Below are 67,877 nucleotides of genomic sequence, written 5' to 3' on the forward strand. Positions count from 1 at the left end.
AAAACAGATGGGGCAGGTGTAAATAGCAAGGTCGTGTTTAATAAAACAGGGGTTTTTTTAATAAATGTAATTCCTGGTCTAGAAAGCACAGCTGAGTCTCTTGGAAGCCAACCATGTGCTGGATCAGCAGCTATTCCATTTGCTGGAGTGGATATCTTGAGTCCACATGATCCCATTGGATGTCCTGTAAACTGCCTGGATTAAGCACCTGCCCCAGTTTGAGTGATTTCTCTCAGTTTAATCATCAGTGACGCTCTTTCTCTCCAAGTGTACCTGTTTTATAACTGAATGACTGCAGTTCTCACTCAGGCTGTGCTGATAACTCAGAGAAATCGGAGTGAGAGATCCACAAAGGAGGTGAGTAGGAAAAAGGCAGGAAAGGAGAAGCTTCCCAGCAGCATCAGAGTTCCTGCTTGGACTGGAAATGAGCTGGATGGATTTTTCCCAATCCCTCAGTTCATTTACTCCCACAGCATCTGCTGGTTCAACAGAACTGGAACAAGCAGTGGAGAAAAACAGAATAACTGAGCTTTAACCTACATGAAAGTGAGCTCACTTCTTCTTCCTCTGGGCGGGTTGGATTAAAAACCGTGCTGTTACATAATCTCTACCCACAGAACAGCTTCCAGTCTGCCTGGAATGTTATCTGCTGGGGCAGTAGGGAGTTATGAATGGGTTCCCTAATCCATTGACATAAATCTTCCGGCAGGCACTTGCAGACTTCCCTGTAGTCTAATGCTTTTTGAGAAGCCCTTGGTCAGGTGTCAGGGGCTGATACAGGCTCAGGAGATGGACATTTATGTAGCAAAGGCCTTTGTACTGATAGGATATTTGGAAAAAAAGACTTTACTGACTATTGGGAAAGGAGGCTTTGTTTTTTTTTTTTTTAAAGTTTACTTTGTTTAAAAGTTTGCTTTGTTTAATCAGGAGACTAGCTAAGGAATAGAAAAGAAATACAGATTATCAGAATTTCAGTTTCTAATTTGTTGTTACATTTTGATTTCTGAAATCCAGGGAGTTTCTCTAATATATATATATATAAGCACAATCTGGCTCTTTTCTGTAGGATCTACTTCATTCTTTTCCATCCAGACAGGCCAAGTTGCAACTATAAAAAATCATCAGAATTATCAGTGATGGGCGAATCAGATAATTCAGGTGTGTTTGAGAAATGGCTCAGCTTTAATATAAAGCACCTCAAAACTGCAAGGGTTTGCTCATATCCAATTTCTACGAGTTCCCATCTAATGGTGTGTAAATTGGGTAATGTCTGAGTCATTTGGGACGAGGCAGGTTTTAGCTTTTACCCTAAATGCTGCTGCTGTCTGGGTTCAGCTGTGCTGCAGAGCAATTTCAAACCTCCCTTTTAAGTGGGGATGGAAACCATCGATTCGGGTGCCGCACTAATGGAGAGAAATATTGATCAGGCACATTTCTTGGGCTCGTGGGAGAGGAGCTTTCACATTCCTATCTTTTTCTCCCCCCCTTTCACATCCTGTAACAGGGCTGGAGTGTGTCTGTCCCTGCCCCGTTTCAGGTGGTCAGGGGGGCTGGTGAGCGGTGTGGGAAGGTGGCTGTGACAGCTCTGTCACTGCTCCCATCCCACCACCCTGGGGAGGGAAGTGCCCTCACAGGGGGGGGAGGAAGATCTAAATGAATGTATTTGATCCAAGGAGCTGCTTCCACCTGGGGTTGCGCCGAGGACAGCGATGAACAGCTGGGTTAGGGATGGTCCTCTGGGAACGTGCTGCACGAAACACTGAAGTGAAACCGGTGCAATGATTCCTGTTACCTCGTGTTGCCTGAGCAAGGGGGAAACTGGGGTTCTGTTTGTTGACAATTACAAACCCGGGGAGAGCTCGGTGCATTAGGGCTGTGCTATATTTAAATGGTGTCTTGTCTGCCAAATGTCCCTCTTGCAAAATGTTCCTTGCCAAGATCACGGGCCTCTCCTTTTAAAAGCTGGTTTTGAAACTCTCAGTTGTTCTCAGAAAACTGAGCTGATGTCCACAGCTGGGGCATCTCTGGCTGTCTTCACTTTGTGCTGTTAAGTCATTCCAAGAGCGTTTTAAAGGTGGTGTGAGCAGCTACGGGAAATGCCACTTCACCACTTGCAGAGTTGGAATTATTGCATTTCTGAAAGATGAAACTATGATTAAAGCAGAAAATAAAGTGTTCTCCAGCCCCTCGCCCTGTGTGCTGCAGACACTCAGTGGTGCCTTTAATTAGGCTGTCACAGCTGAAGTAAAAAATAACAAAACAAAACCTCCTATGAAGCAGCCCTGAGGTTTAAAGGCTTTTACTCCTCCCCAGAGCAGGGAGCCCTGACAGGGAACATTCCAGCCCCTTGTGCTGCCCCAGCAGAGGGCTTGGAGGAAACATTCACCTGCTGGTGATGAACCTGTCGGGATTTCTGCTCTTGTGAGGGGCAGTCCAGGTTTGCCATGGAGAGCTGATTTCTTGTGTCCTCAGTCAGATTGACAAAAGCCAACTCACTGCATGTTCTCCATGTTAAAAGTTCTAAAATGTCACTGTTTTGGTCATGTCTGATCAGGACCGAGTTGAAATTCTTGGCTTAGAGAGCTGCTTTGGACATGAACAGATGCTTTAATTAGCAGGCTCTGCACTAAAATCTGTCTTGTTAGGGATTTATTAAAATCATGCATAAGCTGGAATATGCCTGTTTATATGTGAATCTCCGGGATTATTCAGCAGAGTTGAATATTCCTCCCAGTGACAGCCTTTGAAGACCGTTTCCTTGAAAAAAAAAATTAATTTTTTTTAAGCCCTGGCCTTTCTTTTGCATGTTGGCTTGGATGTAAACATGAAACCAGCAGCAGTTTTGGCAAGAATATTGATGGGTTCTTGCTTGTCAGATGAAAAATGGAGTGGACTCTTCAATTTTAGAACTTCAACTTTAGAACATTTTAGAACTTTGCCCAAAGGAGCACCAACACCTCATTATGTGTGTTGAAACAGGCATCCTCTCTGCTTTTTTTCAATTCTCTATATTATTTTTTTTTCAGTGGTATTTTCCCCTTTTTTTAACCTCCCCCCAAAATATGGCTCCAGTTCCTGGCTGATCTCGCTGTAACACTGCACTAGCCAAATATTTTTTGTGTAAGAATTATTAGTCACAGAAGCAAGAATGTAACGGAATATTCTTAGAAAGCGTCAGAGCCACACTTGACATGTAAAATATTTATCCAGACGTGTAAACAAATCAAGAGGTGTTTTGCCAGTGTCCCACCGTGAACTTTTGTTGGTTGGAAGTCAGGAAGTGCTTTTCGGTTCTTGAAAATAAGGGATCAGGTTCTCTGCTGACATAAACTGGGAGTGCTCGTGGTTGGCCTCACCTGGCTGAAATTTTAGCCCCTGCTTTTGCCTCCCTAAAAATAAATCAAGATGTGTTTTCCAAAGAGCTGTAATGGTGCTAAATAAAACTCCTGTGTTTATTTTGGGGTTGGATTACTCACTATTACTTTGTAGTTACTCCACTCTATGAGGAGCCTTAGGTTTGTTTTGCTTTTTTTTGGTGTTATCAGTACCTTAGTGAGAATTAAGCAACGTGTTTGATTCAGGGAAATCTGTTGTTTTTAAGGGCAACACTGATAATCTTCCCTTTGTGCCTCTGCTCCCAAGGAGCATCTCAGCCCTTCAGCAGGAAAATTCAGCTGTGGCTTTATCTGAACGGGCTTCCCGTGGCTGTTGTGGTGAGATATGGGGGGACATGCCCTGTGGGGGTGCTAAATAATCCCCCTGGCAGGGCTCCTGTCTCATCCCAAAGCCTGGGAGAGATCTCCTGCGCTGGGTGAGGACACCAGAGTTTTGCCAAGGCTGGTTCTGCCCTTCTACACCGGCCCTTGAGTCGTGAATCTCTTTCTCAGCGCTGCAGTATTTCAAAATCCATTTCAACTTCCATTGCGTTCCATCGCAGCCTCCCCCGTTTGGTTTCGGTTTTTATTCTTATTATTATTATTATTTTGAAATCTCTTGGGTCGGCAGCCCCTGTGGCTGCATTCAAACTTTGAAAACTGTGCCATCTATTGTTGGTTTTCCAAACTGCCTCCTTGCCATTGGTTAAAACTCGGTGGCGGTTGGAGTTGTTGTAGGGCACGAGCTGGGGATGAGGGAGCGGTTATTGGTTGGGATCCCTTCCAGAGGAGGAAGGTGGAGTTTTGAGCCTTTCTAAAATAAGAGTCAAAAGCAATTAGGTGCTTTTTTTTTTTGTTATGGGTGACACACCAGGTAGTTTTTTTGTAGGAAACTAAAAGCTCTACAAATGAGGAAAGAGTTCAAAATACCCTGATGCTCATCTCAAGGGATGCACAGTGGACAGTTGCTGTGCTCAAATTATATTTATATAATTCAATATAATATAATTATTAATATATTACAATATATGTTATATAATATGAATAATGTTTATTATAATATATTTTATATGTGATATATCTATTTATATGTGATATATATTTATATGTGTTTTTATATATAATTACCCTATATATAGGGTAATTTTTTATATTTATTATAATAATTTATTATAATTTATATTTATTATAATATATTTTATATGTGATATATATTTATATGTATTTTTTTATATAATTACCCTATATATAGGGTAATTATAAGAGCTAATCTATAAATTATACATATAACAATCATATAAATTATATAAATATATTTTTATATAATATATAAATGTATATAAATTATAAAGCTTTTTTTCATAGTCCTGTTGATCACCTGCTGTGGGACAACACACCTTGGTGATTAGATGCTGTTGCTCTTTACCTTTCCCCAACTTCTTTACCAGGCCACAGGTGCTTCATTGCACCTGAATCTAAACAGCCAAGATAACTGGACATTAAAGGAATAAAATCTTGCCCCCAGACCAAAGGTATTAACAAGTGCTTGTAATGCAAAAGTCAGTAAATTAGGGAGAACTTGTTTGGGTTTTTTTTGTTTGTTGGTTTGGTTTTTTTGTTTGTTTGTTTGTTTTTTATTGTTTGGTTTTTGTTTGGTTTTTTTTATGTTGGATTGGTTGGTTTGTCTTCAAGTAAGATCCCTCTTAAGGGATCTTTCATTCACACTCTAAGACTTGTCAGGACATGTTTTGTCACTGGCGTTGGTCAGGATAAAAAGAGTTTCCTGCTTCTTCGGGCTCTGTTTACATTAAAAATTCTGTATTTTGGGTGGTGTGTGATGTATTTAATTCTGTTGTCCTGTGAAATTGTATTTGGAGCAGCCTGTGGGAAATCCAAGTACATCTCAGTGGAAAGGAGTGAGAAAAACAGAACAGATTGATTTCATATTTGAGCTGAGAGAGGGGAATGTTTCCAGGTGACATAAAAGTGTGACACCTCTGCCCTGCTGTGTGAAGGCACCTGAGCACTGAGGGAAGGGGCTGGCACTTACTGGGCACTGATGTATCAAAATAACACATTTTATCCTCATTTATTGTAAATTGATTTGGGCCCAAGTCCAGGGTCTTCTGGACTTGGGAATCCACATGCACGTGGTTAGTAACAAATCCAAAAAATGTGGTCGGTAGTTCCTCTCTACCTGCACAAGGGATATTGTGGCAGGAGGGGTTTTAACAAAACCGGACCAATTCCTGCGAGAACAGGCTCAACCAGGAATCTGGGGACAGAGAGAAAAGATTTGGGAGCGGGGGGGGGGAGAGACTTTTGCTGGAAAGAGAAGACTTAAAATAAACCAGTTTGTGCCGGCACAGATCGTTGTGTTCAAACATTCCATGAATCGGCTGCAGGGGGGTAAAAGGAGGGGTGTGAGGACTCTTAAAGTGAAATATTTACATGAATCAGCCGCCTGGGCTTTGGGGGAGTGACCAGCGCTGCTCTAAGAGATGAAACCCAGCCTTGCTGTGCTTTAGTGCTTCCCTGGGATCCAGCAGGATTTTTTGGGGGATACAGGTGCTGGCGGCACTGAGGACGGATGAGCCGGCAGTAAGTGAGGAGCTGGGAGGGGGGGGTGCTGGGCACAGCGTTTGCTCCAGGAAAAAGGGGGGAATTAGTTCTCTCAGAAGTTCTGATGGCTGCAGGTGGAGCAGATTCCCTTTAGAATTCCTCCAGAATTTCTCCTTATGCTTGTTCTCTACAGCTTACAATGGAGAATGTGTGGATTTGAAACCGAGCTCAATTTAGCTGCCCCAGAGAAAAACTTGAGAAAGAAACCAGCGTTTTAAAATCCAAAGGGATAAGGCAGCTCTTGCTTTTATGCTCTGTTGGAACACGTGGGTTTTTCTGAAGGCATTATAAGTGCTTTTGCAGAGAGTGGTAGAACAGAAAACACAGCAAAACTCTTGTTTTCTGCAGCTCTCTCTCGTTGCAGCTTTTTACATAAGTATTTGTAGCTTAATCTAGCACAGATGAAGGGGAAGTGTAACTCATAGGTGTCACCTGCCTTAAAACTTTATTTAGCTCAGTATTTTAGCAGAGGAACATTTGTTTTTCCTGTCTCTAGATAAAAATAACCTGCTTGTACTTGCAGCAGCTCATCTCTAACCAGAGTTTTTCCCCTTACCCTCATCAGATCTGCACATTCCATCCTTTTGCCAAGGAAGCCAGCTTTATTTAAATTGCTGAATTCAACCAGGCAGCACTAGCAAAGCTGCCACTGCCACAGTGGTAAAAAGCTCTTTATGAGGATCAACTGTATAATTTTTTTGCCTTTATTCCAGTCGTGTGAAGAGTAGAAATAGCCTTTATAGTTTTCTTGGTCGTGGCTCTTTAGCACAAATACCTTGAGTCTCACAGGGAGGGAAGCAGAAAAGCATTAACCTGTTGCTGTGGTGAGGAATTTTGTTCCCTTCTGGCTCTCCTGGTGGTGGGGCATTGCTGGATGCACTTCATCCATCCCCTTGACGAGGGTGCCACGAGGACTCTCCTATTTTGAACAAGTCTGTAATACATCAAGTTAATAAATCTCAATAATTCATCTGTAATTTAAGTGATAATAAAAAGCGGTGATGCTCTGAGTGTGGGGGCACTGATGTGGCTCCTTGAACAGAGCACTGGTGGTGACAGAAGGACCTGGTGAACTTTGGGTCTTAACCCAAGGTGTGCAAGTGCAGTGCTAAACCACTAAAAGCAGACTGCCAAGCTGTAGTTTTGAATTGCATTTGTTGAAACAGTGGATTTTTGTTAAGCCTCAAGTCAAGGAGCAAGTCAGTAAGCTTTGCTAACAGTGCAGCTCTATTCACAGAATGGGAGGAACAATCCAGCATTTCATCAGCTTCCTTGCTGTCTCTTGCCAAAGTTTTCGGGCTGCCCCGCGTTGCATCAGTCCTGCTGGACATTATTTTCCATCTATCATTTGGAGCCAGATGGAAAATGAATCCTCTGGATGTTGATAGAGTTATTTCATAACCAGGGAAAAGCTTTTTGTCCTGTGCCTGTGCCGGTTCAACCTATAAATCAGCTTTTATTGTCTGGTTGTGTTTGGAAAATGAAATGAGGATTGTTAATAGGTATGTGAGGAGCACAAGAAGGCTCCAGGTAGGTGTTTTTCTCTCTGGTGCAGTCCGTGTGAATGCACTTCCATGTTTTTCCCCAGTGGTCCAGGTGTATCCACAGGTGTATCCACAGGTGTATCCACAGGTGCCAGGGAGTGGCAGCCTCAGACCTGCCAAGTCTCACCTTGCCCTGAGCATCTGGTTTGGTTCAGGGGCACAGGGCAGTGCCTGGGGCTCTGCCTGGAGACACCAACTTCCCTCCTTGTGGGACAGCTGTGGAGCCAGGCTGGGAGAGCTGGGAATGTTCAGCCTGGAGCAGAGAAAGCTCCAGGGAGACCTCAGAGCCCCTTCCAGTGCCTAAAGGGGCTTTCCCTTTACAGAGTAGGAAATCAATCATTACGAGTTTGTTTCTCTTTTATTCTCAGAGAAACTTCTGGCATGTTCCAAGGATGTCTTTTAAGAAATTTGTGCTGCTTCTGGCTGATACAGAGTTAATTTTCTTCCTAGTAACTAGTAGGTGACTGTGGTTGGGATTTATGCTGGAAAAGGGGGTTGATAACACAGGGATGTTTTAGTTATTGCTGAGCAGGAATCACACAGAGCTGGGGCCTGTTCTGCTCCCCACCCCACCAGTGAGGAGCTGGGGGGACACAGCCAGGACAGCTGAGCCAAGGGATGGATATTCCACACCATATGGAATCATGCTTAGAATATAGAGGTGGGGGAAGAAGAGGGAAGGGGGGGGATGTTGGGAGTGATGGTGTTTGCCTTCCCAAGCCCCCATTAGGGGTGATGGAGTCTCCTGATGTCCTTGGGATGGCTGAACACCTGCCTGCCCGTGGGAAATGGGGAGTGAATCGCTTGGTTTGCTTTACTTGCATGCACAGTTTTTATAGAGTCATAGAATCCCAGAAGTCATCTCATTCCACCCCTCTGCTGTGTGCAGGGACATCTTCTGCTGTCCCAAGTTGCTCCAAGCCTAGTCCAGCCTGGCCTTGGACACTTCCAGGGATGGGGCAGCCACAGCTTCTCTGGGCAACCTGTGCCAGGGCCTCCCCACCCTCACAGGGAAGGATTTCTCCCAAATATCTAATCTATCCCTGCCCTCTGGCAGTTTGAAGCCATTCCCCCTTGTCCTATCAGCCCATTTTCTGACTAAGGCTCCCTTTCCATCTTCCTTGTAGCCCCTTCAGATCCTGGAAGGGGCTGTGAGGTCTCCACACAACCTTCCCTTTTCCTTTCCCCATTAAAATGTCTTTATCTCAGCTCACCAGCCTCTGTTCCTGTTCTCTCCCCATCCCACCAGGGAACAGGAGCACGTGTGGGGTTTAGTTGCCCTCTGGGGTTAAACCAGGACAGAAATTAAAGCCAGGCTTTAACTAAACGCTGTGGAAAGACGTGCAGTTCTGTTAGAAATCCCTCTTGTTCTGAAGGAGTGCACTGTGGAATTAGGTCAGGCACACCCTGCCTCCTCGTGTTTCCTGCTGGCTCATATTTCGGACAATAATTGCACATGGGAATGTTTTTGTGGACCTAAAGGAGTGTTGTCACCTTAAAAATGAGTTGTTTGCAGTTTTATTTCAGTCGTGGTGGTTACGCTGTGGTTTGGGAAGAGGGGGAGGGTTGATCACCACCTGATTCACTCGCTGCTTGTCCTTCCTTGCCGTTTACAAACCGAATGGTGAAGTAAATTACTCATTTCTACTATTTTTGCTCTCTTACAACCTCTCTGCTGCCGTGCCAGATGACAGTGAGGCCGTGCAAAAGCTGTCAGATGTTACAGCAAGGGCTGTAATTCAGTGGGTTTTGACAGCTCAGCTTTCCATTGTTTTCCTTTGAAGTTTCTGTGAAGTTCTTGATACCTAAAATACTCTGTAGTGGTTCTTTAAAAAAAAAAATCCCAAGGATAAGGAGTATACCCTTATAAATACAACAAAATATTATATTTATGTAGTTAAATAGAAGTAGAAACCAGCAGGTTTGTACTGATGCTTTTATTACCTTTTGTTTAATAAAGTGCTGCCTCTAAATGGGTTTTCTCTGCTGGGTGTGTGGCTGTAATTTGATTTCTTTTCGTGGCACACATCACCTTGTTTATGGTGATCTGTGCAGCTTAATCCATTCAGCTCCTGAGTAAGAACTGGGAACCTTGGGAATGGCTTTGGATGTGCCTCAGATTCGTTAGGGTGGGGAAGGAGAACACGCTGAGGATCTTCTCAGCCTCTCAACATTGTAGAACACTTCCTTCTTAAGAATTGCACAGAGCAAAGATCACCCTCTGCATCTCTGCAAAGCATTTGTAGCATGAGAACACAGGAGCCTTGGAAGGAAGGAAGGAAGGTGGTGACCTGGGAATTGCTGGTGCCTGGAGCTGAGCAGTGAACGTGCTGCAAGTCAGAGTAGCACCTGGGCAGGCAGAGGATCTGCTCCTCTGATCCTCAGGATTATGTCTCCTCCTCTGTGCCCCCTTTTTCTCTCATAAAACACTTCCCTGCAGTGTTTCCCAAGGCTGCTGGGAGCAATGAGCAGTTAATATTTGTAAAAAAGCTTTGAAGATGAATAGTGCTAATTATTATTTATGGGTATTGGCTCTCAGCACGGGGAGTTCTCCTTGATCCTGGGCATGAAAGGAAACCAGGACATTTGTAAGCTGGTCAGGCAGGAGTTTGGCCTTGAAGTCTTTGTGTCCTGATTTCCCCACTGTGTGTTTGCAATATATTTGTCTCATTAAATGACTACTTTGGGGATTTATTGCACCAGCCAGATGTGCTGAAGGAACCTTACTCATTTTCCTCAATTCTGCTGACACACGGTATGCAGGATTTGGGAATGCCAGGAGGGACCACAAGACAGGGAATTGCCACCAGTTTGGCCCAGGTTGGATAATCAGCAGGGCTGGACGTTCCACTTCCTGAAGATTTAATAAGGAAAGTCAGGTCTGATGCTTGGAAGAGCCACCCCATTGCAAAGAGCAGCTGTTTGTGAATCTGTTTTAACAGAACAAGGAGAAGGGTGTCCATCAGCTGGGGCTTTTCTCCTAAAAATCCTGCTTAGCAGGTTAAGCAGCAAAAGAATAGGAAATTACCAGGGAAAATTCACATATTATAGTTCCTGTGTGTGATGATAGTTCTATAAATAATTTTGGAGCTGTTGTAGTTGAGGACTCTGCTGAGGGGTGTTCAGGGTCTCATCACATGATGTGTAAGCAACAGATTTTCTAAAAATACACAGATAGAATAATGCTGGCAACTTAATATTGGCTTTACAGAACAAAGGGAAGGAACTGTTAATTCCTTTTTTAAATTCTCATTAAGAATTAAATGGTTCCAATGACTGCCAGGAACGATGGGCTTGAAACCCACCACTGAACTGCTCATTAAGGCTTCACCCTCAGCAGGTCCTGCCCACAAAACTCAGCAACTCTGCCTTGGCATTTTGTTGTTTTATTAGTGCTGTGTTTTATCTGGTTTGTCTCTACCAGGCTGGGGTCAGAGATGGCACCCACAGGCCCTGGGGTCTTCATTCAGCCAAGGAAAAGACACAGGACAATTGTTCAGCAGGGGGGAAATTGGGAAAATTCATTAATGAGGAAACTGGTGCTTTGTGTTTGAGAGGGTGGAAGGAAAACAGTTGAAGCCAAGAAAGGAGAACTGGTTCTGGTCCAGGGCCAAACAAATGCCAGAGAGAATGAGGGAAAGAGAGCAAAGAGATCTGTTGGGAGATAACAGGGAGTGAAGTTACAAATTAGGAAGAATTTCACTTGGAAAAAAATGTTTAAAAAAATGGAAGCTGTGTCTGCATATGCTGGAACAACATTCCAGATTTAAGTGGCGTTGGTTAAAGCATCGTGTATGAGGCTTCTCCAGCCATGGATGTTCTGCATCACACAAGTGTTTTTTGTAGGAGTGTTTTGGGTTAGATCCTGGGCTGAGCACTGTGTTGACAGCAGGGGCATAAATCAAGAAGGAAAACCCAAAACCAAGGAGTGGCTGGGAGCAGGGAACCTCCTGGTCAAACCTCAGAGTGGTGAAGTGGCAACCCCTGAGCTGTTAATTGGGAAAATGTTCTATTTCAGGCTGCAGCCGTGTTACAGAGCTCGTATTGCCAGGGCTGGGAATCAGGAGATGTATAAACATGTTGAAAGGGCTCTAGAGGTCTGGAAGGGGGGCAATTGCCAGGAAGGTATTTGCAGGAACACACATGCGAGCTAAAGACATCAGTGGCTTTAGTCTTAGCTTTAAAAAACCCAAAGATTTATAGATTAAATACATTAAATATATTTAATAGACCCCTGGTTACTTTAAAAGCTTTTTTCATTTTCCTAAGTGAATGCAGGGGCATCATAAGCCTCTGAAACACAGTTAAACACCTGAAAAAAAAATAACTTTTGAGCCTGAGGGACTTGGCCTGTGGTACCAGATCCAGGGATTTGAGCTTCATTGCTCAGGAATTCCCTCCAAAAGTAACAACCTGGTGTTTTTCCTCCAGCTCTTCCCTTCGGAAACGCCACCAACTCCTGACAGCACGGAGGCCCAGCATGAATGTGAACTGTGCTGGGGGGACAGACTGGTCGAGGAACCTGGAGTCCAGTTGCCCTGTGGAAAACAGACCTGTGGCATCCCATGAGCCAGAAGAAAGTGCTGTGGTGGTAGGAGGTCACAGCCCTGCTGCAGTTCCCAGGCCTGAGGGTAAGGAAGGATAACGTCCTCACCTCACAGTCTTTGAGGGAGATTAGTTTTTTGTTCTCTGAGGGGTGTTCTGTTTTTGGAAAAGGTTCCAGTGTCACAAGGCAGGCTGCACAGGGGAGTGTGTACCCTGCTCTAAAGGACAGCAGTTCACAGCAGAGTTCAGCAGCTTGGCAGGATCATCCCATGGGAATGCCCTGGGGCTGTCCCTGAACAGATTCCCTGGAAGCAGCTGGACAGTCCTGTGTGCCCACCACGGACCAGCATCAAGCACTGCTGACTTGCACCACCTGGTGAGGTGTGTGCTGCTGCTCCAGCTGCCTGGGAGGGCCTGTATCTGTATTTCTGAGCTTGTTTACTTTCCTGTGCTCCTGCCCTTTGCCACTGAAACCATCACTGGGGTTCGTTAGGAAATTTTTTTATCCAAAATCCAACACAGTCTGGTTGTGTCGGGGGGGGTTAGGTTGGATATCAGGAAAAGGTTCTTCCCCCAGAGGGTGGTTGGCACTGAGCAGGCTCCCCAGGGCAGTGGGCACAGCCCCCAGGCTGCCAGAGCTCAAGAATTGTTTGGACAACACCCTCAGGCATGTGGTGGGATTTTGGGGTTGTCCTGTGCAGGGCCAGGAGTGTGACTGATAATTCTTGTGATTTCCTTCCATCTCAGCATATTCTGTGATACAACATTACTCTGACAGTTATGTCTATTGGACTCCTTAATTATATGACTCAGTTTTCTCGTTCCAGTAGGAGGTGTTACTACGAAAAGATGTTTTCCAATAAATCATCTCTTACCCTGCAGCATTTATTTGTCTCCCTCAGGTTTGGATCCCGAATGCCGACACCACACCTGCCCAGGAAGTCCCCAGATCAGCTGCATGCCCCCTGCTCCCGAAGACACTCACAGCTGCCATTTCCCAGATGGAAATAAGAGACAGTCGGAATATTTCAGCCCCCAGGAGCGCCACGGATGCTGCACTTTGTCTTCGAGCAGCAGTTCACAGACAGTGGCTCCCGAGAAAGTGACCCTCGTGGTGGATGGCACTCGCTTTGCAGTGAACCCCCAGATCTTCACTGCTCACCCTGACACCATGCTGGGAAGGTGAGTCACGTCTGTTGTTTTCAGGATAACTCAGGTGGGTCAAATGTTTGTTAAAAGTGGAGCAAACCCCCAGTGTTTGTTTTGTGATCTCATCTGTACACACAAGCAAAGCAAGGGTGACCTCAGTCAGAGCTTGGCTGTGAGGGAGGCCCCGAGGATGTGACCAGATGGAGAGGTGGTGGTTCTCTAGATAAGTCTCCCTTTGGTCCATTTCCATCAGAAAATGCACACTTTTTGTGGTCTCAGTTTGCTTTCTCTCCAAGTGTTTGCCTGGTTTGTAAGCAGCACATCTGTCCACAGCTGATAACCTCCCTCCTGAATGGGGAGTGTGATAATGCTCCATCCCCTCCTGCTGCCCTCTTTTGATACTCTCCCAATTAGAAGTTCCTCAGCTCCCTCTAAGAGGGCTGGAAGGTTGGAACCCGCTGCTGCAACAAGAAGCACTCATGTTGTGTATTGCCAGCACTTCCCCCTTCTCTGACCAGAGGGAGATAGTCCTGTCAGGTCACTGACCCTTGCACTGGTCATTGTGTAAAACAAACAAAACAAGGGGTCACAAGACATGTGGAGTTATCTGGTGTAGGTCAGTGAAAGGGCTTTATTTGCCAGGGGATTTTCTGCCCCAGGGCTGACTGATCTGTTCCTTGGCTTGTTCCTTACACAGTAGCTGTAGCAACAGAACCCAGACCTCCCCGAGCCAGCTCCTGTGCTTATGTACCATGGAACAGGTTGGAGCGTGGGTTTGTCACTGTATCTCTGTGTCAGTGGCCTGGGTTGGAAGGGACCTTAAAGCCCATCTCATTCCACCCCCTGCCATGGGCAGGGACACCTTCCACCAGCCCAGGCTGCTCCAAGCCCCATCCAACCTGGCCTTGGACACTCCCAGGGATGATGGGGCAGCCACAGCTTCTCTGGGCAACCTGTGCCTGTCCCCACCCTCCCAGGGAAGCATTTTTTAACCTCAGTGCACCTCTTTGTCCCTGAAATAAATGCATTTCTGTATTCTTCTGTATTCTTACGTGGGTTTTTTTTTTTTTCTCTCTTCAGAATGTTTGGGCCAGGAAGAGAATATAATTTCACCAGGCCAAATGAGAAGGGAGAGTATGAAATCGCCGAGGGAATCAGCTCAGCCGTGTTCCGCACGGTGCTGGTAAGGAGATGTTTGCAGATTGGGGGAGTAAAAAAAAAAAAAAGAAATAAACAATCTGTTTGTCACATGTGCAAAGCTGAGCCGTCTCTCCAGGCAGCTGCACTCCCTGGGACATTCTGTTTTTACGTTTTGCGTGGTGATTTTTTAAAGAAAAAAAAATACAGGAGGCTTTGGTAGAAGTCAGTGATTCAGATATTTGCTCATCTTGCCTTTTACCTTTCCTGAGTCCTGTTGTTGGAATTCCTGAGCTGCCACCCTGACCTTGTGGTTGCATATAAATGTCTGTTGCACGTGAGATATCACTAAACCCTGTGCCGTGGGAAAAGCTTTAACTGGAGCTCATCATTTATCAGACCCAAGAGGAGCTGCAGATGTAGCTTCTTGAACAGTCAGGGTTGTTTTTTACTGTTCACAGAGCTATAAACAGCCTCTGTAGCTCTCAAATGTTGGTAAACAAAACCAAGAACTAATTAAGAATTATCAAGACAGTGTTAATTTTTCTCTCTAAAAACTGTCCTTACATTTGCAGGATTATTACAAAACTGGAGTCATTAACTGCCCTGATGGGATTTCCATCCCAGACCTTCGGGACACGTGTGATTACCTCTGCATAAACTTTGATTTCAACACAATCAAATGTCAAGACTTAAGTAAGTATGGAAAGAAATCAGCTCCTAGGAGATCAACTGCGTGGATCCTGATTCAGTACAGCTCTTACTCATGTACTTTAGTTTAAGCATGAAATGTGGATTCCACTAGGGCTCAAGCTGCATTTAAACAGCTGCTTTTTTGCTGCCTTAACCAGAACTGAAGTGATTGAGACACCTTGGTCAAAAAGCAAATCATAAACATTCTGGTCTCTTTTTGTAACAGAGGCCAGGCAGAGCTTGCTGTTATAGCCAACAAAAGGAAGGCTAAAAGCAGGGTTATGACTCCAAATGTATCCAAAATGTACCAGAGAATCGTGAATAATTTAAGCTAAAGAATGATGGGCAAAGCAGAAACCAAGGATACCAGAGCTGGGAGGTGACAGAGTTCCTAACCATGAAGGGATTTGATTGGGAGCAGCTTTTTGGTGGGCATGCTGGCAAAGAAAGGACTTTTAACACAGGCAGACCTGTGAAATGGGGTGTGTGGTACAGTGGCACAGGCTGTGGGTGGAATTTCCTGCCCTCTTCTCTGATGAGTGATCAAGGAGAAGGCAGCAAAATGTACTTTCAGGGGCAGAGGTTGTTGCTGCGAATTCAAGTTAAGTATCAAAATGAATTAATTATTCAGTCTGTTACTGTTTCACTCTGTTGATTGGAGCTTGGTGGGTTTTTTTTTCGTGGCCATGGAACGGTTCTGCAGTGTAATTTGCATCCCATTTGAAATGCAGCCTTGTACATCTGATTTTGCCAGCTCTGGAGCTGGAGGCTGTTGATGCCTCTGAGCATATGTTGAGCAGTTTGTCTGAGGCAGAATTCCGACTGCGCTCTTGGATGGATCTGGAAGTGCAGAGCTGGGCCATATTTCCATGGTGCAGAACAGCTCACTGCCTGCTCTCTGCCTCCCCAGGCGCTCTGCTACACGAGCTCTCCAACGATGGGGCTCACAAGCAGTTTGACAGCTACCTGGAGGAGCTGATCCTGCCCATCATGGTGGACAGTGCCAGGAAAGGGGAGCGGGAGTGTCACATCGTCGTGCTGACAGATGAGGACACCGTGGACTGGGATGAAGATCATCCACCTCCCATGGGAGAGGAGTACTCACAGAGTAAGGGCTCTGCACTGGGGGCTCCTGGCTCTGGGTGCCAAACATCCAGCTGTAGGGAAAGGGCCCATTCCTAAACAACAGGCTTCCTCCAGGAGGTGTCCTGGCACGTTTAGCCCTGTTTTGTGCACTCCTTTTGAGTTGCTGCTGCTGGGGGCAGGACACTTGGTTGGTTAGAGCTATGCTCTGATCCCTGTGTTGGGACTGACAGCACACAGTGCAGCTTTTCCTCGTGTTCCTGCCTCCCCCTCAGCCTTTTCCTGGCTCCTTAGTGAGGGAATACTCCTTGCTTTCCACTCCCATCACCTCCCAGCCTGTCCTGACTGGGAGTGCAACTGATCCCGGTGAGGAGAGCAGACACCTTGAAAACCACGCCTGGTATTAGGCAGCCCCACAGCTGAGCATGTCAAAACCAGGGAGAAGGTTCCTCTTTGTAGATTGTAATCACCTCTTTCCTTTCCCAAGTCCTTTACAGTTCTAAGCTGTACAGATTCTTCAAGTACATCGAGAACAGGGACGTGGCAAAGGCCGTGTTAAAGGAGCGGGGCCTGAAAAACATTCGCATTGGCATCGAAGGTAAATGTTGCTTCAGCAAAGGAAACCCTGAAACAGGTGACTCCACACTCAGTAAAGCCTGGTTTCCTCTCAACTCCAGGTATTTCCTGTTTTACTCTGTGTTTTACATTATTTTTATGAAACTGGTCAAAGCTGGGCGTGTTCCTTCACCTTAAAGGAAGGTAAAAGATACATAAGTAAGTACATACCAGTACGCCTTGTGTCCTTAGGAATGAGTAAACAGGAAACAGGAGTCAAATGATTCCACCTGCTGCTCCAAGCATTCCCTTAGGGAGTCCAGAGAAAGTTATGCTCTGTCCTGGGAGACTGTCTTATTTTTATAGTAGCTGTGTTTGCTCACAAAATGGCTGATGCTGTGCAGCTATTGATCCTATGACTGACTGCACACGGTGCTGCACCCTCTTGTCAGAGAATCATGGAATCATTTAGGTTGGAAAAACCCTCTGAGACCACTGAGTGCAACTATTAACCCAGCACTGCCAAGCCCACCACTAAACCATGTCCCCAAGTGCCATATTCACATATGTTTTTGGTGCCTTCAGGGATGGTGACTCCACCACTGCCCTGGGCAGCTGTGCCAGGGCTGGACAAACCTTTTGGTGAAGAAAATTTCCCTCATATCCAGCCTAAACCTCCCCTGCTGCAACTTGAGGCCTTTGCCTCTTGTCCTGTCCTTGTTCCCTGGGAGCAGAACCTGATCCCCAGCTGGCTCCCCCTTCCTGTCAGGGAGTTGGAGTGAGAAGGTCCCCCCCGAGCTTCCTTCTCTCCAGGCTGAGCCCTCCCAGCTCCCTCAGCTGCTCCTGCTGCTCCAGCCCCTTCCCCAGCTCCGTTCCCTTCTCTGGACATGCTCCAGCCACTCAATGTCTGTCTCATTCTGACCCCAGGATTCAAGATGTGGACTCAGCAGTGGGACAATCCCTGTCCTGGTTCTACTAGAACACTATTGCTGGTCCAGGCCAGGATGCCCTTGGCCTCCTTGCCCACCTGGGCACACCTGACCTCATGTTTAGCCTTGGCCCTTCTGACTTTTTCCCCTGCATAACCTCGTGGCATTCTCAGAGCCCTCCTGATTTACCTGCCCCTTCTTCCTGCTTTTCATTCCCATCTTTGGCACATGGGAATGCCCTGCTCCTGCAGCTTCAAGTTTTCCTTCTCGAGGAACGTCCAGCCTCCCAGGACTCCTTGGCAGGGGAAAAGAGAACAGTCTTTTGCAAGCCAGTAATGCAAAATGTGTGTGTGTGTGTCCCACCCTGACCCCACAGTCACTCCCACCTGGCTCTTCTGGAATGCTGCTGAGAGTCAGAGGGGCGCAGTGCAGCTGAGGGGGACTGTCTGTGTTTCCAGGCTATCCCACCTGCAAAGAGAAGGTGAAGAGGAGGCCTGGTGGCCGCTCAGAAGTCATCTACAACTACGTCCAGCGGCCGTTCATCCAGATGTCCTGGGAGAAGGAAGAGGGCAAGAGCCGCCACGTGGATTTCCAGTGCGTTCGCAGCAAATCCCTCACCAACCTGGTCACGGTGGGGGACGATGTCTCAGAGGACCACGAGGTGATGATGCATCACCCCCCACAGGTGGATGAGCTGGACAGGCTGAACGCCCCCTTCTCCCAGATGGTTCTGAACGATTTCCCGGATTAGGGGCCGGGAGGGTCCTGCTGGATGTGGGGGACATCTCCTCGTGCTCTCGTCCCTGAGCGGTGGATCACGGACTCCTTGCAAGGTGCTTTATCCTCGTTCATGCTCTTAACTACGTTGTCATATTTACAAGCATGTTAATAAAAGAGCCACACTCCATAGTCTTAATTGTGCAATCAAAAGCAACATCTCCTCAGACAAAAAGGAAATGATGCCGTTTGTTTCTGCTGCAAAGGCTTCCGGATTGGTGGGCGCTGAATATTTTATCCAAACTTCTAAAAGAAGAGCACAATTATGTAGAAACAGCTTGTTTGGCGTTGAGAGAGGAAATTCTGGGCCTGTCAAGAGACAAAGCTTTCCTTTCCCATTAGGCACTTAGCTTTGCTTTTGTGGGAATCAGTTGCAGAGGAGCAGAACATCAAAGCAGGACAGATGATGCTCTTTCATCAACCAGCAGAAATGTAGCACAGTCGTGACAGCAAAATCCTGAGCGTGGAGGAATCTGTTTGCACTGGATCCAGCGTGCTGTACTGTCCTAGGATGAACCAGGTCCATAGGAAGCATATGCCTGCTCACAGGAATTTCCCATATTTACTTCTCCATGAGATGGAATCATTGTTTTTAGGGATGTGTTCTCTTAAGTTCTGTAAAACAAGTAGATGGTGCTGAAGGAAAACCCAAAAGAGAGACTGTAGCTGATGTTTTACCAACCCAGTAAATCTGTTTAGTAGCCATATAGATGTGAAGCTTTCTAGAGGTGACTGTGCATGCTACAGACTTTCAGTTGTCTCCTTCATCCCCCTTCTGAGACAAAAAAAGCCAGTGGAGGAGCTCCCAGTACAAACAGTACCTGAGTAAAATCCTTGGTCTCATCCACTTTAGTTGGTCAGAATTCCTGGAGACTCTCCAAGGAACTCTCTGCTGCTGCAGCTTTGGAAGGCCAGCTCCTTCCCAGGTTGGAACTGAGTGGATTGTTTTGTTGTCAGGCAGGTAAGAAATACCTACAGTAAACCAGCCCTCAGGAGAGAAAAATACACATCCCTGGGAACAACTCCTTTGCTGCTCTGGGTGTAGTGTCCTGATCTGTGTAAGGCTCTGGGAATTTTGGGTTCAGGGCCAGCAAAGCTTTCCCTGTGAGAACAGCCACACTCCAGGCTGGTTTAGCACAGATAGATTGGAGCTTGCTGGTCTTGTTCCTGCAGCAGGAGTTTCCTGTTGGAATTTCCTATAGGAATAACCTGTAGGACTTCCCTCTAGGCTGGCTTAACCACTGCTGAGCCCGTGGGGAGTTCAGCTCTGCCCCAGCTGAGCCTCACAAAGCCATCCCTTCTGGCTGGAGGGGAGTTTGAATACTCCAGGACTGGAGTATCTGGACATGGTGCTGGTGCAAAGAAAAGCTGAAAGCATTCAAAAAGGAAGAGAGGGACAGGGCTCCTTGCAGGGTGGTTCAGGTCAGTGCTGCTCTTGAAACCTGGACCATTTGGGCACTGAGTTACCTGGTCAGACTTGGCAAAGTGGAGGTCAGTATTAGTCTGCCCCTGGAAAGTTTAATCTTTTATTATCAGGACTGCATCATCAAGGGAATCTGTATTGTTCTCCCTCTGACTGCCAAGTGCATGGAGCATTTGTTGACCAGTGAAGATTGCTGCTGTTTGCTGCTGGGGATGGTTGTGGTTTTCAGTGTAAAACGTGACAAGATCAGGCAAAAATTTGTAGTTACAAGTAACAAAGCTCTGCCAAGACACCTATGGCTGATACTTCAGTTCCCATTTGTGTGGATACAGGTTTCTGTTCTTAGGGGTTTTTTTTTTCAAGTGCAGCAAATAGGTCTCTTCTTTTTAAAAGTGCCTATGGGAAGATTTCAGGTCCCAGGGGTTTCAGATGCCCAAGTTCCACCTGAGTACTTTTGAAAAAACTCCTCCCTCCGTGTCGTTGGGTCAGTACAAGAAGTGTCCTTCGGTGCCTGCACAGGGCTGGGGGGGTTGTGCAGTCACTCCCTCTGTTGCTCCAGATGAATTTCTATTTTTGTAGTAGAGAAAGGAAGACTTATGGACCATTAACCTCCCACCAGGGGCCAGACCAAACCCGTTCCCTCAGGACAGGCAGCAGCACTGGTGAGCCTGGGTGTGCCCAGCAGGGATGGAGGTTGCCCCCAGGCCCTTTGATTATGTTTTTCAGTGTGTATTTATTTTTACCTCAGTGTCAGTTTTAATTATTTGAGTATTGGCATTGCCCAGCTGAGTTGGGAGTTGGGAGCTTACACATGTTCTGCTCGTAAGGACTGAAGGGTGTGTGTGTTGTTGAAAGCTCTTCTTCAGGACTCTCTCGAGGCATCAGGTGCTGAGAATTGGACCTCCATGGCACCTTTTGGGATCTGACAGCAAAGTCCCATGGCCAGCCAAAACAAATCCCACCCTGTGTGTCCCTGAGCCCGAGGGTCAGCTCAGCCTCTTTGTTAGAAAGAGTGGCCACAGGTTCAGGACTGTCACTGCCTGCAGGAGCTTGTGGTTCCCTGTGGAATCAGCTGGACCTTCAGCCTGGGATGGAGATATCCAGCTCCCATGATTGCCATGCACTTTTTACCACTCGCCCAGTGTAGTTTATTGGCTCTCCCGAGTAATTCAAGGTGAATTTGGGGTTTTAATTTTTGTTAGCAAAGTGAATTCCATTGGAACACTGAATAAAACTGACAAAGTGTTTGCTTTTCCTCCTCTCATGGTCACCTACTTCAGGTACAAGGTCAACTCTTGTCTTATTCTAGATGTACTGAAGTGTTCCCCGTGCTGTGTATGAACTCCAGATGTATGGTTTCTGTATTAAAATATAAATTATATATGACCTGTGTGGCTCTTCTAAAACTTGTTTTAACTGTGGAGTAGAAGAACAGGCTGGGGATAGGGGGATAGAGGGTTTTGGAGTAGTGGAAGGTGTCTCTGCCCAGGGCAAGGGGTGGGACTGGATCTCTAAAATCTCCTCCCAACCCAAACCAGTCTGGGATTCCACAATTCCAGCTGGTAAAACACAACATGCCAGCACCAGTGCGTCTACTGAAGTGGATTTTATTTACACGACACAATGAGATCTGTCCATAAAAAGTTGACTACACCTGCCCAATTTTACAGTGCAATTGTGGAACAGCTTTTAAATATTTACAAAATGTTTTCTCAGCTGGAGAGGTTAAGGCAGAGTGAGGGCACAGTGATAAGAAAGACTTTTAGTGCAGCTTTGTGCTAGGCATGATACAGAGATGAACTGGCAGCACAAGGTGTTCAGATCCATTGGAAATTCAGACTGGAATTAACTCCTACAAGTCCAGCAACTGCAGGTTAATTAAAAAAAAAAAAAGAGCTAAAGATACAAACAACCTCAAAACACAAGCAGCTAAGGAAAATGTTTGGCTACCCTGGGAGATGGAACAGGCATCCAAAATCCTTAGTTACGCTACCAATGCAGGTGTGTCCAAGAGGACTGGATTCAAGGACATCCAACTTCTGCTGGAAGACAACAGGAATGAGGTACCCAACTTCTGAGAAACCCCCTTGAGCTCCGTGACCTGAGGGGTCACGCTTCAAACACAGCACTAAAAATGCACAATACACAGCGCTAGAGAGTTGGGTTTTTTCACAGCAAGTCATCACAACTTAAAATGGTTTAACTTCTTTGGTATTTGTAAATAAAAACGCTGGTCCCTTTCAGTAAAGGGCTACGAATGCAGCTACTATCTCAAAATCATTTGTTGCTAAGCCACAGCAGCTCGAAAGGATTCTGATTTTTATTTCATTTTTTAAGGCAATAACTAAGTAGTTAGGAATTAAAAAAAAAAAGGTTTTATATTATTTCCAATGGTTTATAAGGCAACATTTTCAGATGGCTGGAAGAAACTGCAGGAGGAGTTGGTATCAGCCCTTCACACAAAGTACAAAGGGAGCAGAAGGTGATTTTAGGGACGAGTTGGTAAAAGCCTGATCCTGTAAGCCATTCCTTCCATTAGCCCTTATTCATCCAAGTGAGCCCTGCTGGCTACGGCGATCCTGGGATCACTTCTAATTAAGGCTATTTTGCATTTCAGCTCGGTAGGATCCAACTGGTACCTAAAAACTGCTTATGGCAAGTCATTAAAGTCGTGGGGCAGGTACAAAAAGCACAGGGGGTGGTGAGGGAGAGGACACGAGTTATGTACAGTACTGGCAATCCCCCCTCCGTCCTTCAGGATGGCACTCCAAAGACATGTAGGTAAAAATTCCCTAAAAGCACCTATTATAAAAAAAGTTCCACTACAAACCCATTTTGTTTTGTTTCCTAGTCGAGAAATTCAGGACTAAACAGCCCTGGAAGCCTTTTATTTTTTTTTTTTTTTTCCTTTTTCTTTGTTCCTGTGAAGCATCACTCGAGCTTTGTCTTGTCTGTACTCTGGACTTGTTCAGCACCAATAGAAGTCTGCAGGAATCCAAGACAATTCAAACTGAGACGCGCTTTTGGAAACCTCAAAAAGTTAGGATTTTTATCAGTCTGATGGCAAATGACAGACTGGAACCAGGCAGGCCCAAAGGGTTAATGCCACCTGCCCCTGGAAGTGCAGAGTTAACTACAAACAGAAAAAGGAATTGGGAAAAGCTCAGCTGAGGCAGGACCCTCCCTCCCTAAATGGTGTCACGTTGCCAGAGAGGCTTGGGCAAGGAAAGGCACTTTGGGGCTCTCCTGGAGAGAACCTGATCAGAACTTTTACAAGTTACAGTAGGCAATAACCTAAGAGTGGACACGGTGGGTTCCACTGCCCCAAAAGTGACCCCGGCCGGTGGAAGACTCCAGGGACAGATGGTTCAGCCAGGACAGCAAGAGCAGCTCTGTAAGGAAACATCAGGCAGGCCTCCACCAGCAACATTCTGATCCTGTTCTGCTCAAAACCAAGAGCAAAAAGGCCACAGAAGATGTTCTTTTATCTTTAGGCCAGGGGAGATGTAGCAGAGCTCAGGGATGGCCAAGAGATGGCACCAGCCAGCCGAGGGAGCCTCGGGCTGAGCCAGCTCTGCACAACTTACCCAGCCGGGATCAGGTTCAAGGAACTTCCCTCCCTCTCTGCTCTAATTCCAGATGCACAGTGGGAGCAGCTGTAGTTTATTATCTGTGCTGTTACAGATCCACCCTGTCACACAGTGACCAAAGACTCGGCCCTGGGAGCAGGAAATGGCCCATTTCTCCTCTATCCGGGGAAGGAAAAGTGTTGCACGATTTTTTTTTTTTTTTTTAATTTAGAAAAAAGTATTAAATGGCTTGAGGGTCACTTAGTACCAAAAGTAAAGTGCACCAGGAGTGGAGGCCACTGTGACAGAGCTGAGAAATGCTACAGAGAGGCTTCCAAGGAGCATTATAAAAACAGCACTACAAACTAAGGTTAAGGCGATCCGAGTCGTGTCCTTCTGCTCCAGTTTCCTGGAGAGTTGTCTGTCTCAACCTTTAATTATTGCTTTGTTACTGGAGCCCTCAGCCACTGGGCAAACAGTGCTGGCAGAATTGGCAGAGTGAGTTTGTCACTTAATGCAGGACTGGCAAACCATCCTAGAGAGTCCCGTGCTTTGCAATGCCAAAAGGGAAGGCTCCCATCTCCAAACTGTACAATCTGGCAAAGGATTTCAAAAGGAATAACTCTTGCTCCTGAAGCAGCCAAAGGTGCTGGCAGCAGAGATGATGCAAACATGTTGTGGAATTTTTCAATGGTGGCAGGAAAAAAAAAAAAAATCCTTTGTAACAACCAGGTGTGTAACAAAACAAGGGTCCTGAAGTCTTCTCCAAGAGTTGACAGCCCTCAAGTTTTCTTAAAAAAACAAAAAAAAGTTCTTTTATGGGTATAAACCCAAAGTACAGCAACAGAATTCCACGGCTCAGAAGTCCCAGGTAAAGCTGGTGTCACTTCCCTCCTTTCATGTAGGATGGGATTGCTCCTCGGGCCGTCAGGCCCTCGAAACGCTTGTAGGTGTAATTGATAAAAACCCAGTCTTTGTTCTTGTAGTCGGTCTCTGGGTGGTTGCTTGTTGCCACTGGGAAGACACAGAAGGTAGTAAAATTACCCTTTGGAGACTGCCAAGTTTGTTTTCCTACAAAACACTGCATGTGGATTAGGGCAGGAAAAAAATATCATAAACCCAGGATTCAGCTTCGTGCTTCAAGCCCGAGAAAGAACTGCTGGAACACAGGACATGGCACAATGATTTTAAGCTAAAAAAGGGTAGATTCAGACAAATTTTTTACAGTGTGGGCTATGAAACACTTGCACAGGTTGCCCAGAGAGGTGGTGGATGCCCTGGGAGTGTCCAAGGCCAGGCTGGACAGGGCTTGGAGCAACCTGGGCTAGTGGAACAGGATGAGCTTTAAGATCTCTTCCAACCCAAACCATTCTGGGATTTTGTATTTAAACTCATGGAGCAAATGTGTGACTATGCTGTGATCCTTTAGAGATTTATACCAAAACATGTCCCACCCTTCCCTACCCACTACTCCAAGTGCCAGCTGTGCCAGCAGGGATCACCCAGTAACAAGGTCCTGCTGAGACTTGCTGGGAGCTCTTCTGCCTCAGAGATGCCCTTTCTCAGACAGTTCCCCCATCATTTCCATCCTGCATCTCCTGGAACCCCAAATTCCAGCTTGCACACCCTGCACCGCAAGGCCACCAAGCCTTATGTGGTCATGATTAAAAAAAAAAAAAAATAGCACCTAGTAAGATCCTTTCTCTGATTAACAGGAAAGATGATTTTACTGGAGAAGAGGAAGGATTGTTCACATGCAGAATCAATCAATCATTTTACCTGTTGGTTTAAGGATATCAGATTCTGGAAATTCATCAAAGTTTGAGGTATCATCAATGCTTTTAATTTCTATGGAAATCGCAGCAGGTCTCTCTCTGCCAAGAAGAGCAGATGGAGCATTAAGATTTCAAAGACAAAGCAGGATTCAGCCACTTTCCCTTTCTTAACAGAATCAAGACTGAAGGTGCCTAAACCTCAGCAAGTTTCAGGTAGGGAACAAAATACTTTCACCCACACCTGGATATGATAAATTCCACTCAGCTGCTCCCTGCTGCTGAACAGGACTGGCCTGGACAGTCCCTAGAGAAGAGCAGCTTCCTTTTCTGCAAAGCATCTTACCTGATGTGCTCCCAATCAACCCCTTCAAAGAATGGGTTACTCTTTATTTCCTCCACACCAGATGCACCAATTCTGTGCTCCCATTCACAGCAAAATCTGGGATGGAAGGAAGAATGAAAATGAAGGGAGAATGAAAACGAAAGCATTCCATCCAGAAATGGAACAGCTTTCTGGACTGATAACTGCTACAGTTTCTTAACATACAAATGGAGCAGACTAAGAACTCCCACAGCAAAAAAAAAAACAACACACAAAAGTTATGTTCAGGAATGTGGTGTCCAATGCCACAGTCAAGATGTGCCATTCCCTCACAACAGGATAATGTGGCCTTTCTATTTCAGGACCAGGATAGAGCAGGAGAACATATAAAGCCTAAAAATGCAGACCTTTATATTTCTGTCCTGAGAATAGATAACGATTGGAAATACAGTGGGATACATTTGTATGCTCCAGTGCATCCAATGGCAAAATCATTCCTGTTGTAACAAGCCAGCTCTGGCAGAAGGATTGAAGTGGCTTCCACGAGAAGCTTGCAGGCAAAATAAGGAGCAGAAACATTTTGCCAGAGCAGTCAGGGAACAACTAAATGACCTGAGAGACAAAAGTATTTGACGAGGGAGTTCAGCATTTGATGCATGTGCACAACAGTTTGTACCATCAGGGTTTTTCCACGTGAAACAAGCCATGAGAGGCACAGAACACAGTTAGCAAGACAAGAAAATCAGTGCTATATTAACTGGCAACCCATGTGGCTGGCACCTTAAAATAAGATCCTTTGCTTTATCAGAGATTGGAACTTCTGGAGGAAACGTCAGGGTCTCTTTCCAGTTCATCACTTTCTTGTACGTCTCTTGAGGAGTCTCGGAACAGAACGGTGGGTAACCTGACCAGAAACAAAAACACCCTCTGGGATAAAGCAAAACCAGTTCCTGAAGTCTACAATGTGCTGGTCAGAGCACACCTCACTGACCAGGGATGCCCAGAGAAGCTGTGGCTGCCCCATCCCTGGGAGTGTCCAAGGCCAGGTTGGACGGGGCTTGGAGCAACCTGGGCTGGTGGAAGGTGTCCCTGCCCAGGGCAGGACAGCATGAGCTTTAAGGTCTCTCCCAGCCCAAACCAGTCTGGAATTCCATGATTCCATGAAATACAGCTGGTATCCTAACACCACAACCCCTGTTTACAACCCCTGCACCGCCCCTTCCTTACCGATCAACATCTCGTACATGATGACCCCCAGGGACCACCAGTCACAAAGCTTGTTGTACCCAGTCTGCATGAAAACTTCAGGAGCAATGTAATCTGGAGTTCCCACAGTAGAAAAAGCCTGGAACAAACACCATCAGTCATGCATCTTTAGGGAAAGCTGCCTGCCATGGAAGTGGGGACTTCAACAACACTGGTTATTTTAAGGAAGACACCGGATTGTCTCTGAGATCCTTTAGCAAAGCTGGGTAAAGCCTTTATGTCATGATATATAGAGACAAAATCAATGTGTTCACGTGCAGGTGTCTTAAAATAACCATCAGGAATGTGGGGAAAGGTACCACTGTCCAGATACACCTTGGAATGGGGTCAGCAGCCCTTTGTTAGATTGGATGGCAAGACCCTTTAGTGTTGGCTGGGAACCATCAGATACCCATGCAAATAATTCTGGCAGTGCCATCTCAGGCACACGTGTCACCAGCTGTTCAGCAGATGGGTGAAGGACAAATTAGAGTCATTTCTCTTTTTTTTTCAAAGAAAAATGCAGCAATCCCTTCCTTCCTGGACTGTTCAGAACTCTGGAATGCATTAACCCCTTCCATGTGCATCCATGTGCCATTTGGATGACGTTCCTGAGCAGGAACATTTCCAGCCAGGTGAGACCTACTTACCAACTGCCGTCGGTTCCTCTTCCAGGTCTCTGCTTTCCTTTTGGAATTCATGTTCTGAAAAGCTAAAGGAGATTCAATATCAGTGACTGAGCCCTAACAGTCACCCAAATACACATTTTTACCCCCAAACCGTTACACTTTCAGGGTTTATTTAAATCCATGATCCAAGTGATTCCCCATGAGAAAATTCCTGAATATTCAAAGAGCCTGTCCTTGCTTATTAATTTAAATAACACTTGAGATGCAGCCCTACCCACCATCCTTTCATCCCAGGTTTGTTACACATGCAAAGGGCTACAGCAGAGTGTGTTTCAGTGACAAACTTCTGGAAGTGAAGGTGGGTTTGTACATTAAAGTAACTGAAACTACTTTTATTTTACAGAAAATCAAAATTACACCTCAAGATGTAATTTGATTATTAGGGCCCCCCACTGCAGCCTTCTACCCTCACACTAAAGTGAGTTATGTCAGGCACTGGGAACAACCACCCAGACACCCTTTGGAGCCAAAGAACTTACTGAAGTCACTGGGAAGACTGTGGTTCAAGTTTCTATAAAATTCTGTCCTGTGGGCTTTCTTCAGTCCAGTACACAGACCAAAGTCTGAGAGTTTCACGTGGCCCTGGAAATGAAACAAACCAACCAAAAGACAGAACCGACACAAGACATTATCAGAGCAAATCACAGAATCAGCAAGGCTGGAAGAGAGCCCAGCCCCATCTTCATCCCCCTAAACTGTGTCCCCAAGTGCCACATCCAGATGCCTCTTGAACACTTCCAGAGACTGTGACTCCACCACTTCCCTGGGCAACTTATTCCAGTGTCTGATCACCCTTTCCAGGAAACCATCTTTTCTAACATCCAACCTAAACCTCCACTGGCACAGTTTGAGGCCGTTTCCTCTTGTCCTGTCCCTTGTTCCCTGGGAGCAGAGTCTGACCCCTTCCTGGCCACAACCTCCTTTCAGGAGTTGCAGAGAGTGAGAAGGTCCCCCCTGAGCCTCCTTTTCTCCAGGCTGAGCCCCCACAGCTCCCTCAGCAGCCCCTGGTGCTCCAGCCCCTTCCCCAGCTCTGTTCCCTTCCCTGGACATGCTCCAGCTCCTCCATGTCCTTGGCATCCCTTGTTTTAGCCTAACACTGGATGTGTACATGGAATGCAGCTATTGATACTTTGATCACTATTCCACAAAGAAAGCCCTTCAGAAACCTCTGCTCCTGTAGCTCCTGATCACTTCAGAGTGAAGCTGCAGGTATATCTGGGGTGAGCAACAGGAGGATACTGAAACAATGAGGCTTTCTGCAAACTGCCTGCAATAACCAGGCAGCCTGGCCAGCCCTCAGGAACAGATCCCGATCCTGAGGGAGATCCCACCTCCATCCTCAGCCTGGAACAGCCAAATCCTTCATGTTTGGTAGAACCATCTACCCCCATGCTGGCAAGTGGGAGCGTAACAGATGTGAGAGCAAAAGGAAACAGCTTTGGCTACGAGGGGAGAACTGAAACTCCAGCTGAAATAGCCAAAAATAGCTTAAACAGCTGTCAGAGAGCTCGAGGTCTGAGCACAGCTGGGGTGGAAGGGAGGCCTCTCCTGGCTTGGGTTTTTCCCAGCATTATGGCAGCTACACCTCAAAAGCTGGAATGACCAGGGCTAAAAAAAGAGGCACCAACTTCTTTCACAACCCTCAGCACTAGCTCAGGTCAATGTTAAAAACCACAAGGCCTGTTTATCCTCCCCACCAGTGGCCAGTCCATACCTTGCTATCCAGGAGGAGGTTGTCTGGTTTTATATCCCGATGGATAAAGCCCAGCTGATGGATGGAATCAATGGCAAGCACGGTCTCAGCGATGTAGAACTGTGTCTCCTCCTCTGTCAGAGTGTCTTTCTTCATCAACAGTGTCATCATGTCACCTGGAAACCCCCCCAGAGGTGAACACATGGGCTCTACTCCCACTAATTTAAGACATTAAATTAACAGTCCATGTCACAGTCCAGGTTGTTATGAGGAAAGAATTGGGACCTTCTGTCCAGTTCCCCCTGGAACTTCTCCCCCTGCAGCCTCCAGGTACCACTGTCCCACCACCACTTCCAATTTTCAATAAGGAAAACCAGACTTGGGATTTTATCAGTCCATGTGGTCAGTCCAGGTCATTAGGAGGAAAGAACTGGGACCCTGTAGGACATTTATAGGAAAAAAAGAGCTATTTCTGCTGCACTCAGTTAAAAACAACAGGTTAGAGAATCCAAACCTGGTTATGTGGGGGTTCTGCTCACAGCCAGGGGGAGGAAACAGAAGAATGTTCAGGCCAAGTTGAAACACCTGCAGCTCAAACCCAAGCAGGAAACCTCAAGCTTGCCCCAAACATCTCAGCACCCCAAAAAGCAGAAAAACCTCTACAAAGATTTCCCCCTCCCAGATGTACAAGCGCGGGGTACCCACACACACCCTAATCTCGGACTACGCTTGTGATTAACAAATTAGCAAATCCCCAAACAGCAGGAAAGCAGCGTTTGGATCCCAGTTACCTCCAGGCAGGAACTCCATGATCAGGTAGAGGTTTAGCTTGTCCTGGAAGCTGTAGAACATCTTCACGACCCACAGGCTGTCGGCCTCCACCAGGATGTCCCGCTCGGCACGGATGTGGCCAACCTGGACAGGCACACATGCCCTGGGTTAGTTTTACTGGATGCATTTATTGCACAGCCAATTCAAGTGTTAGGTTGGAAAACATCAAATACCGAGCAGGTAACAGTCAAAACCTCTGCACAAGGGCAGAAACACCATCAGAATTTCAATATATGGTTAATTACATAGATAGGTTTTATACCCATAATATAAACCTATTAAACCCCTATATATAAATCATATACCCAGAAGTATCTCAGTTCTTTACAAAAATATCTAACCATAAGATCTCTCTTTGAAAACTCAAGAGCTTCGCCCCAGTGCTGAACAAGAAAAGACTGTTCTGAGATCATTTTATTCCCAGAAGTACTAAAAGGAAGCCTTAAAAATGTTAAATGCTGCTACTTGATGTCTCTCTGGGCCTGAATTCCAGCAGTTGTATCTGATCCCATAAATCAGAAACGCAAGAAAACACTGATTTTGAAGTCTACACCGAATCATTTGCATGAGTTTGTGTTAAAGAAGAAGAAGACGAGCCCTTAGGAATTTAGAGGTTTTTCTGACTTATTTCCTGCATAAAAAAGGAGCGGGGGGAAGAAAAAAAAGCCCACAATTTTTTAGCTGCTAAACCTAAACCAGAGTTGCCTCTTGTGCACATCCCAGTGACCTCCTGGATTCACTCAGTGCTGCCCAAGAGGGGGGTATTTACCTGCTCTTTTTCCAGCATATCGGCCTTGCGCAGGATTTTCATGGCATAGACGTGCCCCGTGTCCTTCTTCTGCACCAGCCTCACCTGGGGAGCACACAAGGACTGCAGTCAAATCCAGCATTAAAACCCTCTCCAAACCTGCCCCACCAAGTCCTTTTCGACACCGTTCAGGTTCCTTTAAAGCACAGGATGTTTTAAACCAGCATTTACTGGGTAAAAAGATGCACGTGGCTGTTCAGCTAAAAATCAGTCTGTGGTTGCTACAGCATTTACCTTTTGCTTGTATAAACTAAGCAAGCCTTTAACAGACCACCAGAGCCAGTTTAAAACCACTTTTTTTTTGGCTGGACTCACCTCTCCAAATGCTCCTCTGCCTATCACTTTTAAAGACTCGAAGTCCTCCAGTCCAAGCCTTGTTCTCTTCAGGCGAAGAAACTCCGTTTCCTTTTGTGCATGGGCTGATCTCCTGATCCTTTTCTAGAATTTAAGAAACCCCAGTGAGAATTCTGCAGGTGGGTTCCACAGGGATCACAGCAACTTCAAGGAAAGATCCCAGATTTCCATTTAGAAAAGAAAAATATTAAAGTATTACGATAATTTTTCCATTACCTCTTCATCTTTTAAGCCTTCTTCTTCCATCATCTGTTCTAGTTTCTTTTGTCTAGAGCAGAGAGAAATTAGAAAAATAAAGGCTGAACCATTAACCTTGTTTTCTTAATCAAATTAGAAAAATAAAGGTTGAATCATTAACGTTGTTTCTTAATCACGTGCACAGATCCACCAGCATGGCACAGAATGTGCCAGCAAATAAGTGTATTATGTACAAGGGAGACTCAGAAGAATAATTTTGAAGCATCTACTATCCAAATTTAAAATTCCAACCTTGTCCTCTCTAATTTTAATAATCCAAACCTGCCCTGAGTTTCACATGTTATTCAACTGTACATTTTTGTTGTACACAAACCCAGACTGAGGAGATCTGGGTTCAATTCTTGTCTCGTTCTGACAGCTGGGCAAGTCCCTTCAGGGCAGAGCCATAACAAATAAACACCAAAGTCTGACCTATTTTGGGGAGAATTGGCTCTTTAAACACATTTTAAATTTCTCTGCATCTCAAACTCATCATGTGTGAGAGGAGAAAAGTCACTTTAGACTTCCTGAGACCTGAGATACTCCAAATATTTGGGAAGAGGAAACGTGTCTGTACATGTTCTCCTCTTTAAAGAACTCAGAAATATTTACAGCCTTAGTCCACAAGGGTCATTTGGGAGAAAAGAAAGAAGGAAACAAGACTTCAGAAGGGGAATGGCTTCAGGGGACACTTGCAGTGATTATCCTCTGGGAATTTTTTCCCAATGCCGACCATAATTACAGCTGGCTGAACTGGGATTGGTGGTTTGGGGGGTTTTATTGTCTAACATTACAAATGCACCAAAAAATTCCTTCTCTTTCTGCAAATCATCCTTCACAAGATCCTCTTCCTGTCTCCTGGGGCTCTGAGCAGCTGCTGCAAAGCGATAAAATTTGGGGTTATCACTTCACCATCGGGCACATTTCAATCGCTTTGCCCTTGTTTAGGAACCCACTGAGCCCTGTCCAGTCCTCCCAGTCCAAACTCAAACCAGTGACTCCAGTAGCAAAAGCCTGTGCAGTACACAGAATTAAAGAGCCCAGGTCAGAATTCTCCCAAATATCCTTACCAGGCCCAATCTGCACTTCAGGATACAGTGTCAACACCATTTAAACTCCAAATTGCACAACCACAGAAACATCTCTTGTTACAAAAAACATGTAACTTATAAAGTCCAGTCTGTTTGTTCAGACAAAGTCTTGATCCCAGACAGGAAAAAAAAAATTGAGATTTTGGGGAGTAGACAATAGTGCTCATAATAAATAATTAAATTTAAAAAGCAAGAGCTGTGCAAAGAGAAAGAAGGGAATTAAATCAGTGATATTTTCTGTCTGAATTAGACCTCAATCTCTCCTAATCTGCAACTCTGAAGGAAATATCTCTGCAAGTTAGGATTTATTTCTAAATTGCTGCCTCATTTCTGCAGCTCCTGTAGTGAGCTGGCATTCCTTGCTCTGGGAGCTCGTTATGGCTTTGGCAGCAAGGCCAAAAGGGAACCAACACTGAACCGCTTTCCAAATTCTGATTACAGACTCCATGGCAAGCTGGGAGAACAGCAGAAGTGCTGCAGCTGGAGGGTGTTCAGCAAATTAGAAGGTTCCAGCCAAAAAGGAAAGTGAAAGTCACACAGCTCAGTCCAATCCCATTTTACGCTGGACTGATGGATTGGAAGAGGTGCCACAGGTCCAGGTAGCATTGAGTGACTCCTCACAGCAACCCCTCCTTGTCCCTGAAAAGATTGTCTTCCTTTAGGTCCTGCACATGGATCAAGGCAATCCCAGCACAAACACAGGCTGGGCAGATAATGGATTGGGAGCGGCCCTGGGGAGAAGGACTCGGGGGTGTTGGTGGGTGAGAGGCTGGACATGACCAGCCCAGAAATCCCCCATGGCCTGGGCTGATCCCACAGTGTGGGCAGCAGGGGAGGGGGGAGTTCTGCCCCTCTGCCCCCTCAGGTGAGACCCCCCTGCAGAGCTGCCTCCAGCTCTGGGAACAACAGCACAAGGACGTGGAGCTGCTGGAGCAAATCCAGAGGAGGCCACAGAGATGCTCCAAGGGCTGGAGCCCCTCTGCTCTGGAGCCAGGCTGGGAGAGCTGGGGGATTCACCTGGAGAAGAGAAGGATCCAGGGAGACCTGAGAGCCCCTTGCAGGGCCTAAAGGGGCTCCAGGAGAGCTGGAGAGGGACTTTGGACAAGGGATGGAGGGACAGGACACAGGGAATGACTTCCCAGTGCCAGAGGGCAGGGTTAGATGGGGTATTGGGAAGGAATTCTCCCCTGTGAGGGTGGGGAGGCCCTGGCACAGGCTGCCCAGAGAAGCTGTGGCTGCCCCATCCCTGGAAGTGTCCAAGGCCAGGTTGGATGGGGCTTGGAGCAACCTGGGATAGTGGGAGGTGTCCCTGCCCATGGCAGAGGGGGTGGAACAAAATGAGCTTTAATGTCCCTTCCAACCCAAACCATCCTGTGATGTTATGATTTTTGCTTTGGCTCAAGAAAGCCAAACGCAGTTAATATAAATTCGGGCCCTTACCCAGTCTGGAAAAGAACCAAGGAAGATCTTTACCTCATCTCTCTCTCCTCGTGCTGTGCAATGAGGTTGCTGTAGAAGTTTTCTAACGTCACCTTTGTCATCGTAACTCGCTCCTTGGTGTGATTGCTCATGGAGGAGCACGGCGTGGGGCCTGTCATTGCCATGGCTGCCAGGAGAGGGAAAGGGAGGAAAAAAAACCCTAAACATTATAAATGGCAAATAACCTTCAAACAAGAGCTGCGATCAGTTAAGGGATGCTGAATCACAGAGTTCAGATTTTAACAACAAATCCCACCCGTCTAAACTAAGACTAAGTGGGGAAAAGTCTTACAAAATAAAAGGTACAAGTCAAACTTCCTGTTTTGAATGTATTTGATCTGAAAATAAGAGGGAAGGAAACTTGAGAAACGTGGTGCCTCAAAACCCACAATTTCAGCCAGTACTGCAAATGTTTGTTGCTCCCAACACATTCTGTCTTTAGTAAATGCTGGAAATTCAGGAATATCACCCTGAAACACCTAATCCAGAAGTCATGCTTCCTATAACCCCTGCAGAAATAACTCCATCAGATGCCTCCTGGCTCTTCTGCTGTGACAATTAGCAAAATCCTGAAAGTCATCCCACTAACAGAGCAACCAAAGAGGGAACAAAAAAGGCATTTAGTCGCCTCTAAGCACTTTTCCTAGATGTCTTCACCCAGAAATTTGGCCAAATCCAGAGGATCAGTGCCTTTGAACACACTGCAGTTTGAAAAATACCCAAAAACCCAAACCCTAGTGTAAGTATCCTACATATTTCTTTCTGAGGAAAATATATATTTTCATATTTTCGTTTCTGCCTCTGTGAACCCGATATGTAAATACTGGCGTGTGCCACTTCCAACCAGAAGCAGTTTCAGGGCGTATCTGACAACCCAGCTCCGCTTCCTAAAATGCATTAAAAACAAAGATTTCAAGTGTGCAACTACCCCTTAACCCGGTTCTCCTGGGTATCACTTAACTCACGGTGAGGTAACACAGTTTTGCAACTATTACTAGAAGTTGCAGACAAACATAGGTGAGACACTTCCCCTTTGTACAACCCCGGGTGCTGCCAACGAGCTCTGAGTGACTCTTTTCTGTTCACTTTTCGCAGCTGTTTACGAGGCGTCACCGCTGGGCCCCTGCAAACCACCTCCCCTGCAGACACCAGCTCCTTGTGTGCTGCCTGGGCAGGATCCTCGTGGAAAAGGACCTTCAGCTGGGTGGTTTTTGGGGATGGTGCTATGTCTTTATGCAGGGTGGGACTGTGGCTTTATGGAGGAGCAGCTCTGAGTGACCCCACGCAAAGCAGGGGGTCACATTCTGCACACGCTCTCAGGGAGGGGTTTTACACCCTGCAGAGATGGAGTGTTACACCCCCGTGGATGGGGCTGTTACATCCCCAGATTTGGGGCTGTTACACCCCCAGAGATGGGGCTGTTAAACCCCCGGAGATGGGGTGTTACACCCCCGGAGATGGGGTGTTACACCCCCACATTTGGGGCTGTTACACCCCCGGAGATGGGGCTGTTACACCCCCGGAGATGGGGTGTTACACCCCCACATTTGGGGCTGTTAAACCCCCAGAGATGGGGTGTTACACCCCCGGAGATGGGGTGTTACACCTACGGCTCTGAGCGGGAGGTGTGAAAGCCACGAGCGGTTCTCTCTTCCTAGAGATCAGACCAGGAAAATTACCCATCTGACAGAAGGAGGTGCGGGGACAAAAAAGAGAAGGGGGAGAAAAGAGAAAGTATCGGTGTCAAACAAACCACCTGTTGGTGGCGGCGGCCCCTTCCACGGGGATGGGCGCCCAGAGCCCGCCGACCCCCACGGTGGGGCGGGTGGGACGGTGCCGGGGCTGGATCCCCCCGCACCCGGCCTGAAAGGAGAAGGGGGCACCGGGGGCGGCGGCTCCGCGGCCCGACGGGCGGAGGGGCCCGGCAGCATCACCGGGAGCGGACAAAGGGGGCCCGAGCCCCCCACGCTCAGGGGAGGAGAGACCCCGGCCGGCAGCACCCCCGCCACACCCAGGGGTTTTGGGGGAAAGAGACACACCCGCTCCGCTCCCCCGGCAGCGGCGAAGGGCCCGGGGGAAGGAGGAGAGGAACGAGGAGGGCGGGGAGGGGATGCGGAGCTGCTTACCGGAGCCCCCCCCGGGGAGGGGCGGGCTGGAGGCGAGGCGGGGTCTCGGCGAGGCTGAGCGGGGGGTACGGAGGGACCGGGGGGGACCGGGGGACACCGGAGCCCCCCGCGCCGCTACCGCCGCGTCCCCCCCTCAACCCGCGCTCCGACAGCGACCCAGCCGGGACGGGCGGCCCAAGCACCGCTCCGGCAGCGCAGGCGCCCCGGGCCGGCCCGCCCCGCCCGGGCGGGACCAGCAGCGACCGCCCGGCCCGCCCGCCGCGCCTGCGCCGGGCCCGGAGCGGGGCTGTGAGGGGGGCTGAGGGGCCGCAACGCAGCCTCTGGGCCGGGGGCTCCGCGATGGGGGCTCCGCGGTTGGGACTTCGCAGCGGATGCCCCAGGGTTGGGATCCGGGCCCGCCCGGGGAGGCTCCGGAGGGCTGGTGCCCCTGAGGGGCAGCGGGCGCACCCCCTGCACTTTGCATGGGGGTCTCATCAGCCCGTGTTCTGCCCTAAGTCCCGGGGCAGAGGGATCGGCGAGCCTTCCTCCTGCTCCTGGCAGTGCTCGTGGGATGGCCCCGCGGGACTGGGGAGCCCTGTCCTGCTGCCTTCCCCCCCTTCCCACAGTGGTGCTGTGACCCGCAGGCTCCCAGCTGCTCCCGGCACAGCCTCATCTCCCAGCACACCCAGCCCCTTCTCACCATCCAGGGGAGCTTGGTTTTCCCCGTCCCCACGCGGGTGACACTCATCAGGTGGCCCAGTGGTGACACAGGAGGAAGGCACACCCAGGGACAGGTGCCACCGAGATGCCCATGGTCACCTCCACCTCCCGGGGCTGCAGGGAGTCAGTCCCAGAGGAATCCACGTCTAGAGGGGCTGATCCAGAGTGTGCTGGGCAGGACACGGCCAGTTCTGGAGAGGTTTGAGCTGGTCACACTCAGGTCCCCGGGGTTCCATCCTGATGGGTTCCAGGGAGGAAGATGTCCTGCATCCCAGCTCAGAAAATTGATTGCTTGGGCAGTAAAACCTGGTTTTGTCGCACCCTTCTCAGCTCTTCAGGAATATCTGAAACCATCTGCTTCAATAATGGTTTGATTGGGCTCACAGGGAGCTGTGAGGAATGACACAACAAAAGAGATGTGACTCCAGACCCATCCCAAATGTGTGGACATATTGGCAAAAGGTGTTTTTGCTTCATTTTATTCACATTTCTACCAAAACAAAAGCAAGTGCAATTCAGAGGGTGAAAAGGGTTTTTATTGTCAGCATTTGAATCACTGAGAAGTACATTCTGCACAGTTGAAGTCTGTCAGCAACAGAGGAACTTCAGGATTTAAAACGGCGTGTAGAGTCCCTACACGATGGAAATGCTGATACATTTGTAACACACATGAGAGATTTAATTTCTGACAGACTGATTTTACAGTTAAACTGGACCTTGCTTTGCTTGGGCGGAGATGATCAGTTTGATGGCAAAGGTGAACAGCAAAATCCTGTGGTACCTATTCCAGGAAACGCAGGTGGCCTCATGAAGTCGGTTTTCTGCTGCTGTGGGAGCTCTTGGGAGAGGATTTCACAGGGGGAAAGAAAAGGAAGGAAGTGTTGGAACAAAAGGCTGAAGTGGAGATCCTGGAAGCTGGTTCTCATCCCTTCCACCAGCAGAACAAGGTGAATGTTTAGGGCTTTGGCCGAGTGGGGATCATTGTCAACTTTTGCCTGGCAAAAGGAAGGAAAAACTGAGGGATGAGAGGCTTAAAACATTCCTTATGCTGGAGAAGCAGGGAAAAAAAAACCCTTTGGACCTACAGGATAAGAAAAGTCATTACTAGACCATGGCAGAACTGCAGGCAGGGGTGAGATGAAAGAGAACCTGTATTAGGAGATAACTTTCTTCAGGAGTCAAAACATTAGGCTCCAGTGAGCCTCCAAATATGCACATTAACGACCCAAACTTCCTGCTGAGTGGGCTACAGGAGCTCCAACAGGCTGCAGCATCCCTAAGATACCCATGACGGGGAGGGCCCTGGTGTAAAAGAGAAGTGCCTGTTCTATGACAAGTGACCCATCTCATAGTCACAGCACTCAGACACTGCTCAGGAGAGAACTTGGCTCCTTGAGAGGGTCTCTATCAACATCTGGAGGAGTTAAAGCAGTTAATTATCTTTATTTTGCCGTTCACCTTTGCGCTGGAGCTTTTCCCTACAGCAGCACACGTGGAAAGCAGGGACGGAGCGGGGTGGGTTGAGGGCTAACGGGAATAGTCCTGTGGCTGCGAGCTGGGATTTCTCTTGCTGCCCATCTCTTTGGTTTGCAGCAGCTCGAAAAGGCCTCGTGGGTCCCAGTTACCCTTTGGGGTCTTCCAATCCAGCTGCTTTAAGGGGAGGAATCCCTGTGCTTCTGTCAGCCCCAGCAGCTTGGTCAGGCTGGAAGTCTCGTCCCCAGCCGTGCTGCTGTGGAGATCTGAGGGATCTTGGCTCTTCTGGGCATCCCACGTGGCGTGTGGGGGTGGAACATCCCTGCTGCTGGCTGTGTGCACCGTGCCCAGGGCGTTGTGGAGCCACATCAGGCGCTTCAGCCCTTGGAAGGCCCTCCCTCTGTCGTGCATGAGCTGGTGCTCCGTCACTGCTCTCCTGCTGCAGGGAAAACAGAGGGAAATGAGGGAGCAGATTGGCCCCAATCCCAGGCAGGAGCATTTTGGTGGTGCCACAGCCCCACCATTCCCACTCAGGCTGGTCCAGCAGCCTGGCAAGCAGCCCATTCCTCGAGACAGGAGGCTGGAACCCTGTGCCATTCCCAAAGGTGTACCTTGGATCTCTGGGAAGACCGACAAAATGACCTGAGCAGGTTTAAAGAGCTCTCTCACAGAGGTTTGGGCTTTCCCAGATTTAGATTCTTTTCAGAATAAAGTTCCCTTTCCTTCACCTCAGTGTTACAGGATTTTGGGTTTTTCTTTCTCTCCTCCCAGAGCTGGAATCACTGGAATTTCGCTGGAATCACTGATGTCCATGAAATAAAAACAAACCCTTATTTTCTTCAGATACTTCAGATTCTTCAAAAATGTTGAGCCAAGTGTTGAGTGAGGAGGGCAGGCTAATTCTGGGATGCAAATATTTCAGGATTTCAGGCTGTTCAGATAACATCTAACTGCAGCTATAGGCTCCTGCTGCAGATTTGAATCCACATGGGAACCTAAATATGGAATTTTAGCATGTGCCATCTCCATGGCCTGTGTTGAACATCCTTACATGGTTTGTACACTGTGTTTTAAAGCATCAGCTGAAATGTGGCACATGTTACACTTATAAAAATGCAATGGGACTAATTTTATACTGCAGAGAGGGTGATGTAAAATGTTGCTGTATCAAATTTATTGAATTTTCTTTCCCCCATGCCTGGAGTTACTGACAGCAGTGCAGAACACAGCCTGTTAAATCAAAACCAAGCAATTTTCTAATTATAATAATGAAGTAAAAGGATGATATTACTTACTTTTCAATCTCTTGACATGTTGCAAAACAGGCAAAAAAAAGAATTGCCAAAAATGTTACTGTCTGCAGAGACCTCTGGGGCAGGAACATTTTCTCCCTTCTTAAATCCACTCCACGGGACCAGCAGCTGATGGTGGGACCAGAAATCTTTCCCTCTGTTCTTCCTTTTTCACCTGACAAAATGAATTTCAGCCTTTAAGCACAGGTAAAAAGTGGAGCATTGTGCTGTGGGAGATCGTCCCAGGACCTCCCAGAACATCAGTCATGTGGATCTGAACACACAGCAGAAAAGATGAATAGGATTCACACTAAAGTTCTGTATTTCCCTGCTCAGAGTCCTAAATCTCCTCTCCCGGTGTTGCCTCTCAATATAACACTTCCCACTCCTGGGCATTTGCAAGCACATTTCAGGACTGGGAAGAGACCTCCCTGATAAAAACTTCACAGACATTTGTCCAGAAGATCAGGATTGCTGAAAATCCCAAACCAGGAAGCATTTAAGAATGGAGCAGGAACATCAAGTTAAAAGGTGTTCACAGCCCTGGGGTTTGGGCCTTTTCCACGAGCAGTACAAGTGCTGACATGCAAATATCCAGCATTTTATTAGACTGATGCCAGATTTTTTTTCAGTGAAGAAATGGATATCTGTCTTAGGGAAAGGACAACGAGATGATTTAATTGTGCAATAATTATTTTACTTTAAATTCTAACTTCATCCAGTTCTATATCTGCTTCTGGCATTGATACACCTCTTCCTACCCATTCCTTCAGCCCACCATGTCTTTATTGCCAGGTCTATCCCTAAAATCTCTGCATTTTTCACACTAATGACTGTATCCTACTTTATTGGCTCCAGTCTGGTCCTTTCATCATTTACCAGAAAATCCTGTATTAATTGTTACATCAAAACCTGGGGAGACAACAAAACAAAAACTGCAGCATTTAAATTGTTATGTAAGAATAGTACAGATATTTTCCCATGTAACTCTTTGAAGAAATACTTCTTTTTGTGCAGGAGAAGTTTGGCATAATAAAAAACTCAGCATCTCCCCAAATTACTTGTCTTTATACTAACTTGACTACTGAATTGTCAAGGGTTGGATAGAAAGGCAAATTATACATTCATATAATACAAATAAATTATATATTTGCTTGTAACAATTAAGCTTGTTCTTAATAAGTCTGCTCCACTAATCTGTGAGTGATTTCCTTGGGCAGCACGTTGAAATCAAACTAGGTATGAAATAACAGATGGGTATTAGTCCTGATTAAAAATATCTGTATTAAAAGCAGATACATGCACATAAATATACATAGAGATGTGTATATTTACTTGCTGAATGATATTTCAAATTATGCTAATGTAGAACTCCTGCTCATACACAAAAGGGAAGCCACACTATTGGGATCAACAGTAAAATATATATTAATTAAAAAGCATGTTCCAGTTACAAAAGGAACATTACCTACTTACTGATGGTGTTGCTGGATCCCAGAGAAGTCCTGACCTGCACAGGGTGTCTCCTGCCAGCCCCGTGGTGACGTTCCCGTCGCAGTGACACCGACTGCCCTTCGCCTGCTTTTATACCAGCCCAGGGAGCACAGAAACAATAGGAATGATCTCTGTGACTAAGGCCTTTCCTCTCCTGGCAGTGAAATGAGACAGCTCCCTGTTCCCAGTGATAATAAACCCTGGATTTCTAAAATGTTCAGCTGTGACCAAGGAAAACATCACAACTTCATGGACAGTCTCTTTGTTGTCTCTCCTGTTCTGCGTGTACTTGATTTTACCACAAGGTTCCTGTGCCCCAAGGTGATGGTGAACAACAGGGTTGATCAGGAAAAGAGTCTCTGGATGTAAAAGGTCTCCCTCCTTTCCTGTCCTTGTGGAGTCACATGTGGAAGCTGGAGCTGGGTAGGAGGAATCTAAATTATTAATACTAGTGAGTTTGGCAATGCCAGTTGTCATAAAATCAGCAAAGCGGGGTGGTTATTCACAGAAAATCTAACTGAGGGGTTGGTAAATCACAGAATCATAGAATTCCAGAATGACTTGGGTTGGAAGGGATCTTAGAGATCACCCAGCTCCACCCCCTGCCATGGGCAGGGACACTTTCCACTAGCCCAGGTTGCTCCAGATCCCGTCCAACCTGGCCTTGGACACTTCCAGGGATGGGGCAGCTACAGCTGCTCTGGGCAACCTAAATAGGAGCCCACTGGATTTTAATGTTCAGTAGAGACTTCATTTAAATCTGCTGATTGTCCAGTAGAGAAATTTGTTTGAAATCCTGGAAGCTGGAGAGAAATGGAGAAGACTAATCAAGTGACTAAACAATAAAAGTGCAAGTCGTGGCTCAGGCAAAAAGCCAAATTCTAATATGTTTTGAAACCCTGTGAGTTGGCACCACGTGAGGTTTGATACTCACTGTATGAGCCCTACCAGGTAATTGGAGCAGAATTTGGGTACTCAGGATGTGGCTGGATCATTAGGCTGAAACTACTTAAGAGGACCAGTTCTTATTTCTCAAAGCGAAAGACAGCGACTGTATTTGTCATCTCCGAGGAGCAATTCCCTGGAAAGATTGAAAAGATCATTCGCTTAGTTACCAGAAGCAATGGATTCCTTTCCCGTAGGCACAGTTAAACAAAGGCTCAGGTGGATGCAGACACATTGTCCTGCAGAGGCAGGGCTCGCACAGCCTCGTGCGTTCTCGCAGCTTCCGTGGACACCAAACTGCTTCTCATTATATTCCTCACATTTATTTGCAGCCCTGCTTTTTCTGAGTGGTCTGATAAGTGCTCCTGATTTCACTGCCTGATTGTTAATGCCACCCATTGAAGTGCCACCAATTAAAGATGACATTTGTTAAATGTTGGTAAATCAGGGCCTGGCTTCTCATCTGAGTCTCCAGGGCAGCGGCGGCGCCGCGGCTGCACCGAATTACCCGCCGTGGGTCCCAGGTTCCTTGGTTACATCTTCAAGGATTAATAAGCCTTGGCCAAAGTCATGTCTGAAACATCTGGTCCAATTCATCCCTGAACTTTTCGAGTCTCCAGTGTACAATGGGTTTTCTCTGGATGCAGGGGTTTTTTTCAGCACCTCCGCTGGAAGGGCACTGATTGAGGGACCGCTGGCGATGTGGGGTTGGTAAGTGGGCACATGTCCTGACGGTCACACCACACTGCCATGGCTACGCTCTGCCACTGGCCCCTTCCTTCCACCCAAGGACTTGGGAGAAGTCAAAATTAACTTGGTTGTGACTTTTCACATCTCCCCGAGAGCCAGACCTGTGCTGCAGTTCCGGTGTATCCCTGAGAAGCACCCAGAGCAAGGAAGAGACACTGGCAGGGATGGATTCCTGGTTTATAATATTTCTAAAAATACATAAAATGTGTCAATTGAACATTTATACACCAGACACTCACATAGGAGGTAATGTTTTGAGCTATGATTTCTGGCTTAGGGAAGGGACAACTAGAAGGTGCAACTGTGCAGTGATTATTTTAATCTAAGTTATAACTTCATCGAGCTCTAAATCTGCTCCTGCTGTCGGTACAGCTCTACCTACCCATCCCTTTAACCCCACCAGGCACACAGTGCTAATGTCACAAGGAGAAATTGTGCCAGCAGCACAACCAGGTGATATTTTTAGCTGAGATAAATTAACCCCTGCAAGAGGCCTGGATAGTGCAGAGCAGAGCAGGAGCCTGTTCTGCCATGGAATTAACCGGGATGACCAGAGTTTGGTCACCTCGGGGCTCCCTCAAAGCACTCCTGGAGTCATCAAAGGTGGTTTGAGCCTTGGCTTCAAAGCCTTCGCTCCCTCCCTCCAGCTTTTCCTGGTCTGACTCCCCACGGGAGGGGCCTTTGCTGTTCCTTCACCTTCTCCAGCGGGAGTTTTGGAGCGAGGAGGGTTGTGCCAATTATAGTTTCCCAGCGAGTGATTCTTTTGTTTTGCTTTCCAGTCCTTTCCCCAGGGAGCCAGGTGGGGGAGGAAGGGAATATGGCTTTGCTGCAGAGCAAAGAAAAAGGGAAGAGAAAAAGCCTGGAGGCCCTGTTGAGGGGGAAGAAGGAACTGGGGGAGGGAACAGAAAGCAAAGCAAATAAATGTGCAAATAGCCTCGTTAGGGCAAGGGGGATCCTCTGACCTGATATTTGAAAACTTAATTAAACAAAGACTGTACTGCATCAAAGGGATCCTCTATCTGCAGTGAGATGGGCAGACAGATCTGAGGAATTTTTTCCATGTGCTGTTCTCTGTTACTCACCAGTAACAGGAGTGTGGGCTCCAGAAGAGCTTCCCTGATGTAAAAATCAACTCGCTTTTTTGGGGGGATTGTTTTTGGGCTGTGTGTTTGGTTTTCTTTTTTCCCTTACTGCTCTTAACCCAACAGACCAGAATTCCTGTGAGCTGCTGAGTGCTGTGCGTGGAAAACCAGACACCGCCCTGCCGAGAGGAAACGTTTTGACCACAGTCCTGGTAAATATAGTTCCCCTGAGCTGCTGGTGGAGCAGCAGCTGATGAAGGGGCTGCTCTCCCTTCCTGGCCTCCCTCACTGAGAGATGGGAGGAAATGTCACCTCGCAGCAATCCCCGAGGCCACAAAGACTTTGGCACCTCCACGCTCACACCTCGAGGTGCTTCAGGGGCATCACCAGCAGCACCTTTGCTTCCATAACCATTAAAAGAGGTGGATTTCAGCCCCTAGGAGCAGGTTCCAGGCTTTTCCATCGTGCTTTGGGTGCTTTTAGCTCCTCTGCGTCACGTCCTTGTTGCTGGAGGACAGTCCTGTGCCAGTAAACCCATTTGGGAGGGGGGTAAACTCCAGGAGCAGTTTGAAATCTTGGCCCCTAATCCACTGCATACTGCATCATTCCAGAGAGAACTCCCATCTTCCAGGGAATTAAAATTAGAGTTGAACAGCAGTGAGTCAGACTCTCTGTTTTCATTTTCCATTTTCTGATTTCAAGCCAGATTTACAGAAGCAAGGGACTTGCAGCTCTGTCAGAACACAGTAAAAAGGGCGAGTGTTTTGTCCTTCAAAACCTGCCCTGCAGCCAAGCCAGGGCTTGACTCTCCTTTTCCTTCCCCTCACAGTCTTCAGATGGGATATTTTCTGTGTGCAAAACAAATTCAGGTGAAGCTGAGACAAAACCTCAGATCCCTTGTGCTGCTTCTGGAACACCCCCTGGGCTCTCTGAGTTAATCCCTGGTTCTACGGCCTTGCAGTGCCTGGAGGTCTCCTGAGAACCCCACCTGAGTGAAAACAAACCACAAGATGTGTCCCCCTATTCCATGGGGCCTGTCCCCCTGAAAAGGAGCTCTCTGGGATCTGCCCCTGCAAGAGAACGTCACCATCTGCTGCCCACACCTTGGAGGAGGGGACCCCAAGAGTGGCAGAAGGCTCACACCTGGAGAGGTGGGGATGAAGGACGAGCAACTGAAGGTCTCCAAGTAACATGCCATTCAAATAAATGAACTTCTCGCTAATTAATCCTCAAGTGCTGAGTCTTGGGGATGTACTGTGCCCCTGCACTGGGAGCTGAGTGTCTTAGTTTAGGTCTCTGATGTATAAATCACAGTTTGTTGTTTCACTCTCCCTTTAGATGAGGCCTGAGGTGCAGCTAAAATCTTTCACAGTGTAAAAATATATGTTTTAAAAGTGAGGGAGTAAGGGATAGGGACAAGAATTTGTGGGAATAAGCTCACTCAAGCTGGTTGTAATATATCTAAATATCTGCCTATGTAATCTATCTAAAGATCAGGCAAGTGGAAGTAGTTGTTTCAGTAAAAAATGGCCTTCACCAAGATTGGGCAGGATGTGAAAATGGGTTGAATCCACAGGAGCCTCACGACCAGCCTGAGCTGTGCCTGTGAGTAGTTGTTTTGTGGCTGAAGACATGTCCCCTCCACCAGTTCCTGTCGTGTTTGTGCAATGACATTTCCCAGCAAGAGCCCTTTCTGCAGGCAGAGTCATGCCAGTAAATAACTAGTTTTGTTAATGTGTAGTTTCGCCTGAGGAGCAGCTCTAAGAGATCCTCTTGCTGAAAGAAATATTCTCCAGCCAATACTGTCTGTCTCCTGAAGTACGCAGAGCTCCCAGAGCGTTTGGACAACACCCTCAGGCACGTGGTGGCATTGTTGGGGTGTCCTGTGCAAGGCCAGGAGTTGGACTCGATGATCCTAGTGGGTCTCTTCCAACTCAGAGTGTTTGGGGTCCCTTAAATTCGGCTCACACAGCTGAGGTTTCTTCCAGATCATGTCTGGAATATGTTCATTTTCTTCTGTGGGATTGAAATCTCAGGAAGCAGGACGGCAGCTTGACTGGAACACCTTGCTCCGGGTCAGTGTGGTCATGGATCCTGGTCTGGAGGTTTATAAAACTGTGTTCCACCATCGTTGTGCAGGTGATTAATACCTTTTCAATCTAGTCTTGACCCACCTGTTCACAGCAGGTCTGGTTTTGTTTGTGTGCCTGTGCTGGGACATCCCAACCCTGAATGTGGGAATTAGGCTGAATATTCCACAATAGGCCTTTTGTCCCAGTAATGGGCCACATTTAGTTTCTTTATAATGCCAAAAGCAAACTGACGACAGATTATGTTTATATGGCATGATTTTTATGGGCTGTGGTTTATAAAACATGGTGATGGGCTTAACCCCAGACAAGAAGCACCTTGAATAGAACAGGTGAGTGCTGAATGCTGTGTTTGCTTTGCAGGAGGTGAACTTACCTCTGAATAAATCCTATCGTGTGCAACTTTGGTATAAAGATAAAAGTTCTGTTAGGATTACAGGCTTGTCCAAATTGCTCTCTAACTAATATTTTGTTTATTTCTTTTTTTTTTTTTTTAAATATTCATTCTTGCAAATCTTAAATCATGTTTGAAATGTACATTATGTGATAAGAGCAGGGTCTAGGAGTGTTGTAAACCCCCTGGAGAAGGGAGGTGAATCCTGGAAATCACTGTCTCCAAGAAGTCACAAAGTGAAATGGCTGAACAGCCCCAAGCTTCAAATTATTTCCTTTGTTTGTGTTGCCTCAGGAAATTAACCATCGGCTAATTTAGATTACAATGGATTAGATTTCCTTAATTAAAGGCAGGTAACCGTCAGATGACTGCACACATGATAAAGATGCATCCGTTACCTCAAAATCATTGTCGTGTTTCTGTCCCCTGGCCAGTTTTGACCCTTGGAAGATTTTACTGAGAAAAAGCTCTTAAAAATAATGGGGGGTGCTGCAAAAGATTTTGGAAAATTCTAAGGAATTATCTCAGCTGGTTGTTTTTAATTCCAGTTGGGTTCTATTTACCTGCCGGTAGAATTTCAGTAGACTGAGGATGCCCCGTCCTCTGCACAGTTCCTGCTTGGAAAACAGTCCACCTGCATTAATTTTTACCCAGAACGGCTTATCTCATAAAATATGATTTAAACTGTTATTAATTCTACTTGTACAGATAAATTTGTCTTCCCTGGCCCAAGTCAAAGACATAAAGTCTGGATTAAACACAGCCTGGCTGCGAAGGGTGGTTTTGGGAGGTTATTTCAGCAACAGCCCCAGAAGGGGATACTTATATTACCTGATAACCCAAAATAAGAGGTTTGTTATCTAGGGCAACCCCTTTGGAGCAAGTTATTTGTTTAATTCATATTAAAACTCACGTTGCATTAATGCCATGTATGAAGGAAAGTTTAGTAAAGCACATCAACAGCACTGTGTATCTGTAAATAAAATTCCTCAGTTCCAATACTGTTTTCTCAAGCGCTAAAAAAAAAATTCATTTCCCTCTTTTGTACCTCAGAACCCCATACAAAATTTACCAAAAACCAGTGAGTTTACTGCAGTTCGCTCTTATGAAGTGTTCATACGTGCAAACCCCAGTGCTGAAGGGGTGATGCTTAAGAACCACGGCCCATACGGACCCGACAGGGCCAGAGACACAAGAAAATACAACTTTATTTTTCCTTTCGGCCATTAAATCCCAACATTTTCGGGAGTGATTTCAAGGCCCGGGCGGGGCCCGCGAAGCCGCCTCAGCGCTCCCGCCATTGGCGCCGAGACCCCACCCACTCGCGCGCGCCTGGTGACGCCGCCTGTCGATCAGCTCAACGGCGCCCTCTGATTCGCTGCTGCTCCGCGTCACGTGGGGGGGAGGGATGGCCATATATAAGCCAAGCGGGAACACAGCGGCCGCCATTTTGTCCAGTGAGGAAAAGCGGAGCTGGGGTCTCGCTGAGGGGTCGAGTCGGCTGAGTTTAGCGCGGGCTCCCTTCGCGCGCCCTCCCTCTGAGCACCGGTGAGGACCTTCACCCCGGAGGGCTTGTGGGGGGAGGCGGCGGCGGCGGCACCCGCGGTCTCGGGCCCCGGCGGGGCGGATGGAGGCGGCATCGGCGGCAAACAAAGAGCGGCCGCCATTTTGTGAGGCCGGGCCGCGGGCGGCAGCCGCCGCGGCGCTGAGGGGAGGCGGCGGGGAGGCCGCGGGCTGCCTGGACGAGCCCGTGCTCAGCCTTCTTTCGGCGGTGTGCGGGGCGAGGCGGAGCGGGAGGTGCCGCGGAGGCGGAGTGGCGCCGTTTCGCCCGCCCGCGGCAGCGCCGGTCCCTTACGCCGCACCGAGGAGCCGCTCCGCAGGGACTCCCTGGGCGCTGCCGGCGGTGCTCGGGCGGGGATGGCGCTGCACCCCCACGGGCTCCCCCAGCCTGTGCGGATCCCCCTGATCCCGATCCTAATCCTCATCCGGGAACAATGGAGCCTCCCCCGCGCTGCGCCCCCTGCGGACCCGCCGGCGCTAAGCAGGGAAAGGCTGCAGGGATCCCCCACCTTTCCCTTTTAAAGCTGTAAACTTTAAAAATTTCCCTCAAACAGTGAATTTTAATCACAGTGCGACATAACAACTCTTTTTTTTTTGTTGTTGTTGGATTTTAACCCCCCTGCCCGCCCGTTGCACATAGATTAATGTTTCCATCACATCAGGTCTTATTACCGCTGAAGCTTCAGGCGGGAAGGAGCCAACAAAACGACTTCCTTGGAAGTGAACGAGTGAACGCTTTGTGTTTAAATAGGCGTGAACTTCCTTTTTTCTTTTCCTAGCAATGCATCGCGACTCTTGTCCGCTGGACTGCAAGGTTTATGTGGGTAACCTTGGAAACAATGGCAACAAAACGGAATTAGAGCGAGCCTTTGGCTACTATGGACCACTGCGCAGCGTGTGGGTGGCGAGAAATCCTCCTGGTTTTGCCTTTGTGGAATTCGAAGATCCACGAGATGCAGCTGATGCAGTGAGAGAACTAGATGGAAGGTAAAATGTGCTGCTTGTATGTTTGGCTTGGCTGGTGAAAAGGAGAAATTTTGGGTAGTAATGCTGTTTAAATTGGGACGTTTCAACTGCAGGGCCAAGGACTGGACGCGGTTGTTATGAAGTGTTTATTTGTGTGATCCAAGGGTTTTCTTAGTAGTACAGAAGTAGAATCCCAGAATAGTCTAAGCTGGAAGGGACCTTAAAACTCATCCAGTCCCACCCCCAGCCATGGGCAGGGACACCGTCCACTAGCCCAGGTTGGTCCAAACCCCGTCCAGCCTGGCCTTGGACACTTCCAGGGATGGGGCAGCCACAGCTTCTCTGGGCTACCTGTGCCAGTGTCTCCGCACCCTCACAGGAAAAGATTTCTTCCCAGTATCCAATCAAAACCATCGTGATGCTATTCATGAAGAAGGGCAGGTTAATTATGCACTTCAGAATTGGACTCTCAAGTTAGAAATGACTTGGATGTCTCGGTATGTGCTAAATTGAAGATGGTGTAACTATAAAGAGGTAAAACTGATTAGAAGAACTCCCCTTGGTTCCTTCCTTGCCTCCTTTACTGGCACAGCAGCTTTCAGAAGCAGCCAAACCTTTTGTCTGCCCTGAGTTCCCAGGCGGGTTTGGGGAGGAAGGGACCTTAGCACACATCACGTTCCACCCCTTGCCGTGGGCAGGGACACCTTCCACTAGGCCAGGCTGCTCAGAGCCGCCACTGCCATGCAGCAGTCACTCCTGAACTGTGCAGCTGTTACTCCACACTGACCCCTCCCTGCAAACACTAACCAGTGTCCGTGTCTCTTCCCAGAACGCTGTGTGGGTGCCGAGTGCGAGTGGAGCTCTCCAACGGGGAGAAACGGAGTCGGAACCGCGGCCCCCCTCCCTCGTGGGGCCGGCGTCCCCGGGATGATTATCGCAGGAGGAGTCCTCCCCCTCGGCGCAGGTACCTTGGGCCACAGCACACCCCTAGAGCTCTTGGCACTGTTACCACTGTAGCATCCTAGAAGCAGGCTTGTTAAAGGCATGTTGATGGATAACGTTCATCTATCTGATCGTGATTTGGAGATGACAAATGCTAAAAAAAAAAAAAAAAAAAAAAATCCCCAAATCAAACCCCTCCACAAAATCGAGGTGAACTTTTAAGTTGTGTTGAATGTTGGCTTTTGTCCTTAGGTGACTGTGCAGTTGGTAGTCAGTGCCCTCTGTCCTGGGCTTATCCTCATTCCTCCTAAAATCTGCTCATCTTCTAGTCACACTTTCCCTTTCTTCCCCATACTTCAACTTAGGCTGTTCCTTTCCTTTATTCCATAATGGCAGAACATGACATACAGCAGTTTAGCATTTCCATACCGATGGGTTTCTCCGCTTTGTTCACAGAATTTAAATACTTCCCGAGCAGGCAGCTGTTTAATAATGGATCAAGTTAACAGTTGCTTTAAACATCTGGAATCTTTACACTTTAGTGTTAGAATTAAAGCATCGTGTGATGATCCTGTCAGTTGAGGTTTGCAAACCCGCCTCTAATATATAGCAGGATTTTTGGGAACTGGCACGTTCTTGGACCCAGACTAGTTAGTCTGGCGGTTCAGATGTGCAGCGTGGTTTTTACAGGACTGAATTTACCTGTGGCAGGTGAGTCAAGTCCTCCCGAGTCAGGGTTTTCGAGCTTACCCTTTTGCTGTTGAAAAGAGGAAAAAAAAAAAAAAAATAACACATTAGGAGTATTGTTAGCTAATAGATGGTTGTACTGATGGCTTGTTTTTCATTTTTTTTATGCTTTTTGGTCCATCTATTAATAAAAATGAACCCGTTACAGAGTCACCATCATGTCTCTTCTCACCACCCTCTGAGTCTGCATTAGCCAGCCAACTAGCCCTTTCAGCGTCATGTGACCAGCGCGCCCCATGCAGCTTGGCTGGTGTCGTTTCACATGACCCAGGCATGGCCAGTCGTCAGGTTGCACCGCCCTTTGGTTCCCGAGCATGCTGTTTTCTCTCAGCCTTCTCTCCAACCTTAACCAAATCGGCAGCAGCCACCTCGACCGCCCACACATTCCCGGCCAATCAGCTCAGCTGTTTATTTACCAAATGTCTTCACAACAACTACAGCAGCAGCCTTCGGCTAACAAAAAAGCAGGAAAAATCCACAACACCCCCTTCGCCAACCAACTAAATACAACGCAACATCTGGCAAAACCTTTTCAGCAAATTCTTCTTGGCAGTCAGTCCGGCAGCCTCACCTCACCATTTCTAGCTTGTTGAAACCAAAGACTTGTAAGTTTTTCCTGCTTATACAGTTTACTGCTGGTTAAAATAAGGAGTAAGCGGCTTATAAGTAATTACTTTTCTCAATCAAAGGCTGGCTGTGCATAATTGAGTGGTAACGTACATATGTTGCTTGAGAAAACTTTTAAGGGTGATATGGAAGCTCTTACACTGTGAATAACGTAAAAAAACCAGGATATTTGCATGTGAGATGCCAAACTAAATTTTTAATAAAGCTCTAACAAATGTAGCTTTTCCTTGCCAGAAAAATCCTATCACCTTTAAATGGTTTTACTAACAGTTTTCAAAACTTAAAACAATTACTTTTTGGGATGAACTGGGCCGAGCTAAGGTTATATTTTTAATTTTTTAATTTTTTTATAAGAAAATAGTCTAAACACACTCGATGGCATTAAAAATGACAATCACAAATATGCAGTTCTAATGTAGCACTTAATGGCATTATCAAATTGACACTGAGCGCATTTTCACTTTTTTTTTTCCACTTGATATTCTCTTATGCCTTGTTACGGACCTTTTTGGCTTGCATGGGTTCCAAAACATTTGCTCTGTTGCTAATTTTTTTTTTTTTTTTTTTTTTTGGAACCACTTGTGGGACTTTGGTGTGGTGTTCTGGGCAGTGTATTTAGTTGAAATGGAAAGTGTTGCATTGGACAACTCTGCTCTGACGCATTCTTAGTTAAAAAGTGAATTCGTGGTTGGAAACGTGCTGTTCACACTGAGCTTGGTTTTACTGCCTAATCTTTCCATGCCTTTTACTGGATGATGGATGCCAGTTATTCTTGGCACGTTCCCTGGGCCCAACAGTGAGTTTGACAAGTTGGGAAATGCCTCACCCCGTTAATGCTCAAAGAATGGATAAAGTGCCTCACATCTGGTTTTCTGGTTTTAGATCACCACGAAGGAGAAGCTTCTCCCGGAGCCGCAGCAGGTACGAATCCCTTCCCTACCCCACGGACTGCTCTGGCCTGGAGGTTTGAAAAGGAACAGCCCCATGTGCTGTGCACTTTCACACTGTAGTTTCGTGAAAAGGGAACAGGTTTGCTTCTGCCATGTTGTTTCCCTGGAATTACTCAGCTGTTTGAGATTCCAGAGTTAGCAGTGGAAGGATATTAAGAATAGAAGTATTTTCCCTTCTGCAGCTTCCCTGTGGTTTTCTGGCAGTTTTTCACAAAGTTTGTGTTAATGTGCTACTCTTTGCCAGAAGTGCCATTTGGGTGGGAAAAGACCTTCAGGATTGAATCAGCCATGAGTCAGGGCAGTGATGAGGTTGGATTCTGCAAAGAAACCTGCTGCAAAGGACTAGATGCTTGTTCACAGCACAGCTGTTGGCTCAAGCTGATCCTGCTTCCCTGAAGGGAAGGTTAATGGCATCGTCTCAACAGGTTTCCTTTGGCTGAATAGTTAAAAAACTTTGCTCCTGAAGGGAAGCTCCAGGAGCCTTGTTGGCCTAACTGAGCATTGCTCTGATCGTCTGGTGGTGTGATCTGTCCCAGGTCCCTCTCCAGAGACAGAAGAAGAGAGAGATCACTCTCACGGGAGAGGAACCACAAGCCTTCTCGCTCCTTTTCCAGGTCCCGCAGGTAAGAAGAGTCTTCCAGTACTTGTGTTCTCAGTAAGCGTGTAAAAGTGACTTTTTGTGCATGGTAACACCGATAAAAGCAGTGGTGGAGAAATACCTCTAGTATCTTACAAGGTTCTTCACCTTGAAGAATTAAATACTCAGTTTTATTAAACAGTATTTTTTTTTTAAATGCTTTAATATCTGCCGATTTGGGCTGGGGGGTTTAAAGGAAAATCTGCTGCTCTTGGCACGTGGATCTAAACCAAACCCAACCTGTCTGTTGTCCTTCAGTCGCTCCAGGTCAAATGAGAGGAAATAGGACTGTGGGAAGGAGCTGTGTACAGGAAGTCGTGAGATCCGAGGCCAGGAGTATGTACAGAACATTGTTTTGTTTTGAAACTTCATAAAGCTTGGTGCATTTTTAAAATGTTTTAGCTGTTGAACTTGCTTTGTTCCTTGTATCTTGTAACAGGTGGCAAATGTAAAGATGTGAATCTGTATATGGTTCTGAGCAGATCCTATGATTTGTATTATTAATGGTTTTCCAATGTACCATTAGACATGGTTTGTGTGTGTGTGTGTGGAATGGTAAATGGTCTGTGTCCGTAGCTGGGGGGGTTTGCTGGGGCTCAGCTCTCAAGGAAGTGTGCAGGGATGGTGTGTGTTCCTTCTGGGATTGTGGCCTGGAGCAGAGCAGGGTGTGGGTGCTCCATAGCCCAGTCCTGGGAAAGAGTCAGAGCAGTGAGCCAGGGGCACGGGGAGGGAAGGGCTGGGCTGCAGCTTCATCCAGCTCCAGTTCTGACTGCATTACCTAGAACTGAGCTGCTTTATATTCCATGAACTACACATTTTTAGCTGTAGGATCAGTTAATTTTGTACTTGGTGTAAGTAGAGTCCTTAATTAGCCGATTAGTTGATTGACCATCTATTCCAGAACCTCTGAATAGACCAAATCCACAGCAGAACTGACACCTGGAGTGGATGTGTTGAGTGTCTAATGGTACATTGTAAACTTTAGGAGTTAAACATTTCTTTACTGTACAAGACTTTTCATGTCACTTGTAAAATGTCTTTTGTGAGATCCTTGGGATTAAAGTTTTGGTTACAACTCGTTGTTCGGTATTTAACTCGTACCTGACTGACAGTCACCCCACCTGGCTGTAGCTCACCCGAACTGTCCAACAAGGCTGTACCTCCTGGTCTCTGCTCACCTGTGCTCCTCGGGAAGGTGCAGGGCCTCGCTCTTCCACGGGAATCCAATCCCTGCAGCCAAGGGTGGATTCAAGAGCTGATGGCACTTCTTGCCCAACAGGGATCCCGGTAATGCTTCCTTGGAAAACCAGCTGGAGATGCAAAGGTTCACTGGCTTTGCATCTTGGGTGTGGGTTGGGCACAGCACTCAAAGTGTTTTTCCTTTCTCAGTTTGGGAATTGCTGGTCTGAAAACCAGAGCTTTGCATGAAGATTCACTCCCTGTAAAACTGGCACAACTGGAGAGCAAGTGGATGTCCCACGCTGCCCTGCTCCCTTGGTCCTGTATCTAAGAGAAGATGTGCTTTACTGGTTCAATTGTGTGGTTTAGATTAAATCCCTCACACTGAACAGTCTGATGATGAAATTTCTTTCACTGGTGCTGCCCAGGCAGGGACAAGGTGATGGTGAAGCTGTAAGGGAAGGGCCTGCTGGTGCTGCCCCCTTGGCTGCTGAGTTCAGTGTCTGGATTGATTTAATTTTTTTAATTACTCAGTGCTGTTTGTGGTTGGACTTGATCTTGAAGGTCTTTTCTAACCGCAATGAGTGATTCTCCTGAGCAGTTAACGCTGTGTGCTGTGGTGTGTCACTGAAATGAGAACTGCAGGAGCTGCGAGAGGCACTCACAGCCCTGACTCACCTGGAGCAGGTTTCAGCGGTGGGCTGGGAAGGCGCAGGCAGGTTCCCTGGCTATTCCCGGACCCCATTTTCCTTGAGGAGGACCCTGTTCCCCCGAGGAGGGTGATGGAGCAGCGGCTGGAGCCGGCCGGGGCCGTGCATTGCCTCGAGGCCCCGGCAGAGGTCAGGGCGGGCCCGACCCGGGCGGCTCCTCCGCGCCTGGGCTGGGCCGCGTTTGCTCCCAAAGGGCCACATCCCAACTGAGCTGGCGCTGCCCAGGGGCGTGCACAGCTCTGTTCCCTTTCCCTGCGTGCTTCTGGCAGTGTCTGATGTGGGTGAGGGTCTCGGCTTGTGGTGTCTCACAGCTGTTCCTCCTGTGGTTATGTGGGGGGACGAGGAGCCTTCAGTTGTTTCAGCTGCTGCAGGGAGAGAAATCTGAAGTGCCAGCAGGGAAGCAGGTTGTGGTTTTCATACCCAACAGCTCTGCGGAACTGGAAGTGTTTCAGCTTCAGTTTTCTGACTATTTTACTCCTCAGCTGAATAAGGAAGTTGCCTCTTTGATCAGAATTGTGCTGGTTTTATGTAGTGGAGAGGGATTGAAGGGAAACTAAGTAGCTTCTAGAGAAAGATATGAAATACATAAACATGTATAAATGCTGACTGATCAGCCTTTCCCCCAGGGTGTAATTAGCAAGAGTTATTTTTTTATGCAGCAACACATTCATGGATTTCAGGCTTCCCATTCCTGTCTGTGAGGGAGTGACTGGCCTGGGAGTGTGATTTACAGGTAGAACCTTGTGGCTTATGTTTAATACTCTGAAATTAAATGTACAAGGAAGTGTTGATGTTGTAAGACCAGGGACGTCCCTTGCCTCTCCCCATAGATTCTGAAACCAGGAAAGAGCCACCAAGCAGTGTGTCCTGCCTGGCCAGGAGAGTTCAGGGGGACACTATTCAAGGCTTCTTGGCAGCACCCCATCCTCAGCCACAGCCCTGCTCCAAAGACCCCGGGGGTGATGGGGCACTCACTGCTTCCTGACACCTTCCAGGTTGTCTCTGTGTCCTATTTCATGGTGGTGTCAGTGACTTCAGCTGTGTTTCTAATTTGAGGAGAGGTTTAGGTGCCCCCGCTTCAGGCAGGAGCATCCGGGGGGGTTAATCCTGGGTTCCTCTCAGGCTCCTCAGCAGAGCCTGAGCACATCCCAGAAGTTCTTTTCTCACACTGTCCCCGGGGGAGATCATTGTGTGCAAACGGGTTTGCGAAGAAAAGGATCTTGGTTTTCTTCTTTTTATGTCCATGCTGCTCCTTGTTTATGGCAGAAGATCACGTTAAGAATGTGCCTTGCACTTAGAAAAGGGAGAGGTTAAGGATGTTCTTGGGTTTGTTGGGATTTGTTCCAGTGACCTTTTGGGCAGGGTCGTGTTTGGGTGAGCAGTTGTGACCCTCCCCAACAATGACAGTGCTTTTGGTTAAAAAAATCTCTGTTTCAGCTGCTCTGGGGAGCTGCTGCAGTTCAATGTGCGGGGTGACATGTCCACATCCACGTGGTAGTTGTGACAGAAAACTGGAGAAAAGGTATCCTGACAGTGTTAGAAGAGCAAGGTAAAACATCTCCTTGAAGAACAAAGTTAAGTATTTGCAATGTGAGTTTTTGTCTGTTCCACTCAAATTCACCAGGTCTTGGGCTACAAGTGACCCTCTTCAGAAAGCTGAGTGTAGATCATATTCAGTGTTAATGCCAAAGTTGAGCCTTGGGAAGAGTTGCAGCCAAAGCCTCGTTTAGGGGGAAAGCCTGGCAATTTCTGCTTTCTCCTCTATTAAACTGATTTGCCTCCCTGCTAAAAGAGCAGAAAAGAACTTCAGAAGTCCAGAGCCAAATATAGTAGCTTTTTATTTTTTTCTTGGACAAGCAGGTGTGCTGTGTTATCCCCCACTCTTCCTCCAAACCCACCCTGGCTGTGGAGCTCTGCCTTTCTTGTCCTCCAGCCGTACCAGGAACTAAAATACGTTACTGATGGAAGATCCTTGTGTTTCATCCTTTCTCTGCCTTTGCATTTTCTCTTGTTTGAAGGCAGAGGAGATCAGAGAGAACCACACAGTGCCTGTGGATGTTCTGCGCCTGCCTGGAGCAGGTTACAGGTTCTTATCTCTGAACTTCTTTGTGCTTCCTTGGGGACCTGCCAGCAGAACCCACCTCTGGACCTGACCAGGGCCTGAGCTGTTCTGCAGCCTTTTTCTGCTGTTAACACCTCTTTTCAGCTTCCAGTTTTACTTTCATCTGCCATTACCTCATCACCTTGAGGTGCCCCAGTCTCTCCTGACATAGAGATCCTCCGAGTGTCTAAACATTTGACAAACTTCCCAGTTTCTGCCTGATTGAATCCCTGCCCCATACCCACACTGAAATCCTACACCAGAAGCACCACCCAAAACGTGCAGTGCCCACCACAAATCCCCCTGCTCTGGTGCTGTTGTAGCACAGAATCTCGTGGCTGGAAAAGGAAAAACGCTGAAAAAACCGGGGCATCAACCCCTTTTGCAAACAGGAGGCCGAAGGGCAGGAGTGCAATTCCAGTCGCTCCGGTTCGACCTTAGCTCCCACACATGAGGCGCTGGCACAGGGCCCTGCAGGGGCAGGTCTGCATTTCCCTGATGCTGGAATGCAGCTGGCTCCCGTTTCACTCCTCAACCTGCCAAAGAGAGGCAAAAATAAAGCCAATTTACAGGGTTTGGCAACGTTCACGGGCAGGCAGTGAAGTCACATCCCCTCTGCGTGAGGAGCGTTCTGACTTCCTAGAAACAGGCACTGTCTGGGGTTGCTCTTTCGTTTCTGCAGCATCACTGGGGCACGGCCACGAGTTGCCTCTGTTAGTGCCCTTCAAATAAACACTGTTGGGGACTAAAATAAACACGAGATCCAGACAAACAGAAAGTGGACGATGCAAGAGGAACGCTATGTTCGTTCCTCAAGTGATTCATCCGCCTATTATTTAATAATTTAGTGGCTGAACTAACTTGGGAGCTTGACAAATCTTCACATCGATTCGGGCGGTGTTTGTGCTCGGTCCCCTAAGTAAGATTTTCTGTGGGAGTGATCCCAGGCAGGAAAGGGAAGTGTGTGTCCTTCCCAGATAGATTCTGTCACTGATTACAGCGGTGTTCCTCCCTGACTACCAGAGGATTCATCCTGCTACAGTCAGATTGTTTTCCTTAGGCGCTTTGCTGGACAACACAGACGCCGACAGCCTGTGATGGGCTGATGGCACGTGCAGACACTGTACCACTGCTCGATACCACCCCCAAAACAGCGAGGACATGGTGTGACAGGCCCTGGCAGCCCCAGCCCTCTGTGCTATCAGGGTGGGGCAGTGGTATCAGGGTGGGGCACTGTGTCACTCTGGGTGTCACTTGGGAAAATCACCCCTGCCAGCTGTGAGGCAGGCGTTATCTCCCTGTGGGCAGAGGCTGCTTAGAACATGAATATTCAACAATATTCATCAGGAGGACCCACCACTGCCCAGCCTTCCCCACTGACTGACAACGTCAGTGTTTGGTATAAAGTTTCTGGAGTCGCTGTTTCATAAAGTCCCAGACTGGTTTGCGTTGGAAGGGACCCTAAAGTTCATCTCATTCCACAGCCCTTCCACTGGACCAGGTTGCTCAGAGCTTCATCCAGCCTGGCCTTGAAGACTTCCAGGGTGGCAGCCACAGCTTCTCTGGGCAACCTGTGCCAGGGCCTCCCCACCCTCACAGGGAACATTATTCCCAAAATCCCACCTAACGTGGCCCTCAGTCAGTGGGAAACTGTTCCCCTTTGTCCTGCCACTCCAGTTCTTGATGAAGAATCCCCCTTCCTTGCCCTTCAGGCACTGGGAGGTGCTGTGAGGTCTCCATGTATTTCTGACTAACGCCGGTGGTTTTTGCTCTGCCTGCGCTGGGGCCGCGCCTTCCTGGTGCTGGATTGATCAGCTTTTCATGCACTTGTACTATAAACTTTGTGGGAGGAGGCTGCCCCAGCTGGGGAGATAGGCTGGCTCCAGGTGTGGCCACTGCAGCTCCTGCCAGGTTGTCCCTCAGCTGCCGGGCTGACACGTGCCGCTCGAAAACTCACGGATGAAAGTTCACCACGTTTGGACTCAAGGAGTTCCCCTGCACAGGGGACATTTGGCAGGGACCCCTGGGGTATTTTTTGACCTACAGGCATGTTTGCAGGGTTTCAGGTTTCACAGAATGATGGAGTCATTTAGGTTGGAAAAGCCCTCTGAGTTCAAGTCCAACCCTTCCCCCAGCACTGCTGTGTTCACCACTAACCCGTGTCCCCGAGTGTGACATCCATGCTTTTCTAACACTTCCAAGGATGGTGATTCCAGCACTGCCCTGGACAGCCTGTTCCAGTGCCTGGCCACCCTTTTGGGGAAGAAATTTTCCCTGATGTCCGACCTGAACTTGCCTGGCACAGCTTGAGGCCATTTCCTCTTGTCCTGTTCCCTGGGAGCAGAGCCCAACCCCCACCCAGCTCCACCCTCCTGTCAGGGAGCTGCAGAGAGTGAGAAGGAGCCTCCTTTTCTCCAGGCTGATCCCCCACAGCTCCCTGAGCCACTCCTGATGCTCCAGACCCTTCCCCTGCTCTGTTCTCATCTCTGGACACACTCCAGCCCCTCAATGTCTTTCCTGTCATGAGGAGTCCAGAACTGAAGTCAGGATTTGAGGTCAGTGCCCAGCACAGAGGGACAGTCTCCAGTTTCATGACCTCCTTCTACCTGTCTCCCTCCTGCTCCCTTTGTGGATTTACAGTTGATCATCTATAAACTTTTCAGTGTTCTGCAAAGCCCAGTTTTGTTACCGAGGTGGAAAGGGCTCTGGTGCAGCACCACTGCTGGTGGGTGAAGTACAGGACATTTTAAACCTGTTTCCATCCTCTGTGGCACTGCTGGGAGAAGCTCCGAGTCCCAGTGAATTTTCTTTTTTTTTCAAAGGTGAGGCCCAGAAACCAGCGAGGGCAGCTGAAACTAAAATAAAAAGGGTTTTATTTTGGCACCTGGAACTCCCCGACCTCGATCCCTGTTTGATGGATCTGGGCAGAGCTCCATCAGAGTGTGTGGAGCATGTTCACCCCCACTGCCCAGCTCAGGGCCAAGGCCAGTGGGGGCTCTGGGTGGGGTGAGAGCTCCTGGTTCATCCCCATTCCCGGACATCCGGCTCTGCACGGAGAAGGGAAAGTGCAATCGACCCTTACCCTGGTGTCAAGGTGGTGGCTCTCATATCACCACCGATGGTTTTATTGCCATGTCAGCTGTCCCCTCCCATTCCCTTTGCTCCACACCAGACTGTGCACCAGCACAAGCCACTGTGCAAGACAGGGGTCTGTCCATCTGTCTGTCTGTCTGTCCATGGACCTAGTCCTGCCCTCCTACATGGCATGATCAGGGCTGATCTGCCCCTGCCTCTTCCCCTTCCCTCCCTCTCCCCACGCCCAGTCCTTCCCCTCTCCCCCGAGCACAGAGGAGAAGTGAATCAGGACCCTGTGCCTACCCTCACCTGGAGTGGTGACACTCCTGAAATCAGTGACATGGACAGGGAGATCCCAGGAGATGGTGACACATGGTGAGCCAGCAGGATGGGCGAGGGGGCCAGCACGTGCCTCCCAGAGCACAGCTTTGTGTGGGACAGACCATTTTGATATCCCCAAAATATTTATGTGGGGGTGGGAGTGGAGGGACTTGCCTTGCACCCTCCTGTCTGAGCGCTCTGAGCAGAGGGTGCTCCATAAATCAGGGCTGTTTTAGAGGTGATATCTTAAGTGTTTAATCAGCAGCTCCCACTGTCACCTCCTTCTCACGCAGGGCTGTGAGGGGCCAGATTGAGCTCCCGATGGATTTCAAACCATCCCATACCTTGGGGAGCAATAACTCTCTCCAGCAGCACCGTGACACATGTGAGAAGAAAATTCCATGGGCCTGACGGCACCAAGAGCAGCTGAGCTGGAGTTGCTGCAGCAAGCACTGCTGCTGGAATTGCTGATAGCAACCCCGTTCCTCGGCTGCTGGAGCACTTGTCTGCGGGAAACTGCTGGCTGCAAAACAACTGCCCGTGTGGACCTTTTGGACGGACCTTCTTCCCCGCAGGAAGTTTTTCAAGAGGCTGGAGCCGCTCGGCCCGGTTCCCAGCGGGGTGCCCGTGCCCCCTCCGTGGTGCCAGGGGTCTGCCCTGTCCTGCGCCGGGGCCGTGGGCAATGAGGTGAAGCGGCAAGTGAATAAAGGGGCAGACGGGCGCGGGGTTCGGAGCCAGGTACTCCAGCCATGCTCCGACAACAATGAGGCCTTTGCTGCCAGCAAAGAAAAAAAAAAAAACCACAAAGCTTCCAAGCTGCTCATGGAAAGTCAGTGAAGCAATTACGTTAATGACTCTGAATGGGGCTAAAAACAATCTTGGATGAAAATGAGTGCGGGGCCGAATGAAGCGACCGATTCATAGCCCGGCTCCCGCATCCAGGAATATTTCCAGTAAGCAAAGGCCTTGTTTTAGGCACTGTCTCATCCCCCATTTGTGTTCGGTGGGACTGTATTTCCACTCTGCTGGGTCCGGTGTCTCATCAAAATGCCTTCATAAATGGGGCAAACAAGGGCTGGATATGGCAGGGAAACAGTCAATTAACACGATCCGAGTTCTTTTAGGGGCAGAGTTAATCAAGCATTCAGCGTTTTGTCATTCTTGTCTTTCTTTCCTGGGAAAATCCTATTAGTATAAAATCACTTAATTGGGCACTTCAAAGAGCTGATGGGAAAACAGGCTTCGCTGGGATATAAACGCCCTCCAGCCAAACACTGGGTTCATTTAGATTTCTGCTGGAGCGTGAGGCTTTCATTAAGAGCCTTCACGTTTCCCACTTAAAAGAAAAAAGCTTGTTAGCAGAGATAATAAAAAAAACCCACACGCACAACAAAAGAAAATTCTTGGTGATTTGAATGTTGCTGAAGAGGGTTTTTATTGCCGGAATACTCAGGACTTTGTCCCAGCAGAGCCCTCTGCGTCTCCCGGGAGCCCCTGTCAATCTGCTGTCCCAACTCAGCGATTTCACACCTGCCCAGGGTGTTCTGCCGAGTCAAAGCTGTTTGAGGAGGAAAAAGGTCACCCCAGTGCCCCACAGAGGGGGGGGGGGCACAGCCCTGGTTGGACCTTTGGGGTATAGGATGGTGTGTTTTGTAGGACTGAGCCCCAACCCTGTGGGCTTGTCCCGCTCTCTGTGTTGGGGTGGAGGTCCCGTGTTACTTCCCCCCATTCTCAGGTAGTTTCCCTGGGCAGAAATTCAGGTTTTTGCAGAGTTGATGTTTATCCAACCTTGAAAAATAAGTATGGGCCCTGATCTCTGCCAACTCCATCCCGAAAGACCCGAAGGATTCTCATCTGCCTGACTCTTGGCTGTTTTTCCCCTCTATGCTGGTTGATCTAACAGGAATATTATATTCCCCCCTCCCAAAAAACCCTACTTCACATACACCTTTGACCACTAAATCTCAAAACCATCTAAAACCCCTAGATGTAGGTATTGGTGTGCGTTTCAAACAGTTGTTGTGAGCGCGGGTTGCACCTCGGCGTGTGATTCCCACCAAATGTGGCTCCACGAAGCCACAATTCCCCGTTTTCCATCCCATCCAAGCCTGGAGCATTCAAAGCCTGACTCCTTCACTCAGTTCAAACCACTCCCTGCTCCGTGCTGGAGCTCCCACCCACGTCCCCTTGGCTTTTTGGGGGTGCTGCTCCCCATGCCAGAGGAGGACACGGGGCAGGGGATGAGGCGGGGAGTCAGGAGTGATGGGCCCCAGCACGTTTCCTGATGGATGTCTGGCTGTGCTGGGTGAGTCACCCTCCTGAGGTGAGTAATTTGTTGGCATCCTTGTCTGCAGAGACTTCCACTCCCTTCAGTGTCTGCAGAACCCACCTGGGGAGATCCCCTGGGAATGAAACGCTCCCAAAGGCTCCGTGGCCAAGGCAGCAGCTGCCACTCAGTATTTGGGTGCCCCCAATCCTGGGAAGGAGGTTCCTTTGAAATGTGCAGGTATTTAATATATTCCTTTTTGCTTCCAGGCATTAGGATGAGCTATTCAAGGAAACTATGAAGGCTGATTCTCCCACGATCACACCCCTCCCAGGGTGGGGGTTTGAGACCCCTCAGGGAGGGGCACAGGGGAGGTGACAGATCCCACAGGGTGGCTATGAATGGTGAGGAGGAAATACCCCATCAGCCCTCGGCACTGATCCTGGTGCCTAGCTCCTGCCTTTGCCTTCCTCCTCCTCGTCTGTTGTGGAACTGAACGTGAGTCACCTTTGGGATTTTTTAGTTTTTCTTAAAGTTCCTGTACCGCCTTCTGTCTTAATCACACTTTTCCCTCCCCCTTTTTCTCTGGTGATGCCACTGCGGACGTGCCCACGGACTCCCTGACCCAGACCCTGACGCCATCCATCTCCCCACTTCCCATTTCCAATAACCCACTTGGCTGAGGTCTCCTCTGACTCTGCTGTGCAGCCAGAGCTCCCCAGTTCCCAAAGCAAGGGAAGCGAGAGCGGAGTTGGCAACACCAGAAACCTGCTACCCCATCCCAGGGCACAGGGAGCAGATCCCCACCCCACCAAAAAAATCACTGAGAGAATTATGGAGTCACTTCACCAAGGGAAAATCTGTGTCTGATTGACTTTCTGGCTGGTTTAGCTCTGGGATGGATCTGGGATGGATCCCTGGTGGATCCATCACCAGCCAGGCTGGTCGGTTATCTCACTGTCACTTCACTTTTTGAATCCCTCACTGTTGCATCAGCAGCTACAGAGCCGCTCCAGGTTGCACAAGCTCCTTCCTCTGCCACTTAAAAAGGTGTGGGTTAGATGTTCCCATTCCCTTCTGATTCCCTTCTGTGTATTGGGGGGGCTTTTTTGGGAAAAACAAAAGAGCTGGATCAAGCAGGGAGCATCCTCTGGTAAATGCTGCTTCATCCCAGAGCCCCAGCTGGAGGCTGTGCTGACCCAGGGGATGCCCACGGTGCTGAATCAGGATCCATTGCATCCCTCACACCCAGAGGGAACAAACCCACACCTGCAGCTGGAGCAGAGCTGGGGCTTGGCAAGGAAATGATCCACTACCACACAGAACCGCATCCACCCTCTGCAGTGCAGCTCTGAAAGCTGCTCGCTGCAGCCAGCAGCAAAAATCATTCCCAGGTGGAAAAACCAGCCACAGCTTCCCTGTCCCAGCTCGCCCCCTCCTCTCCCTGCATATAACAAATGGAAAGACAGGATGAATTTGGGAGCATTTGGGTCCAGAGCGCAGCTTTCCAGGATGGATTTTCTGCAGTGTGTGGCAATTATTTAAGATGCTTTAAATCCTCCTTTCACCTTTCCTGCCCACCCCACTGTGCCTGTCAGGAGGCAGCCAAGGCGCTGAGCAGCCACCACCCACCCAAATCCCAGCAACTCGACCTTGCCCAGCACCACAGAGTGGGGACCAGTGATGTCAAACCCCTCCTGCACAGCGTGGCAGCCTCCAGCCAAACATGCCCAAACATATTCCCCAGCTGCTCCAGCCGCTGGGAAGCTGCTGGTCCAGCCGGGAGAAGCACAAGTGGTTTCCACACGGAGGGTCCTGCTCAGCACCCCAGCACCTGCCGGCTCCAGGGGCCTTGGAGAAGGCCTGGCATTCCCGAGGGATCAATCACTTTAACGTGATCTTTTGTCACTTGGGAAGTGTGCTGTCACCTTCTTGTGCCCATCTTCTTGTGTCCCCCTGTGCCCAGGCCACGGTGCCTCAGTGTCTGGGCAGCATGTGCTGGGCTGGGAGGGGGGAGCTGCAGGATGTGGCCCCCATGCACTGGGTGGGCTAAATCCAAGGGCATAGTTTATCCTGCCACAGGGCAGGGATGGACCAAACACCAGGCACAGGGGCAGGTGCCCTCTGGCCCCAGCAGAAGCTGCCCTGGCTTCACACCTTTCCTGCCTGTGCACTTGGATGTATTTTCCACCTAAGCCACAGATCCCCCCAAATCCTTGCCACGGGACCCTGCAGGACATGCACGGACTTGTTCCTCCTCCTCATCCCTGCCCCAGAGCCTGCAGGACTCAGAGCAGCAGATCCTTCCCCAAACGCTTTCCTTTGGCCGCAGATCCAGCTGGTGGAGCAGAGCCAGACCCGGCAGAGAAAACCCATCTGGAGGGGCCAGGGGTGGCCCGGGACGGGTTGGGCAGTACCTGGGGACCAGGTCAGCATCATCCTGGGGTGGCTCTGAGGTGGGCACCCCGAGGAGCTGAGCTGTCCCTTCCTTAAACTATTATCCCTCTTCCCTCAGTGACCTGGTGGGCGGGACAGCCTGGGTGGGACGGGACCCCTCCCCTCCTCCAGCCAACTGAACCCCTGCGTCTCCCAGCTGGGATGGGGCACCCTGAATCCATTGCTGAGGGGTCCCTGTATCCTCTATCCTGTATTCCCTATCCCCCTGCATCCCTGATAGGGGGCCCCTCTGTCTCCTGACTCCCCTCTAGGAAGGAGGTCACTGTATATCCTAACAGGGGTGTCCCTCTATCCCCTGATAGGGGGATCCTTGCAACCCCCTAGGAACGGGGTCCCTACATCCCCTACTGGGGGTTGTCCCTGGGCCCCCTCAAGGTCCCTGTATTTCCTAATGGGGGGATCCCAGTATTCCCTGATGGGGGGTACCCCAATCCTCCGCCTAGGAACGAGGTCCCTGTATGTGCTAACTGGGGGGGTTCTTGTGGCCCCTGATGCCGGGTCCCTGCACGCCCCTAGGAAGGGATTCCCCATATCCATGATGAGGGAGAGGGGGGAGAGATCCCTCCATCCCCTACAGTAAGGATGTCCCAGGGAAGGGGGTCGCTGGATGTCCTAACGCGGGGCTCCCCGTAGCCCCTAGCCCTCTAGAAGGTTCCCCGCACCCTCTAGAAGGACGGGTACCCTCTCCCTGTGCCCGGGGTCCCGGCCCGCCCTGCTCCCGCTGGCACCGCGGACCGGGATGGGGCGGCGGGCAGGTCACATACGGGGATATGTGCGAGTGCTTACGAACTGCAGGGAACTCCGTGACGACTCGGCCTGGCCCCGCCCCGGCCCTATAAAGACGGAGAGTGGCGGCATTAGCCCGGCAGACGCGGCGGGAGCTGACGGTGAGTGCGGCGATGCTGGACCCGGTGGCTTCCAGTCACCCCCGGCTCCTGGCGGCTCCGGCCCTTCGCTGGCCGGGCAGGGAGGAAGCAACGAGCCGGTCCGGCCGGGGAAGCGCCAGTTTGCCCGGGGAGGTGCCGGTGCCCGGAGCGGGGGAAGCGCCGCAGCGGGGTGGGCTCCGCCCGGGGCCGCGTCCCCCGGCGCGGGGAGGGAGCGGGGCCGCGCCCGGTGGCGGTGCCGGCGGTGTCGGTGCGGACCCCCGGGAGCCCCCGGAGCCCCCCGTGCGGCCGCGGGGCCGCCGGGGCCGGGCCGCGCTCGCCCTCCGGCGGCGGCGGAGCGGGGCGCGGTGCGGTGCGGTGCGCGGTCCCGCCGTCCAGCATCCTCCGTGGCCGCCGTCCCGCGGGGACCGGACCGGCCACCCGCGGGTCAGCCCCCCGGTTTGCTCAGACCCCCGTGTCAGCCCCGGCTTTGCCCCATCGGTGTCATGAGCCGGGCGTTCTCTGCGCGGGCTCACTGGCTTCATCGCCCCCACCCCTGCCCGGGTGTGGGTGCTCCCAGCCCTCCCCTCCCAGCTTTCCCCGCACTGGTGTGACTGGTCGGGGTGTCGCAGGTGCCTGTGGACCCCACTGGTATGTGTGTGTGTGTGTGTCTGGGGGTGCCCAGCCCGGCCGGGTGAGGCTCTAACGCAGCCGAGCACCTGCCGCTTCCTTGCCCAAATCTTGGGGTTCCCCAGCCGCGTACGGGGAGCCTCGAAAGCTCTCGCTGGGCAGAGGTCGCTGGAAGCGGCGCCAGCCCCGAGGGAGGGGACGGTGACCCGGCCCCGGTCCTTCCCTCATTGGTGGCTTTGGCAAATCTGCGGCCGTGAGTCAGGGCGGAGGTGTTATCTCCAGGCTCCGGGGAGGCACCTGGGCCGTGTCGTTGACCTGAGGATCGGGACATCTGCGCGGGACGCAGGCGGCGAGGGCTGGAGGGGCGGGGGGGTCTGGTCAGGGTGTGGGAACACGTCGTCGTCTCCTCTCCCCCCTCGCCCCCCCTCCCAGCCCACTACCTGCCAGGGCTTGCCTGGACATGCTGGGACTTGCCTAGCAGTGAGGTCATCCTGTTTGCTCAGACAGGAGATAGGGAAGCTGCATTTCTATTTTTACCCTGGGATGCTGAGTCTTGGGCACAGGGTTGGGGTGGCCCCCGGGACAGAGTGTGGCCCCCCCCCCCCCCCCGAGCCCCCAAGCTGGAGGTTCTTCAGCTGCCCACTGGCACAACGTGCCTGGTAATGGAATCATGGAATCTTTTGGTTTGGAAAAGATCTCCAGAGAGATCGAGTCCAGCCTTTGACTGAACACCACCTTGTGAACTAAACCAGAGCAGTAATGCCATGTCCAGTAGGTCCTTGAACAATTCCGGGAATCTAGGAAAGACAGTGGGGCACAGGTGATCCAGAGGGGCTGCAAGTGCTGAATGTGGGGAGAAATCCTCCCTGCAGGAGACTGAGAACCCTGTCCTTGTGGAAGTTTGGGGGCATGAGTGAAAGTCTTGGAGGGGGGGGGGGTGTCCTAGATTGTGTGGGCAGTTAGAGATGCCTTGCAGGGATTTCATTTCCGTGAATCTTTTTTCCCTAAACGATTTTAATGAGCGTGGCTGTCCCAGCAGGGACAACCCTTAGCTTGGAAAGCTGTCAAATCCCACAGCGCTGCTTGTCTTATCAGTTGGACTCGATGATCTGGGAGGTCTTTTCCAGCCTCAACAGTTCTGATTCTGTGTTGAGGTTCCTCGTAACCGTGGGTGGTGTGAGGGATCCATTATCCCCACACACGTGTCAGGGGAAGGACTGCTTGGAAGGGAAGGCTTTGCCAATTGCTCTGAAGGTCAAGGCTTTTGGCACCGATTTGGGAAAAAAAACAAACAAGGTCTTGTCTCTGGTTACCCAACAGCTCCTTGCAGATAAGGAGGGTGGTGAGCACAGTGGTCAAGCTTGTGGCATGTTCTTGCAGTTGCTTAAAAGGTTTCCTTACCACTGGGTCTGGGTTCTTGAGATGAAGAAACTGGCCAGGAAAACATCCTGTTGCTTCACTTGCCCGTGTGCCAGCTTGCCTTGTGGCTGTGTGGAAGTGGGAATGCAGTGGGGTTGTGGATGGAGCCTGTGCCAGCATCAAGATGCCGAATGCTGTGCCCTGGCAGGGCTGGAGGA

General features: G+C 48.7%; 5 protein-coding genes across 13 annotated transcripts in view; 3 read left to right on the forward strand and 2 right to left on the reverse strand.

The window, feature by feature from the left end:
* Positions 1-5,871: 5,871 nt before the first annotated feature.
* On the forward strand, positions 5,872-18,547 carry KCTD20 (potassium channel tetramerization domain containing 20). Of its 2 annotated transcripts, XM_027897439.1 has the most exons (8): positions 5,872-5,975; positions 11,972-12,171; positions 12,988-13,267; positions 14,315-14,417; positions 14,947-15,067; positions 15,975-16,172; positions 16,635-16,745; positions 18,090-18,547. In XM_027897439.1, exons 1-8 carry the CDS (start codon positions 5,965-5,967, stop codon positions 18,380-18,382), a joined length of 1,317 nt encoding a protein of 438 aa, XP_027753240.1. In that variant the 5' UTR covers positions 5,872-5,964; the 3' UTR covers positions 18,383-18,547. The 2 variants fall into 2 exon arrangements, with proteins under 2 accessions (XP_027753240.1, XP_027753241.1); XM_027897440.1 differs by lacking the exons at positions 5,872-5,975; positions 11,972-12,171 and adding an exon at positions 12,450-12,466.
* Positions 18,548-22,149: 3,602 nt separating this feature from the next.
* STK38 (serine/threonine kinase 38) lies at positions 22,150-36,153 on the reverse strand. 4 transcript variants are annotated; one of them, XM_027897438.1, is made up of 14 exons: positions 36,148-36,153; positions 33,919-34,051; positions 31,334-31,385; positions 31,079-31,201; positions 30,725-30,808; positions 29,916-30,039; positions 29,146-29,300; positions 27,911-28,013; positions 27,393-27,454; positions 26,725-26,842; positions 26,278-26,401; positions 25,519-25,614; positions 25,180-25,274; positions 22,150-24,414 (listed from the first exon to the last, which is right to left on the reverse strand). In XM_027897438.1, the coding sequence occupies exons 2-14, from the start codon at positions 34,047-34,049 to the stop codon at positions 24,284-24,286; spliced, it is 1,398 nt and encodes a 465-aa protein (XP_027753239.1). In that variant the 5' UTR covers positions 34,050-34,051; positions 36,148-36,153; the 3' UTR covers positions 22,150-24,283. The 4 variants fall into 4 exon arrangements, with proteins under 4 accessions (XP_027753239.1, XP_027753236.1, XP_027753237.1 ...); XM_027897435.1 differs by lacking the exon at positions 36,148-36,153 and adding an exon at positions 36,051-36,110; XM_027897436.1 differs by lacking the exon at positions 36,148-36,153 and adding an exon at positions 36,051-36,100 and having other exon boundaries at positions 33,919-34,054.
* Positions 36,154-38,177: 2,024 nt separating this feature from the next.
* Positions 38,178-47,236, reverse strand: LOC114064425 (parathyroid hormone 4-like). Of its 5 annotated transcripts, none has more exons than XM_027897441.1 (3): positions 46,668-47,236; positions 39,518-39,689; positions 38,178-38,661 (listed from the first exon to the last, which is right to left on the reverse strand). In XM_027897441.1, exons 2-3 carry the CDS (start codon positions 39,604-39,606, stop codon positions 38,277-38,279), a joined length of 474 nt encoding a protein of 157 aa, XP_027753242.1. In that variant the 5' UTR covers positions 39,607-39,689; positions 46,668-47,236; the 3' UTR covers positions 38,178-38,276. The 5 variants fall into 5 exon arrangements, with proteins under 5 accessions (XP_027753242.1, XP_027753243.1, XP_027753245.1 ...); XM_027897442.1 differs by lacking the exon at positions 46,668-47,236 and adding an exon at positions 40,983-41,031; XM_027897444.1 differs by lacking the exon at positions 46,668-47,236 and adding an exon at positions 40,991-40,995.
* Positions 47,237-47,690: 454 nt separating this feature from the next.
* SRSF3 (serine and arginine rich splicing factor 3) lies at positions 47,691-53,776 on the forward strand. Its single transcript, XM_027897413.1, has 6 exons — positions 47,691-47,817; positions 48,609-48,816; positions 49,625-49,759; positions 51,994-52,032; positions 52,598-52,684; positions 52,957-53,776. The coding sequence occupies exons 2-6, from the start codon at positions 48,611-48,613 to the stop codon at positions 52,982-52,984; spliced, it is 495 nt and encodes a 164-aa protein (XP_027753214.1). The 5' UTR covers positions 47,691-47,817; positions 48,609-48,610; the 3' UTR covers positions 52,985-53,776.
* Positions 53,777-65,663: 11,887 nt separating this feature from the next.
* CDKN1A (cyclin dependent kinase inhibitor 1A) overlaps positions 65,664-67,877 on the forward strand; it is a 4,957-nt gene continuing 2,743 nt past the window's right edge. The window contains exon 1 of the mRNA XM_027897412.1: positions 65,664-65,694. The gene's annotated coding sequence lies outside the window, so the exon portion shown is untranslated. The remainder of the gene's footprint in view (positions 65,695-67,877) is intronic.

The sequence above is a fragment of the Empidonax traillii genome, unplaced genomic scaffold (genome assembly GCF_003031625.1).
Source record: "Empidonax traillii isolate 1590-97213 ecotype Southwest subspecies unplaced genomic scaffold, ASM303162v1 scaffold541:size654180, whole genome shotgun sequence".
Classification (NCBI taxonomy): domain Eukaryota; kingdom Metazoa; phylum Chordata; class Aves; order Passeriformes; family Tyrannidae; genus Empidonax; species Empidonax traillii.

Excerpts from the sequence above, each read along its gene's own strand:
- SRSF3 (XM_027897413.1), top strand. The coding sequence starts at position 48,611 with ATGCATCGCGACTCTTGTCCGCTGGACTGCAAGGTTTATGTGGGTAAC. Across the intron at positions 52,033-52,597 it reads TTCTCCCGGAGCCGCAGCAG|GTCCCTCTCCAGAGACAGAA; the intron begins GTACGAATCCCT and ends GATCTGTCCCAG. Across the intron at positions 52,685-52,956 it reads TCCTTTTCCAGGTCCCGCAG|TCGCTCCAGGTCAAATGAGA; the intron begins GTAAGAAGAGTC and ends GTTGTCCTTCAG.
- STK38 (XM_027897438.1), bottom strand. The coding sequence starts at position 34,049 with ATGGCAATGACAGGCCCCACGCCGTGCTCCTCCATGAGCAATCACACC. Across the intron at positions 30,809-31,078 it reads GCAGAGGAGCATTTGGAGAG|GTGAGGCTGGTGCAGAAGAA; the intron begins GTGAGTCCAGCC and ends TGTGCTCCCCAG. Across the intron at positions 24,415-25,179 it reads TGATATCCTTAAACCAACAG|TGGCAACAAGCAACCACCCA; the intron begins GTAAAATGATTG and ends GTGTCTTCCCAG.
- LOC114064425 (XM_027897441.1), bottom strand. The coding sequence starts at position 39,606 with ATGTTCCTGCCCCAGAGGTCTCTGCAGACAGTAACATTTTTGGCAATT. Across the intron at positions 38,662-39,517 it reads ACATGTCAAGAGATTGAAAA|CAGGAGAGCAGTGACGGAGC; the intron begins GTAAGTAATATC and ends TTTTCCCTGCAG.
- KCTD20 (XM_027897439.1), top strand. Across the intron at positions 12,172-12,987 it reads TGCAGTTCCCAGGCCTGAGG|GTTTGGATCCCGAATGCCGA; the intron begins GTAAGGAAGGAT and ends TGTCTCCCTCAG. Across the intron at positions 13,268-14,314 it reads CCTGACACCATGCTGGGAAG|AATGTTTGGGCCAGGAAGAG; the intron begins GTGAGTCACGTC and ends TTCTCTCTTCAG.